At 31.6% G+C, this 72,089-nt stretch overlaps 4 protein-coding genes and 2 long non-coding RNA genes across 6 annotated transcripts; all 6 read left to right on the forward strand.

Annotated features, from left to right (window-relative positions):
* The first annotated feature begins 10,789 nt into the window (after window positions 1-10,789).
* Window positions 10,790-16,167, forward strand: LOC134718587 (S-adenosylmethionine-dependent methyltransferase Rv2258c-like). The gene is made up of 5 exons (XM_063581211.1): window positions 10,790-10,838; window positions 11,744-11,927; window positions 13,514-13,707; window positions 14,274-14,387; window positions 15,445-16,167. The coding sequence occupies exons 1-5, from the start codon at window positions 10,805-10,807 to the stop codon at window positions 15,996-15,998; spliced, it is 1,080 nt and encodes a 359-aa protein (XP_063437281.1). The 5' UTR covers window positions 10,790-10,804; the 3' UTR covers window positions 15,999-16,167.
* Window positions 16,168-21,570: 5,403 nt separating this feature from the next.
* LOC134718588 (antistasin-like) lies at window positions 21,571-24,869 on the forward strand. Its single transcript, XM_063581212.1, has 5 exons — window positions 21,571-21,633; window positions 22,493-22,508; window positions 23,201-23,296; window positions 23,944-24,036; window positions 24,763-24,869. The coding sequence occupies exons 1-4, from the start codon at window positions 21,586-21,588 to the stop codon at window positions 24,030-24,032; spliced, it is 249 nt and encodes an 82-aa protein (XP_063437282.1). The 5' UTR covers window positions 21,571-21,585; the 3' UTR covers window positions 24,033-24,036; window positions 24,763-24,869.
* A 7,763-nt stretch (window positions 24,870-32,632) lies between these two features.
* Window positions 32,633-38,194, forward strand: LOC134718589 (antistasin-like). The gene is made up of 5 exons (XM_063581214.1): window positions 32,633-32,761; window positions 34,519-34,534; window positions 35,021-35,116; window positions 35,559-35,651; window positions 38,082-38,194. Exons 1-5 carry the CDS (start codon window positions 32,714-32,716, stop codon window positions 38,093-38,095), a joined length of 267 nt encoding a protein of 88 aa, XP_063437284.1. The 5' UTR covers window positions 32,633-32,713; the 3' UTR covers window positions 38,096-38,194.
* A 1,651-nt stretch (window positions 38,195-39,845) lies between these two features.
* On the forward strand, window positions 39,846-46,076 carry LOC134719451 (uncharacterized). The gene is made up of 4 exons (XR_010107587.1): window positions 39,846-39,895; window positions 40,343-40,361; window positions 44,807-44,908; window positions 45,984-46,076. It is a non-coding gene; the product is annotated as an uncharacterized LOC134719451 (long non-coding RNA).
* LOC134719450 (uncharacterized) lies at window positions 41,400-42,621 on the forward strand. Its single transcript, XR_010107586.1, has 3 exons — window positions 41,400-41,544; window positions 41,897-41,974; window positions 42,516-42,621. It is a non-coding gene; the product is annotated as an uncharacterized LOC134719450 (long non-coding RNA).
* Window positions 46,077-61,700: 15,624 nt separating the features above from the next.
* Window positions 61,701-70,355, forward strand: LOC134717656 (antistasin-like). Its single transcript, XM_063580152.1, has 7 exons — window positions 61,701-61,760; window positions 64,324-64,333; window positions 65,116-65,211; window positions 65,983-66,075; window positions 67,119-67,211; window positions 69,385-69,477; window positions 70,208-70,355. Exons 1-7 carry the CDS (start codon window positions 61,701-61,703, stop codon window positions 70,351-70,353), a joined length of 591 nt encoding a protein of 196 aa, XP_063436222.1. The 3' UTR covers window positions 70,354-70,355.
* The last annotated feature ends 1,734 nt before the right edge of the window (window positions 70,356-72,089 follow it).

Below are 72,089 nucleotides of genomic sequence, written 5' to 3' on the forward strand. Positions count from 1 at the left end.
AGGTCAGAACGTGTCTTTTCTGTAGAGGGCAATGATCACAAAGTTTCAGAAATATATGTTTAATGACTTATGTTGGCAAAATGTGTTTTCATGTAATTGTATGTTATATCAAGGAATTGTATATTAAAAAATGGACATTTGCGCTTTTTACATAGGACATTTGCGCTTTTTTATATCTATGACTTCCCAATCTTCTATCCGGGTTTAGCCTGGCAGAGTTAAAGTCATTCTTTATGGTTAAAAGTTTTAAAAATCATTCCATAGCACATTCATGTCATAGCACATTGTTGATATATGTTTAAAAGTGTATGTACAGATAAAAGGAGAAATTCTTAAGAAATTAAATCAAGTGCTGTCATCACAATTACATGTCAGTTTTAGCTTGATATTTGAAGCCCAATGAGTGAACAAATTTTGCTCTTGTTATCTGTCCTGATTGGTACTTAGCCCACATCTCAAATAAATGATCGAGTTTCTCATTCTCAATTCTTGATTTGGAAGCCTGTTCATCAATGTACAAAATCTTAATATAATTTACTGACTGTTGTTCATTAATGCTCGTCAAAAATATAAAAATGGCAGGATGAGTCATGTAAAACTGTGCATTGTAGTGAGCATGGAAGGATGCTGGACCATTTGCTGTACGCTTACTGTTCAGCCTATAATATTCTTCTCATTAAGATTACAGGTAGTCGACTATAGGTAAAAAGCGCAAATGCCCGGCAGTTTAATACAGGTGAATCAAAATTAAAAGCGCAAATGTCCATAGTATTTGAAGCGCAAATGTCCTATCATTTTACAGGTAAAAAAGCGCAAATGTCCTGTGCCCCATAAGATACTAGTACATATAACTAAATTCTTTCAAATTTTTTAAGAGCGATGCTTAATAATTTTGGGTAATATTCCTCCCTAGCTCTCGTTTTATAGCATGTAAAGACTAAAACAATGTCTTATATGCTTACTCTGTAAAAGCAAGAGAGAGCTAAAATAGTTTTCATTGGGCCACGCTTCATTATCAATATCTTTGGATCTACTCTTCAAAATGTTTGGCCTTCAGAATGACTTATGTAAATTTATAACTCAATTTTTTTTTATAAACTATAAGGTTATTGCATGAGGCAAATATCATTTTGATGTTTTAAATATATATCCTCTACTTTGAAAGCATGTATTTGTGTCCTTTGGAAGTTGTCTGCTCCATGGGCGGGTTGTTGTCTTTTAGACACATATCCCGTTTCCATTCTCAATTTTATTTGTAGACACATCTGTCCTGGCTATCCTCTTACAAAAAAAATGTATGTCTTATAGTGTCTACTAGGATGAAAGTATTTAACTATTGCCTAATTCAAAGTGGACACTCACAGTCATACGTCATCAAATAAAGATATGTCCATAGATAGTCATAAGAGGATCATAAGACATGTGCTTAGATATGTCTTATGACAGGTCTTTGGAATGCTTCAAAATACCGACCCCTGGACATTAACTGTATAAAAAAGGACAAAATACACTAACATGAAGGAATAATAAAAAAGTTATGGAAATTATATTGAGGTCAATAACATCTGTTGCGATAATGGAAACATATTCTTATTTTTCGATTTTGTACAAGTTAAAACCATTTTAAAGCAATATTTTGTACATGTTAAACATGTACGAGGTTCTTTTGTACATGTTATAACTTGTATTTTTGCATTATACAAGTTATGATATGTACAATATTTTTGTACATGTAATAACCTGTACAAAATCGCAACTTGTACACGACATATATATATATATATATATATACAATTATAACGATAATTCGCCAATAGTTTTCCCTCTGATTAAATAACTGTTTATAAAACGTCTATATCGAATCCATACAATATGGGTGAAAAATTTAATAATTCAAATTCAAATATTTTATTGGATAAAGACATATGATACAATGCGTATTCCAAGATACAAACACATTAAGCATGACAATTTATGCAAATACAACATAAAGAAAACATTTGAAGTACTAATTATATATATAATATTACAGTATTTCACAGTATTATACTTATGGTAGACCAACTGACATTAGATTTCCATTACGAACTTCAAAAGCTTGACTTAAATAATTACATATTTGTCTGTTGTCAACCAGATTTACTGGGTTAAGTAAATAAATCGTTGATTTAATATCATCATCATTATTAAGGTTTTTGAAAATATCAAACTTCTCTCGAAGGTCTTTATATAGAGGACAATATAAAAGAAAATGAACTTCATCTTCCACTTTATCTTTACTAAGTTTGCAGTATCTTTCACTTGCTAAAATTTTTGGTTTGCAGTTCTCATTGTTGAAGATGTACATATACCTAGATGAGTGACACTTACTCTTTCTAGTCTCTATTTTGTTTAGCTGCTATGTATATCCAATTTTCCTTGACTAACCGATTTTCACATACAAAGCATCAGATGTCATCCTCAGAATTTTTCAAAATAGTTGACATTGCCTCAGCTAGAATTGTTGTCGAGGTGAAAATGGAGCAAGTGAAAAATTTTCAGATTTTGAATTCTATTTTACCACTTTCAGAAAGCACATCTGGCTAAACAAATATGTATAATTTGTATATCTTAGACAAACTTATTGCCTCCTCTTCTGCAATAACTTAAATATTAAGGGCATATCCAACAGTATATTTCTGACAGTGATAATTTCTTTATTTTTACATTAGTCATGTTTATATTGTTTACAGCACATACTGTTAACGTAGAACCAATTTTTGCTTAAAAATAAAGTACAAAACGTAGGTTAAAATTAAAACCCAAGAAATGTGTGTCAAACTTGCAATGAGCTATTGTCAAAAATGTATTCAAACATTTAGTGATACGTATTATCTGTCTTTACTTGCATTGACTTGAACTAGAATCATATTCAAACCAGTGTGGTCCTGGCCATTGATTGACGACCTAAATTATCCCATTGACTGGGACAGATTAGGTGAACGTTTGTCTGTAACGACCAATGCTCACTTCTTACTTATTATAGAATTTGAACTGTGGGGTAACCAAAGGTTCTTAACGCCTTTAATAATAAAACAATTCGAAAAATTATTCAGGAATAACCTTTATGTTTTGATTTATATTATTGATATAAATCAACACATCGTATTATTCCGGATTCGTTTTTCGAATTGCTTTTTTAGGTGTTGAGAACCTTTGGTGACCCCACAGATTCAGTGTCTTTAACAAGTACATAGTGAGCAGTGATTGTTACCGACAAACGTTCACCTGATCTGTCCCAGTCAATGGGATAATTTAGGTCGTCAATCCATGGCCAGGACCACACTGTTTCGAATATGATTCTATTTGACATGCTCTTAAATTATGCAAACAGCTGTTGTCATGACATCATGATGTAATTGTGTGTTCATTTTGTTGTATTATATACATGTACATGAATATTAAAGATAAAAACATTTTATTAATGTTTTATCTCAATTATATGGTTCACTGAACTTTATAATATGATTGTGTAAAACAGTACATTCCCGGATAAAGATTTTGGCCAAGGTAGTTTGTGATGAAGATGAAGTCACATCAAACTTGAGACTCAGTGAAATTTTTTTTATGACATGGTCTTTCTAAATTGTATGTTGAATCATGGAAGTATTATATTGACAATCAATATAATACTTCCATGGTTGAATTATAGTTTCAACCCTAATTTCATGGTTCACAGAACATAGTAACTAATACAGACTTTATGCATGTGCCTGTCCCAAGTCGAGAGCCTGTACTTCAGTGGTTATCTTTTGTTTCCGTGTAACATATTTATTTTTCGTCCATTTTTTTTTATAAATAAGGCCGTTAGTTTTCTCAATTGAATTGTTTTACATTGTCTTATCGGGGCCTTTATAGCTGACTATGCGGTATTATGGCTTTGCTCATTGTTGAAGGCTGTAAGTTTACCTACACGTTTGTAATTATTAATTTCTGAGTTATTTTGGTCTCTTTTGGATAGTTGTGTCATTGGCAATCATACCACATCTTCTTTTTTCCCCTAAATCATTATCTTTTCATTTTTTGTCCATTCTGTCTACGTTGTCCATTATTTTCTTTTATATCAACACCCCATCCAGACCCTCATGCATGTGTATGACAGGCACCATTGTTTGGTTAATTATAACGAGATTTACATTTTAGTCTTGAAGTTGTAGTTTACATAAATTATTCTCTATTTTTGTCCTATTGTTTTTTTATTCCCTTTTTTGTGCCAATTCTGTTGTCTTTGTCCATCATCCTCTAATATATATATATATACACCCTATCCAGAATTTCATTCATGAATACATATGACAGGGTAGGCATCGTTATTTGTGAGTTGTATGAAAAAGATTTAGAAGACAAGACAAGACAAGACAAGACAATATTTTATTTAAGTCTCACCTCTTCATTATATAAAACATACAAACAGTAACTGTTGATAAAACAAAATCATAAAACATACAAGAGCCACTCTAAAAAGAGTTATGAGAGACTATCTAAAAAGTATATACAGTATTTACATTAAAATTAGCTATATAAAATACATTTTCTCTTCAATAAAATGTCATTGCAGATTTTGGCAATATAAAAGTACATATTTTCATCAGTGAATAAAAATATAAATTTATCGTCATCAGACAATTGCATAAAATTAACATTAAAAAGAGATGCTTGATAAAACAAATAATAACGCAAATCTTCATACAAAGGACACTTCATTAAAACATATTTCTCATCTTCAATTAAAAGATTTTCATTACAAATACTGTTAAAACAAATTCTATTTTCAACTAAAAGACCTTCATTCCTTCCAGTCTCAATTTTCAGAGGAGCAGTACCACTTCTAAATTTGGCAAAGGCACTCCTATATTTACCAGGTATAGTTTTTAATAAATAATTTTCTTCACCAAATTCATTTTTGAACAGTCTGTAAGTACGTAGTTTACTACGCTCGTTTGACATTAAATCAATATACCATTGCTCTTTAAATCTATTGAAACAGATATTCTCAATATTTTTTATAACATGTTTATCAATAATCAAATTAGTATTACAAAAATGTTCCATGTCAAGTTCTTTAAACTTTGTGTGTACTCTGAAATTCCAATTTTTCAGTCTATTATTGCATATATTAGAACGAACGTTAAATCTTATTCTGTAAGCTTATAGTTTACATTGTATTTAGATCTAAAGGAGATACTACAAACCCAATATAAAAATAATTTAATTTTTAAAGTATTTATTCAAATAAATCCCGACAAAACAATTTAATCTAGATTAAAATGAGAAGTAAATAGTTATTTCTCTAAAAACTTAAGACACTGTGCAAAGGGAGGCAAATCATTTTTTTCAAAAAAGGTGCCGTATCGCCAGCTGATGGTGCTATATCAGCAGGTGCTCTATCGGCAGGCGAGTGATCTAGACCTTACTGGATTTTTCATTTACATTTAATAAGGACCTTTTGCGCACTGACCATACAACATAAATTATATAAACAGATGAAGTACGTCTGATTCATTACATTGCACTTGTCTATACCATCAACATACCTTGTGCTTCAGATAATGATCTTAGATATAACGTCATATTATAAAGAGCTAGGAAATCTTGTCCTCTAGCTTGTTGGGTGATGTTCACTTGTAGTAAGCCTTGTTGAAGTGTTTTCATTACCAATTGTAAATTTCTCACATCTTTCAACTGGTTGACATTTTTCAACTGCACCAAATCTTCAACCTTTATGGATTTTTGATATATTTGAAGTCACTTCCGTAATAGAACGCACTATTGTAGATTGGAATATTTTTTCATTTGCTCTATTTTGATTTATTTCGTCTAATCTAATCTGTTGAACCGCACTCTCGTTTTTTAGAAGTGAATACTGCTCTAATATAGTTGAACAGTTGTTTTTCAAATCAGAATAATTCTTATGTAAAATCTGAAACTCAGAGTGAAGTTGTGTAACGGCGAGTTCTAGATTATGTCTTTGTTCTTTTTCGTCAACAAGAATATTCATTAAAGTGATAAAATGATTTTCTGTCAAACCACCTGAAGAATCAGTTTGACCATCGAGTAAAAATCCCTCTGTTTTACATAGGAAACACAAAAGGAAAACAACACACATGTACTTTCCACTCATTTTGACAAATGTTATAGCGAAGTATAAAAGATAACACTACGTTAAAAGGACTTGTATAGATTAAATGTTGTAATGTCCTTGATATATATGGCGAAATTCCTTTATACCTCAGCTGGACGTTATATTATTAAACTGTTTTATAAACATGTTACACTTAACACGATTTAGATAAAACTGTTTACGTTAAAACGCATAACAGATTTACTATCCAGATACATGCACTATGTCTCTAAATAACTCCAAAGGTTGAACGGAAAGTAGACATGAAATCATATTGACATCTGCATTTCGAAAGTGGGCCTCGGGATTAATGGAGAAAAATCTATGTATATGCGTATAAAAAGAAGATGTATAGCGTGATTGCCAATGAAACAGCTCTCTCAAAGAGTCCAAATAAGACAGAAATTAGCAACAATATGTTATCGTACGGCCTTTAACATTGATCAAACCCATACATGTACATGTATCACATAGTCAACTACAATTGTTAATGTTTGTGTCATTTTGGTCTTTTGTGGATAGTTGTCCCATTGGCAATCATACCACATCTTCTTTTTATAGTTTGAATATGTTTAACACATGTATACAGTTACTCAAATTGCAACGCGGAATATAAACCAGTCAAAAAATGCATCAAATAAAGGAGGATAAATCATAATTTAAAGGTTGACGAGAGATCGACAAAACCATGGCAAAAAAAAACAGCATAAACTTCTTCTAAATATGAACAAATTAAAGAATTTTCTTCAGAAAAAAGTATATGTACATAAGTTTTATAATTAAAACTATCCATTGAGTTATATAAAATCATATGCATTTTTTATTTTTATTTGAGGTTTCTTATGACTTTAATTAAGGTCAATTGATTCGACATTTCAATTAAGGGAAGCCTGGAGTATTTATGGTTGTTTTACATTTTTGTATATGCATATAAAAAGAAGATGTAGTGTGACTGCCAATGAAACTAACTCTCTCAAAGAGTCCAAATGAGACAGAAATAAGCAATTATAGGTCAGCGTACGACCTTTAACATTGATCAAAGCTCATACATGTATCACATAGTCAGCTACATGTATAAAAGGCCCCGAAATGACAAATGCAAACCATTTCAAACGAGAAAATTAACGGCCAAAATTCTGTACAAAAAAGAACGAAAATCAAATATGTACATGTAACACATCAGCAAACGACAACCACTGAATTACAGGCTATTGACTTGGGACATGCAGATGCATGCTGTATGTTGACGGGTTTAACATGTTAGAGGGATCCCAACCCTCCCCTAACCTTTGAGAGTGGTGTACAGTACAACATTAGAACAAACTACTGAAATCAGTTGAAAAAAACTTAACACATCAGATGGATTCAAAACTAATAGAAACACATTTACAGAATGTAAGTGGCCGGGTACTAGTATACTCCCCCCCCCCCCCCCCCAAAGCGGGACACTGAGTACTGATCTGACAGTACTTGCAAGTAATGACAGCTAGTTCTAAGCTTCTTAAAACATGCAGTTTGAATATGTTTAACAAAAAAATGCATAAAATAAAGAAAATAATCATAATTTAAAGGTTGACGAGAGATCGACAAAACCATGGCAAGAAAAAACAGCATAAGAATTAGGAATCCCACTGGAATATGTGGGTACATTTTACAGGTGCAGAAATGTAACATCCTACATACGGAAGAGTTGTTGCAAGGGTTCTTAACGTGCAGTAAGCATTACATTCTCTCCACATGAGGCATGAGATCGTGGCTTCCAAATTTGTGAATCCCGCACATATTAACTGACATCCCAAAAGGGTATAACTTGTGGTCGGTAGAAGACCAAGGAAGATTATATTTATATATGAAAATATGAAGATGTGCTATAGTTATATAATTACCGTATACCCGTCAACCCTTGTTTTTACCTTCCTATGGAAGTAACAAGAAAAATACGCTGTCATCGTTCAGACGACACAGTCGTAAACTATCTTTTTTCAAGAACAAACCGACTTTAAATAATTCGTTCTTGTTTACAATGAAATAGACCTGTTGATTGCATATCATGTCTATACGATGTCTTTGTTCGATATTGTTACCAAAAGAAGAATAGGCCCGGTAAAGGAGTATCCATCACGTTCATGGTCTAAGAAATTAGTACAGAAACACATGCGTTTCTTTGATGTTTCCAATTGGTACGAACGACAGCACAAATGATCCATATTCGAACAAGATTATAACATTTAGGAATACATGCGCACAACCAGTAAAATTTTTACACCCGTTATGGTTTGCGTATAGTTTCTACTTATAGCACTGAAAACTTAAATTTAGATGCTGTATTATATGAAAAGATATCAAGGACGTAACACGTGGTATGGATTTACGATATTTATCCACTCGAGACATTTGAATTTTCAAATTCAAAACGCGAGGCGTGCCCGAGCGTTTTAAAATATTTTAATTTAACTGTCGAGAGTGGATAAATATCGTATAACACGAGATTTGGTGTTGGAATCTGTTTCCAAAATGGTTTTCTAACATTATACAGGCAAACTTATTCCTTCTTTTCGAATGATCAGTCAAAAGTTGTGTTCTTTCTATGTGACGTCATCAGACATGGTTGATTTTTTTCATACCGTCACAATAGGAAATTCAGAGGAAAGCAAGACAATTCGAGGTCATAATCGGATTTTAACCAATGAAGTACTGATATCAAATGAACCTCACGTTGATTAAATTTTGTTTATACAATGAGTGCAGAAAGGGATAAATTGACGAAGAATTAGAGAAATGTATATATATATATTCTCAAAAGTCTACATGGGTATTGAACGATATTTTTTAATACACGAGCTAGCTAGAGTAAGAACTTTTAATGCGCCTTATTGGATTTTATTCAATATGGTATTGGTTTCATTGACATATGTGCACAGGCGTACAACCTCCAGGAATATTTTTTTTGTACACTTCGGTTGAAATAATAATTAATTTACATCGGATTCATATTACACGTCAATAAAACTTTTGTCGCATTTTTGAGAATTGGATTTTTCGAGGTAATTATCCCTTCATCTGTTCAGTTCCGTCGATGTTTAAAAAGACAATGCATGATATCTACGTTATGGCTCAAACTTAAAATGAATATTAAAAAAAAAACATCTTTTTACTCGATCGCTTCTGATTTTTCAAATACTCGTAGCTTTACTATGTACGTGTTGTCATTGTAAAAAACTTTGAATTTAAAATGCAACTGTAAAGACAATTGTGATAGAACATTCCGTATAATATTATGAATTTAAAAAAAAACATAGCTGAGAGATTGAAAGAGTTGAAAGAGTTCGAAAATACTTTGTCAACCTTGGCTTTGCAGCGGCTGACAGTTTTTTCTCGGGGTAACAATCTGCTCTTTCACTCTATCAGCTTTTTGTTATTTAAGAAAAAAATAAGCCATAGATTTGTTGGAAATTTACACATGGCCTGGGCCGTGATATTCGAATTTTATCCTGAGCGTCAGCACAAATCTATGGCTTCCATGAATTAGTTCGATTCTAATAGGACAAATAAGTTCATTCAAATACTGAAGCGAGGGTGGGTATACCGTGTGTGTAGCCCGTTCTTTTTTATTCCTTGTTTATAGATAAAGCTCAAATATTCGCATAAAGCATTAGCTTGCATTATTAAGTTCGTTAATTACACCTTGAAAAAATATTTTTAATTCTCAAATCCAACATTTGCGATTTTTTAATTTACATGTTTTCTCGTAAAATTAAAATTTGATATGCGAATAATGCAATAGAAAAGAAAACTAAATAACACTGGCCGTCTTCAGAATTCCATTATGGTAACAAAAAAGTAAATATTTTTCTGACATTGTCTAAATATTGTTTTTATTTTGCAACTTAAATTAATTTATTGATAGCTTTAAAAAATAGAAACATAAATATCAAGCATATTTGCATGAACCCCTGATTGTGGAGAAAGTGTTCCATGATGAAATTAACATTTCACAAAATAAAGCTGTGTTTCTATATTTAGGAAATAATTACAACTAACTGCAGTATATTAATTCTTTTTAGTATGCATCCGAATAAGAATAAAAAGTTCTTTTGTCTTTTGTTTTATTACAATTTTTAATACAATAAAAATCGGCAAAGCGTTTGCAAACAGTTTCAAATACATGTGGATTTACATGGGAGGTACATGTATATTGTAACATCCATTCTTATGTATATCTCTGAGTCTGCGCTAAGTACAATGTATATAGATATATCGAGAATTTTCACACATTGTTGTTTGCAAAGCGAAAGAAGCACATCATATTAGATTTATATACTTTTCCTCTGTACATACTGTATCTGTAATTTCATTTAACTTTTAAAATGATCTTCCCAGTTTCATTAAGACACTGCATATTTTAAATTTTGTTTAAATAAGTAATTCTTAGATTTTATATTATTCATGTTAATTAAATTGATAAAAATATTTCCCAAATATCTATCTAAAATATGGAAGGATGTTGGAAATGATCATTAAACAACACAATACTTCCATATATATATATACGGATGTTCTCAGTCATCCTTTAGTTGCCTCTTTATAAAGTTATCATCAACGACACAAATTTTGACCTTGTAGATATAACAGTTCTCCGTAAACATGCGTAGATGTCTTGAACCACAGAAGCTTGATGGTAAGCTAAACATTAAATTGTCTTTAAGGTGCTTTTATTTATTAACTTGTAATGGCTTTAACTAAAACGAAATTGCTTCTATAGTTTTTACATAAAATGGGAGTGAATCTAAGCAGTGACTCGATTAAACTATCTATTATCCGTTCACATTTCAGAGGCACGATGAGGGTAATTTGTATCGAAACAAATGTATTTACTGGCGATGTAGTTACATAAAATGTTAAGATAAGTATTGTAAACCTCACACTTGCGACTATTTTAATTCTTGGGTGAAGGGGCTCATGTGAGGACAAATTGCACCAAATTACACCGTGACATAAGTGACACAAGTGACTTATAGCACTGTAACATGAAGCTTTCAAAATGTTGACCTTTTTTAGTAGTTTTCGGTACCTGCGGCGGTTTTTAGTGTTTCTTTTTCAGAAATTGTTTTATAAATCGTACAGGCCACCGTAAGCTTCGAGTAGTTTAGTTGAGCTTGTTATTCAACGGGTGTAATTGATTTGGTTTTATAAAGTGTTTGTTACATTAGTTATGTTAAACATAATGTAGGCCTCCCTTAGTCAGCTGAAGCTTTCAATTTAGTGGTTGTCGTTGGTTTCGGTCTATAGTAATTGTTGTTGTCTTTTTTTTTTTGGGGGGGGGGGGGGTGTTTTTACCCAGAACAGGCCTTTCGTGTTGTCGTGTGAATTTTTTATTTTGTCGAAGTCTATTTATGTTCTCTTAGACTTTGCGGTATATCAGTATATGTTATACTACTTTTCAAAGAGCTTACGGAGACCTATAGTTGCATTTAAGTCTACGTCAATTCGTCTATGTCGACAGGTTGTTTCACGGACAATCATATCACATTATTATTTCGTTTGATGAATAAAGCACCAATTAAAGGAAACATTTTTTTTTAGTTACATCAGATGATGATAAAAATCCAGAAGTTTACGAAGAAAGATTCAATACCATAGTATATAATGGAGTTGTCGCTCTTGGTATAGGACTTGGACACAAAGTTGGTCTTTTTAAAACGCTTCTCGAGTTGTCAGAACCAGAGACCTCGCAATCAATAGCAGACCATGCAGGATTACAGGAGAGGTACAATATAGTATTAAGACATTTGTTGAGTAAGTGTTTAGCCACCCCTCCAAATACATGTACCTCAATATGAACAAAACATCAAGTATTCACTAATGTCATCATTTTTGCGATATTCAGCCATGCAAATGACCTGATTCTAAGTATACCGACATGTTTACCTTACAATGGGTATACTTGACGCATTTTCCTATTATTACTGCAAAACGGAACTAAGTATCAATTTTTAGTCTTATATATATATTTACAATAAAAATGAGATTAATGCCCTTTATATATGAGCTGGGTCGGATAGAAACCGACCTTATTCAAGTGCACGTAAACAAGTAAATGTACATGCACATATAATTTTGGAACAATCAATTACAAAAAGGATGATTTTTTATCTGTTTTTATAGGTCCGTATATCAACTTAATTTTAAAACATTTACAGACTTTGCATAAATTTGTTTTTTAATTTTCAATCCAAAATAATTATTCAGTCTGAGAACTTTTGATATTTATTTCCATAAGGTCGATTTCTATCCGAATCAGGTCATATGTTGATATATTTGGACATTCCATTAAAAATAATTTAAATTACTTCCTGTATTTATCAAAAACATTTTCTTAAATGTATTGTTTATAAAAGTACCAGCGTTTGCTTTAACATAAACCTTAAACATGTTAAAATTTCGGCGTTACTCAGGGTTTATTTCTTGGACAGCGATGTTCCAAACTGCTATCTTTGAAAACATACATATACATTGTAGTTGCTTTTGTCCAGCTACATATACATGTATATTTGAACAATACACCGAAATCTACATAATCCAATAGTTGTATACGTACAACTTACAACGTATTCAATACGTTGTAAGTTGTACGTATACATATTTACTTTTTAAAATGTGCCTGACATACATTGTATGTTTACCTGTTGTTAGTGCATCACTGAACAATTTTATTGTTTTACCATTTTCTAAAACTTACAGATCTACTTTATTTGCTATGCCAAATCATGGTTTTGTGTTAACGTTTTAGTAGTCGTTGCTTCTCCGTCAGCACTCAGAATTTCGTGTGAGTTCAAAGCGTGATCGGTTCTGAGTTCGTAAGGTAGAGGGCATGGTTTAGCACGTTTAAAATTCGACATAGCGTTGCAGTATAGTAACGAGCACAGTTCATATTCTTACCACATAAACATGTTCTTGTAAGTTGTTATCATTTACTTGTTATTTAGATTTGAGTGTTTTTTTGTTGTAATATATATTTCCGTCTTGACCGTTCTTTATGGTAGGCATTTTTGTCCCCCATTTTTAGCATATAATATAGTGTATTTTTTTGTGGTTTTCTCTTTGATTAGTTTTTTTTTTACTCTGCTGCATGTACAGCGCCTTCAATTTTCATTTTTTAAATACATTTGTAGGGCGCTTTATAAATTTTATTATTATAATGATTGTTATGATGTTCATGTAACATTTTCTGCCGTACAATAATCTATAAACAATAATACAATAAACTAGTATTGATCGTACTCAATTCAACAGACAAAACATTTTTTTTCTGTACTTTTTATATTATTGACATGTAATAACTGTATTTTATAGATATGTTAGAGAGTGGTTGTTTTCAATGGTTGCCGCCAAAATAGTTTTTATAACAGACGACAACAAATACTTCATACCAGCTGATTGTAAGACGAAAACATCTAAAAGCTTGTTTGCGACAATGATACCTGCTGCTGCTCCTCTAACCAAGGATGTGGAGAAATGTTTCAGGTCAAAAGACCAATCAGCAGCTGGTAAATTTTGTTTATAATTTTTTGGGCTCACCTGGTCAAAGGAATCAATTTCTGGCGAAGAGATCATATCCGATCCGTTAAATTTTTCGTAACACAACACTCACTTTGAGTGAAATATTAAGGAGCTAGTATGGAACTGATATGAACTCAGCCCTGGATTTTTTGTCATTATCATATTGTCAACCTTTATACTAAATTTTCCTTAATCACGATTTTCACAATCATTTCCTTGAAAATATCTCCCACTATCTTATGGTAGGAACATTACTTTGAGCTAAGCCTGTAACAAGGTCCAATTGATCTCCCCAATCAAACAGCATGTCATCCTTCCTGATCTTTATCCCGGTTGAACTATTTTAAATACTTAAACATTGTTTTTATTGCTAGTTTATTATTGTCTATACATCCTGAGTGTGCATGTCACATTTACATGTACCAAATGTCGCATGAAGCATCAATTATGAATATTTCAACATTTTTATGAAAACATAATATTTATAAAAAAAGATTCATTTAGTGTTTTTTTTTTATTTTTGATCTGGTAACTTTGTATGTTTTATTAATAGGGTATGACTTTTCAAAACTTGGTGAAGTATTCGAGTTTATGAATCAGGACAGAATGAGCTGTGACGGAAAATGGATAGAAGAAAATCTAGTTCCCTCTCAATACAAAACTAAAGGTAATTACAAAAACATTAATTGCAATGATAAAAATAAAAATTGACATATATCACATTGATTTTCCTGCATACACATTTTTTGTCTGTGTCAAATAGAAATCGACCTTTTCAGATACATGAACATAAAATGTAAGTATAAGACTTTTGGTAGATTTTGGAATATGTAATTGCGAAAAATGAGAATTGTGCTCTTTTTTTATAGGGTTTTTATATCGACTCAATTTCAAACAGCTTGCAAAGATTTTTACAACCCGAAATATGTTACTGTGTATTGATATTAATTTAGATAATGTCGATTTCTATTCGATTGGGCTCATATATTTATCTTAGTTTTTGTTGATTAAAACAATGTGCAAATTTACCCACTAAAATTCTAAAGTTATAAAAAGTGTACATGTAGCTAAAAGAGGGACGAAAGATACCAGATTGACAGTCAAACTCATAAATCGAAAATAAACTTTTTGACAACGCCATGGGAAAAAAAGAAAATAACAAATAGACAAACAAGTGTACACATGACACAACACAGCTATAAAACTAGAGAATAAGTAACACCAATCCCATCAAAAACTAGGAGTGATCACAGGTGCTCCGGAATGGGTAAGCAGATCCTACTCCACTTATGGCACCCTTCGTGTTGCTTTTTTTGTAACATGTCATAATTATGAAAGGCGTTATTGTCAAGGGCGAATAGTGCCATGTAATGGATAGGTTGCTTAATCTGTATTTGGAAAAATCAATGCTCTTCAACTTCGTTCTTTATCTGGCCTTTTTAACTTCTTTGATTCGAGCGTGATGGATGAGTCTTTTAAGGACAGTATGCACGTCTGGCGTACACAATTAATTTTAATCCTGGTATATATGATGAGTTTCCTCAGTTTGAGATCGAAATAAATGCGTTTATAGTTTAGCATGGCGTCTTTTTTTTAATGTATTTGACTCAGAGTCTTTAGTTGGCTACTAGATTTTAAAAAAATCTAACGATACACAACATACATCGTTCAATTCATGAATTGGTCCTAAAAGTCAATAAAGATTAATTTCTTGTTTGTTTCAGACAAAATCAGGACAATACTGGACATTGGTTGTGGGGTTGGTAGAATAACTGTAAACATGGCCAAGTATTTCCCCGATGCTAAACTTATCGGAATTGATGTAGATAAGTTTGCAATAGAGACTGCGCTTAAACTGAAGGAAGAGGAGAAAGTAACAAACGTTGAATTCTACCTAATGGGTGCGGAAGATTTAAAACCAGAATGGACAGGAATGTTTGATTGGGTGACAATTCTTACAGTTCTGCATGATCTCCCAAATCCAGATCCATGTCTTCAGCAAGCTTTACGTGTAATGAAAGACGATGGCGTAATGACAATTCTAGACCCACTGTGTCATTCGGATCCGAAACTAAACGTTGGAAGTAAACTGTTTGCATCGTCACTAACAATAAGCTGTTATGTTTGCCTCCCTAGTAGTTTGTCAGAACCGCCAGCAGTGGGAAATGGAATTGGCTGGGGATTCGAAAACAGGGCAAAATACTTGAAACAAAATGGACTGACTGTACACGGAGACGATTCTGTTGCTGTCATCCATTGTTCAAAAGCCGGGATATAGCTAGGACAGTTTCTCTTCAGTCAGTAAACTGATCAATTCATTATTTTTAAATTGATGAAATTAAACCTGTATTCATGAACCATTGATCTGTTTTGAAATAGTGTTACCTTATATCATATTCATATATACACCCTGAAAAAAAGTATTTCAACTCTTCCATTAACAAAAATGTAAATTTTGATGACATGATTGTAGAATGTGTATAATTTGTTTTTTTTTTCAGTTGTATATAATAATATATAATTGTGATATAATTGCTTGAGATAACTAACAGCTGGAGACATAACACATATGATGTAAACAAATACAGATCACTTTATGGACTTCAACAATAACAAAAAAACACATATACCGTATAAGCAGCAATAAAAGGCTTGGCTTGAAAAAGAAAACAAATAACACGATATATGCTTAAAACATTAAACGAAACGCATATTTAGATTTGGGAACTTATGTGGGTTCTAAAAACATCCGTAATAAATCATCCACTAGGTTTTCTTTTTTGTATTAGCTTTTGAGATCGTAGTTAGATATAGGAAGATGTGGTGTGAGTGCCAATGAGACAACTCTCCATCCAAATAACAATTTAAAAATTAAACCATTATAGGTTAAAGTACGGCCTTCAACACGGAGCCTTGGCTCACACCGAACAACAAGCTATAAAGGGCCCCAAAATTACTAGTGTAAAACCATTCAAACGGGAAAACCAACGGTCTAATCTGTAGTATACGTATATGTAAAATAAGTTTCACACTCTTACTGAATTTGCCTCATACATATGTTATGAAACTCATACACAATGCTGAGAACTACAACACGTAAACAGAGTTCTGATTTGTTCTAGTTACCATTAACAGTTCTAGAGTTATGCCCCTTTGTTAATAAAAAAAAAATACAAAGCTTGAGCGGACGCATTCGTGTCCTTTTTTATTTAACTTTACTACTTTACTTCTGTCTGCGTTCACCATTTTGGTGATTCTTGAAACGAGGAAACTCACTTGATTTCATTTAGGACAGGTATTTGAGACCAGTGTATAAAGTGTAACTCAAATGATATGAGCTAATCTAATCTTTAATCTATCTGGATGACTTGAAATCCTATCTGTTTTTGATTTTGTCTTTTTTTTTTTAATATTGTTTTGTTGCGGCGTCTTCTGTTTATTTGTAATATTCAAACTTATTTCTTTTATAATTGTTTGAAATAGATATTTCACTTGTTAATATTTTTGTTTAAAACCTATGAACCATTGGTTTCATGGTTATTGTTGCAATGTTAGTCCATACTCAAAAGAATTCGCTCAAAATCGATTGCGGGTTTCATCAGGTAATGTACATTTCTACGGAATCGTATTAGCGCCAAATATTTTTTTATTTTTTATTTTTCTTCCTATGTTTTGCCTTATAACGCAAACCTTTGCGATATACCGCAAACCTTTTGCGTTTAACGCAAACATTTGCGAAATAACGCAAACATTTGCGAAATAACGCAAACATTTGCGAAATAACGCAAACATTTGCGAAATAACGCAAATATCTTGATTTCAATTATTCATTAAGTTGTGTATCTTATGTCCGTCTGTCATTCATTTCGGATGTGATTTACTAGTAGATAAAAAAGAAACACAAGGCCAAATCATTCTAATGAATATGCCTAGGAATAAGGGAATACTTGAAGTGCAATTACATTAGTAAAGACTGATTTGTGAATCAGAAAAGTAAATGATTTAATAAGAAAATAGATATAGTAAGTATATAGTCATATTTAAATTGAATGGTCAAATACTGTCGTACAATTGTGAAACCTCCAAGTCAAATAGACAAAATGATCTTTCTGCTTAAACATTAAATATTAATAAGAAAACATTGTTTTTAATTCTCAGAATATGATCAAGATTTTTTGATAGAAAGTCATTGGATTTTCATTTCAATGTAATGAAGGATTTTAATGATGCTTGGGTAGCAATTTCAATGGAGAGAACATTGTTGTAATAATAAAACATCTTCATTTATTGCCAAAGGGTAGCTTGTTTGAATCTAAGCTACTTTACACAGTTCTCAAACGAGAGCTTACTTTGGAAATATTCAATAATAGCTATATAAGCATGGTTGAATTTTTTTCTTTGGTATAACCTAAATTTTCTCAATTTTCTGTGTAATAAATATGCTAGTAGTAATATTGATATTGTTTTTAGGGGCATTTATAGTTTTTTGTTTAGTGCGAGCCAATGCTCTGTGTTGAAGACCGTACTTAGGCCTATGATAGGTTACTTTTACGAATAGTGACTTAGATTGAGAGTTTTCTTATTGGTACTCATACCACAACTTCTTATATTATTTTGCTCATTATTAGTCATTGATATGATCTAATTATTCAGGCATTTTACTTTGCAATGACTACAAAGGTGATACATTTTAATATATACAGCCTCCTCTATCAATAAGTACTGTTTCCTTTGAATCTTAAATAAGAAATAAGATAAAACAAATGTTTGCGATATTACGCATTGCCCAAATGCTTGCGTTAAACCGGCGCAAAGATTTGCGTTGTTTCGCAAAGGTTTGCGTTATATCGCATAGGTTTGCATTACAAAGCAAATATAGGAAGAAAAATTAAAAGAAATATTGTGTGGCGCTAATACGCTTCCGTAAATTTCATTGAGTTGTATATTTCTCCGCCAGATACAAGGCATTTTAAACGGGGTGTTTTTTTCCAATATTTAAAACAAATAGATAACAATCAAACAATAAAACATTAATTGAAAATGTATTATTTGACTCCAGCGGTATATATTAGCAAATGAAACACATGGTAGCGTGTGCAGCATTTAATTCTTATAGAATAAAATATGTTGTTGACCACGCAAGCACAGAAGCTGTTGTTTTGTTCTATATATACATATTAGCTTGAGGCTTCTGGAGTTTTTAATATTTCATGTAATTAAAAGATGATAACAAATACAAGTATTCCCTACAGATAACATGTAACAGATGTAAAGAACACATGTTTTATATAATCCATAAAAGTGAACAGTTGACACAGATATAAGATAGGTTAAATAAACTCATCATAGATACCAGGACTAAATTTAGTATGTACGCCAGACGCGCGTTTTGTCTACAAAAGACTCATCAGTGACGCTCGAATCCAAAAAAGTTAAAAAGTACAAATAAACTACGAAGTTGAAGAGCATTGAGGTAAAAAAATTCTAAAAGTTTTAACAAATACGGCTTAGGTAATCTATGCCTGAGGTAGAAAAGCCTTAGTATTTCAGAAAATTCTAAAATTTGTAAACAGTAAATTTATAAATATAACCATATCAATGACAATTCATGTCAGCACAAAAAGTGCTGACTACTGGGTAAAAATATATTTATTCAGGAACAATTATACAACAATTAAGAAACACATAGTCATCTATTTTTGCTTTTTATCAGACCTGATATTTTATCGATTAAAATAAGTTATTATTCAAACTAGATTTAAAACATTTTACGTAGTTCAACTAGAAGAGAGCTTATTAAAACGGGTACATAATTATTTCATTATTTCTTAAATGTAATTCATACGATAAATGTTGTACAATGTCTTCCGTTTTTGAAAAAAAAATTAAACTGATTTTGTCATGTTTTTTTTCTTTAAACCGATTTCCAACTGCAATTTGGAAATATTAAACGAGATTCGAAAACTAGAAAAACATCTCGTGATAAGTATATTCATCATGCTGTTGAACACAAAATACTTGTTGCTCTTTATAGACAATAACAATCAAAACCAAAAAGACTAAAAAAAAAAACAAAGGTCATGTACATCAGCAGTTATAAATAATAAATAAAAAACAACAAGTACTCCAGTAAAAACAACCGTGCATTTTGAAGAAACCACTTTGAAGTCTTGAACTACTGGGTAATGTCTCGCGTTTGCAGGTTTGCGTTCATGCATTCAAATATTTTCATTACATCTTTGTTCTGTAGCAGTGTATATGTTTTAATCACCGTACATGTAACTACATGAGGAATATGATCCACTTACCCTTCTAAGACTCCTGAGATCACCTTAAGTTTTTGTTAGGGGTTATTACTTAGTACTTCTAGACTTTGTTTTCTATACTGTTCTTTGTCTTATGCTCATTTTCTTTTTTGTTGCACTATGGCATTGCTAGTAAAATTATATTTCACCTCTCTTGTATAATAGACTTAGTGGATGGGCTGCGTATAAAGGATATGACGATATAATTTTTTTCACACTTACCTGAATATTTCTGAATATCCATGATATACCTATCTCATTTAATTAAACAATTGATAAAAAAGAACACAGCTGTATATGTATTTTATATGCTACTAATAAAAACCAAGCTGTATATATATTTTATGTATGCTAGTAATAAAAACCAACTTGTAAAATGTATTTTATATAAAATCGGTGGCGGATCCAGAACTTTCTTAAAAGGGGAAAGGTGTGGGGGGGGGGGGGGGGGGGGGCGCTGATTGAATTGAAAGGGGGAGCGCTCCAGTCATTCTTCAGTGATTCCCGATATAATCAACCATATTTTTCTCACGAAAAAGGGGGAGGGGATTCCCAGGGTTCCCCTGGATCCACCTAGGCCTAGTTATAAAAAAACAGTACTGGTATTATACAATATGTCTTAAACAAAACATGATACAATGATTTCTGGAATTATTTTATAAAATAGCGGAAACCCATAAAACCTGGTTTATTCCACCATTTAAAGAACATGCATTTACCAACTCAGTTATATGATAGTTGTTATCCATTCGTTTGATGTGTTTCTGCTTTTGTTTTGCCATTTGATAAGGGACCTTCTGTTCTGAATTTCATCGGAGTTTTGAAGGATTTGATGTTTAAAGAATCGAGTTTATGTACCGACACAGCAAGCCAATATATGAATAGAAGTTCACTTATGAATTTAATATAACAGTGAAACCTATTTAAACTTCTTCGGGACTTAATATTTTGTTTGATTTGGACCGATGTTGAGTGCTATCAGGTTCACAACGCATACAGTTGGTATGAAATTGCGTAGGAACAGGTTTGGCGTATACAGTTTACGGTTTAGGCAGGATTCGGTTAGTCAGGTTTCACTGTATAAAGGATGTCTCTTTACCTAAAAGTTAGAGTACAGTTGGTTAAAAGTAAAACGTATTTAATCAGTATTTAAACAACACATTCAACTTTTTTTTTACTTTGAAGTCTCATATGTGATTATAAAATGATACAATCATTCATTTTGACAATTAAACCAGTACATTTTTTAGTCCACATGTCCGGCTGGTCAGTTCTCAAAAAAGCTTATAATCGACCCCTGGTTAAAGTTATTGTTTTCGGTATTTCTTTCTTTATATGGTAGTATCGGTCAATCGGTTACAATGTACTGGTAACTTTTGGACATATGGAGAGTTCACATCGGCTACAATATAATTCTAAAAATAATAATGAGAATTGTAACAATTGCAATCATAACTATGCTTTAGGCGAGAATTTATCATATTTTAATTAAGTGACATCTGCATCATTTCAAAGTATATAAAATGTGTTTTGAGAATACTCAATACATAGAACTGAACAATGTTACGATATATTCTTCTCCTCGCTGTAGCTGTTATTGCTATTCAGGTAATAAGAAATTGTCATATTATTAGTAATTTTCATTATTATTTTTTTTATAATACTAGTATTATTATTATCAATATTATCAAAATAATCATTAATATTATTGTAAATATTAATATTAATATTATTAAATCAAATATTATTCTTAATATTAATTATTAATATTATTGTATAGCAATATAATATATCCCACAGAACGTAACCAAAAGTTAGCGTGCAATAATTCTAACATTGCACTAAGGCAATAAATCTTCAAAATCCATGACGTCATCAACGTTTAAATCTTAGTTTAAACCAATTTTTACTTTCAAATAATATATTGCTTTACAATAAAAGGGTTATTATAATTATATATATATTAATAATGATATTGAATTCAACAATATTCATATTATTATTAATATTATTACTTATATTATCATGATTATAATTAATATTGTTATAAATATTATTCTAATATTATTATTAATATTATTAATATTGTTATTACTATTTTTTTATAATAACTTTTACTAACCCTTTTCTTCGTTCTGATGAAAGTAAATAATGCCGGTATTTCTGTTATAAAAAAAGAAATATGTAAAATAATGTATTATCGTTTATTAAGTATTTCAAGCAACGATAACAGTTGCATTCCTTTTTTTGTTGTTTTTGTCATCTCAAGGACAATTTCGAAATTGTCTATTGAAATTTTGTGCTTTGGTTTCTCAACTAATGCGAATCGTATTCATATCAATATTGATATAGGTTAGTATATATACCATCTTTTAAAGGAAAATTGGCACAACAATCTTATTATGTCTGAAAAAGATAATATACTCACTGAGGAATCTTATTTACTTATTTGTGTTTTCCTTTTTAGGCTCGATCACCACCAAGTAAGTAAATGTGTGCGTTAAAAAAAAACCTATTATTTAAAATTATGGAACATATTCTTCTACTAGTTACTGACTTTTTCACTGTTTGGCATCAAATTTAAATATACAATTTTCTTCTAATCTTGAAGCTTATCATAAATGTACGTACTATGCCTTGTTTCTCTAGATATGTCTTTATTTAGGACATGACACAGTCATTTTATATCAGAATATCAACTAATCGATGCCTCAAATGGATATTAGAGTTAAGAGTATTTAATCTGATACCAAGACCTTGAAATATTTAAAATTTTGTTAAGAGTCTATCTATACAAAGAGAAAATATGTAATAAGATATGCGATATAAAGATAAAACCGAAAAAGACCGACCACAACAATTGACCAACTGAGTCAGAAAGAGATAGCTTGAAACTTGATACTTCAATAGCTTGTAAATTTAATCGAGTGCACCTGTATTAGTGTATAATCCTAGGTACAAAAACTTAAAATTACTGCAGTCTAAAGTTTAATTCTTAAAAAACAAAAATGTCCATGTATTTTATGTTTTGTATATCATTGTTTGCCAATTCGTCGATTTTGAGGGTTTTAATGCATCATGTGCAATGTCATTGTCTATTTTTCATTGACTTATGACTTTAAATAATGCTTTGTTATCTTCCTCCTGTCTCCCATGCATTATTGTTTTGTTTTAGACCCGTGCTTTAATAAACCGCTATGCATGATGTATTGTAAATATGGTAACCACGTCGACCAAGATGGCTGTGCTATTTGTAAATGTAAACAACCTCGTAAGTACACACTAAACATACAATAGTAATTAATTGTTGATCCAATTTGATTAGAATATACATCTTCAATTCACGCTCGTCTTAGAAGGATCTGACAACACTTCATTCTACTTTCTGTTTTAAAGAGCTTTCGGGGTACTCTAAGTTTGTTGTTAAAATACTAGAAGGCTAAATGGGGTTCGTGTTGTTTATTCATGTTATTCTTTGGTTTTCTATGTTGTGTCATGTGTACTATTGTTTGTCTGTTTGTCTTTTTCATTTTTAGCCATGGCATTGTCAGTTTGTTTTGGATTTATGAGTTTGACTGTCCCTTTGGTATCGTTTATCCCTTTTTCATTGGCTTACATGTATCTTATAATAAAAAGAAAGTAGAAAGGAGTATAATAATGGAAGTTGTTACTTACCATTGCAAATTGGGGAGCATCATACAAATGTCGATATATATTACAGCAATAAACATACTGATTCAATAATATATAGCTAAGTTCTAGTGTTCCAATGGACTGCTGTCTCGAATATATTAACCCAAATTGCTTTCCATTTCTTTGTTTCAAGAAAATGTGTTCATTAAAAGACCGTAGCATAAAATAACTCAAATGTAAATCATGAACTAGCGACTAACTCTGAAGTTCTGTTTAATATTGTAGCTCACTGTGAGCCTGTAAAGTGTAGAATGAACTGTGATGGTGGATTCAAAGTTGGCGCTGACGGATGCCAGATTTGCAAATGCAACTAACCACGTAAGCCCATACAATATCTCATGTCTTTTAAAAGACAACAACAGATATTGCTTCCTTTTAAAGCACCTGGTTTCATCATACATTTAGTGTTTGTCTTGGCTATTCAAAAGTTGGTTTTTGGTTAAAAACTGATTTAATTGTATTTCTTGTTGAAGTAAAAATATAACAACGAAAAACGTAAATAATTGTTATTGATACTTTTTGTATAAAATGTTTAATCAAAAATTACACACATTACTTCAGGTATAGATAAGACGTAACAGTTCTGCTGTTTATACTAGGTGGTATCTCAGACTCTAGTTGTAACATAACTACCGAATGTATCATAACATTAGCATTCAGTGGTACACTACTATATATTTTTCCAATTAACATATGAAAGATTTCAAAATAATTGAAAAAAATATGTACATGCAAATTCTATCAGAACACCATATAGGCGATGTGTATCATTTCGAAGCCAATTACGGGTCAAAAAGTTCAATCATAAAAATACTAAGGAATATTCAAAACGGAGAGTCCCAAAGCAAACGGAAAAATTAAATGATTAAACACATCTAACGAAAGAACAACAACTGTCATATTCCTGACTTGGTACAAGCATTTTCAGCGTTCCATATATATGTTAATACATAAAAGCGCATCCAACCCACAAACTGTATATAGTGTTGAATTCATATATATTTTAGTATGACATATTTTTCAAATTTCGTTTTTACATTTCAGCTCGATTTGGGTAGGCATCCAAAAGATGATGGGCAAACTGCATGTGTTCAGAAACTTACAGAGATATATTTAAACGGATATTTATATAATAAAATTATTGAAGTTTATTTCTTTTTTCTTACTTTTTCTTCTTTCCAAGTCATCGGGTAACAGAAATTACTTGTCTTTGATTCCGACATAATATATGCAATACAGTCGGCCAAATTTCACTTCGAATATATTTGATTAAAATCAGGGGAAATCGGAAATAGTTCATGATGACTCAAGGATACCAAATAACCTTTAAGTAGATATATTGTATTTTACAAAAAAGTATACCAGCTGTACCTCCCATTCGTCTACACAAGACTCATCAATGACGCTCAGATCAAAATAATAATAAAGACAAAGACAATTGAAAGAGGTTAAACGTTGAAGAGCATTGAGGACTCAAAATTTCATAACGTTATTCCAAATACATGTACGTCTAAGGTAATCTATGCCTGTGATAAGAAAATCTTTAGTTTTTAAAAAAATATTGAAAACCGGGAATTATATAAAAAAAAAAAGAGTTGTTTACAGTTCCGTTATATCGGCAACATTGAAATTTCATTCAAAAGAGACAAAATAAGTTAATCTGACCCATTAAGTACCAAGAAGTCAAAACTACGTCAACAAAGTAACGCGTGATACCAGAGGGACAGTCAAACTTATTCCTAACAAATATGCAACACAACTAAAAATAATATTTATCAAAGACAACAGCAAACAATGTGTAGATATTTAATTCAACAATGATGTCAACAAAAGACCTTTTTTTGTTGATTAGCACATACCATTTATAAAATTGAGAATCGAAATGGGGAATGTGTCAAAGAGACAACAACCCGACCAAACAAAGAAAACAACAACAGAAGGTCACCAACAGGTCTTCAATGTAGCAAGAAATTCCCGCACCCGGAAGCGTCCTTCAGTTGGGCCCTAAACAAATATATACTAGTTCAGTGATAATGAACGCAATACTAATTTCCAATATGTATTTTGAAAATATATAGTATGTACATTCTCAGTAATATTAAAATTAAGCAAATTTAAATACATATGTTAACAAAACACAAGCATGGATTGTTACATAGAACATCGATCAACTAATAATCACTTAAAATATTCGACAATTTCAAGTGAAAGCCTCGAGGGTAAAATAATAATTCAAAAATGTTCAAAGAGACAACAACCCAAACAAAAAGCCGAAAATATCCAAAAGATTACTAATGTGTCTTTAATAATATGAGAAAATCGTGTACACAGAAACGATCGTACGCTGCCCTCTAAACAAAAATGTGAACCAGTTCAACGAAAATGAAAGTACCACTAAACTCCAAAACATAAACATGAACAAATTTAAAAAAAACCAAAAAAAAAACATAAGACTCACAAAGGTCAGGAAATCCTGGCACTTTACACTTCACAGAAATGCGACAGGATTTATACATATTAACAGATGTGGTATGATAGCCAATGAGACAACTCTCTTTTCAAGGTATAATTTGTAAAAGTAAACTATAATAGTTCAAAGTACGGTTTTTGTTTTGTTAGATATCAACCCCTACCCTTACAGTACACATCTTACCAATGTAGATAAAACAAAAATACATCAATACGCACATTTTAAAAATACAATGTCCAATGTTAAATTAGTGAACAGATAAACAGAAATGACAATGATAAACATAAGTTAACAAAGGAATACTGACAGTTACTGGCATGCCAGCTCCAGGCCTCAATTAACATATATATTCATTATATATTATATATATTTCATTGAAAGCACAATCATTCTAGCTAATTATTTATTAATTCAGAGCTCTCCCAACATTAGATATCACCTTTTCTGAACGTTCCTGTACACGTATACATTCCGTACAATTATATAGGGTAAACTATATACTATAATTAACTATTAAAAAAGAACATAACTCGTTACATGTCAACAATCGTTTAAAGAATAAATAATGTAATACAGATGCAAATTTCCTAATGCGGGGTTCACACATTGCCGATTATTGCTCCCGTTTGAGATCAGACAGTAATACGATATGAAAAGTGAAAAAGTCGGATTGGTATCCTCAATTATCTGGAATGTCCTATCATTGTCTGAACGCATTCGTTTTAGTTCGTAACAGATTACTACGGATCGGGAAGGGTCCGAATAGTTCGGCAAATAATCCCGACAGTTAGGTGCGTCCCGTAACATTCGGGGCAACTCAGCCGATTTTGTCTAATCGGATTACAATCGTGGCTATGTCGTGACAGATTCTGCTGTATCGGATTGAATTCCGAACAATGTCTTGTGTATTCTGGACGGTGTCCTGTGGAACGGGAATGATCCGGAGTAATTTTTCATAGCTGTTTTTCTGCCGATTGAGTACAGATTGCATCCAGATCTTGTCGATTGCGAACCGTTTTTTGCCGAAACCGTTCCGAAACAGTCCCGTTATTAATACGAAATTCGTCAACGATACCCACGTCAGAGTCCCGACAACTACAGAATACAATACGACTGAGACCAGACAAAGCCGTTTGCAATGCGATAGAGCGGACCGTGATAGGATTACGTTCCGACAGTACCTGATCATCCCGAATATGCCGACAGTTTTCGAACAAATAACTTCCGTCAGCGTCGGTTCACTGTCTGGTTACTGTCTGATCTCAGTCGGATTACATCGGTAGAGTCGGGACGCAGTCGTGACAGACTCGGTCGAATTTTACCTGGCGAAAAATACAAATCGGATTAAAAGCGGATTCAGAACGGGATTATCGGGACTTATTCGCTTAGAAACGGTTGAATATCGGTGCTTCCTGAACACTATCTGATTGTTGTCGTGATCAAATTATTTTTTTTACAAATTTTAATTTAAGTTTGAATTTCCATCCACGATTCACAGGATCTTGATCAGACTTTTAATAAATTTTAATCGGGAATGGTCCTGTCAAGAACGGTAGTAAAAACCGTGAATGTGTGACCCCAGCTTAATGCCAAAAAGTTACCACCATTAATGACCTGAAAACAATATCGTAACTATTTCCCTTCCGAATAAGTCTTGTGTAACTATACGAAATAGTAACATATAATAATACTTCAAATTTCAACAATTGGACCCGGAGTTCCAAAGTTTATATGATCGGAATTTGTGTATATATATGTTCCGGACCATATGAGTATCTGGACCATACGCGTATGGTCATGACCATATGGGTATATACTCATATGGTCCGACCATACGCGTATGGTCGGGGTTATCAACACGTATACTTTTAAACTCTTCATTAGGTGTGACTCTACTGGATGTTACGTCACTAAAATGTCATTTTTTCATATATTAAAAAAAAATTATAAAAAAAAATTTTACACTGTTAATATTACTTACTATTTGTAAGTACAATTATAAGAAGATGTCAAAACATATTGTAAAAGGAATGTTATTGTTTAAAGTAGGTGATATCATCGGCAATGTTCATTATATTTTTTAAAGATCAAGATATTTTTTAAGACATTTTTTTATAAGTAAAATATTAAAATTGTATGTTTCTTTATTTTTTTCTATTCTTTATTTCTATACTTCTATTTTAATCTTAATTATAAGACCGGTAAAATATCACGTAAGTGCCATGCAATAGCTACTGCCTTTATTTAATTTGATCTGTGATATTCATTTTACGATATTGGAGATCTAAAGTTTCTTAAAAACACCGTAGACACATCGGAATTGTCCGAGTCGATATCAGTGCACGCAGCCAAAACAAGCAATCGCAGAAAAGCTACATGTATGATACCGTTTGAATGTCATTCTAAATATACAAAAGCATACACGAATACAATTAGCGATAAAAACTAAGATCAAGTGGCTGTGGCATCAATATTTAATGTTTATGTAGCTTTTGAAATGTAAAATTAATACGTATTATTTCTATTGTATGTTTAAAAAATACCTATATGGTCCAAATACTCATATGGGCCGGCCCGTTAATATCCAAACGAGTATAATACTCATATGGTCCGACCATACGCGTACGGTCGGACCATATGAGTATACGCATATGGTCATGACCATACGCGTATGGTCCAAATACTCATATGGTCCGGAACATATACATAACATGTGACGTACAAGGTCTTTCCCTTTTTCAAACTGATTTGTTTTAAAGAATTTCCGAAAATCGATTTCCAAAAGCAGTTATAAATTTTGAACAGGGACACTATTCGAAAATTAGAAATCATATTGATGTATAAATGTCAACTTAAATGATTTTACAAAATGTATTAAAGACGAAAAGTACAGTTGTTCTCAATTTTATTAATACGTTGATTTCAGATTTGAATGATTCACTTTGTATATTTATTTTGAAATAAAAGCGCTGACCTACGCTCATATTGTAAGCCATTTCACTATAATATCAAATCTTTTGACACATATATGTTCCATTATTTAAATAAAACATGTATAAAAATGTAGGAGATACCTATGGTTTGATTAATATTCAGTCCACTTTCCACTACAGACCAAATGATGTAGAAGCTATATATGTTGAAAGTAACCGTACGGACTTTTAAGAATGAGCGATGACACACATTTCTAAGCAAGTTTTTATTATCCCCGACAATGTAGAAAAACAAAAGCAAACAAGAAAAAAAACCTGATTTATGTACAAAACAATAAACGATAAAATATATTACTTTATCTTCTTTATGTACAGTAATAAATGATAATCACTGAAGTTCAGAATCGATGAGATACATACATAATGTGTGTGTAGGTTCACCCTGTAAGCAGGCGTCAAACCCCTTCTCATAATCTCTTGCAAACTTGTAACAGCGCAATATATAACTGACTGCATACAAATCCACACTAAAAATGTCATTTTATTTCAATTAGCACGCACATTGATAAACAGATGACTCAGGACAGGATATTGGTTAAGTACACATCAGTGCATTGTGCAATTACGCATTGCCGTGTACTCGCCTGATTAAGCATGATAAATTTGCAATTGCATTGTACGCAGGCACATGCCATTGTACTGATAAGCATTAGTTTATTTATCATGCTGTTTAAAGCAAAATGCATGCTGCTCTTTACAGAGAAGAGCCCACTTTGAAGTCTTGGATTGCTTGGTAATAATGTCTAGCGTTGACAGACCTGCGTTCAGTCAAATAATTTTATTACGGCTTAGTTGTATGACAGTGTATATGCTTTAATCACCGTATATATAACTACATGATGAGCAACATACTTTGAGATCACTCCAAGTTTTAATTGGGGTTCGTGCTACTTAGTGTTTAGTTTTGTAAATTGTGTTTTGTAAACTGTTTTGGTCATACATTTGTTTGGCAATATCGTGTTGCCAGGATATTTCACCTCTGTTTTATAATACTAGACTCAGTGGATGGACTTAGTATAAGGAATAGAACGATATCATGTTTTCACACTCATCCGAATACTCCAGAAAATGCATGATAATAAATAGTGTTCAAGAAGAGCCAAATATCAAGTCCCAGTCGAATCAGAAATCATTGTTTTAGCAGACCGATAAACTAACCACTTTTCAGCGGCTTTTATATATTTGCTGCTGTGCTCTACACAGACATGACTCATTCATGTAAAGAATTGATAAAAAAAAAACACAAGCAGTATAGGTATTTTATATACTATTGATAAAAACCAATGCTGTATATGTATTTTATATACTAGTTAGAAAACCTGGGTGTTTATCAAAACTGTCTTTAGATCGATCCTAAGAATTTCTTAGAACAGAAACTAAAATAAAGTTAAGACCAATTTACGACACCTCTCAGCATGCAAATCGAAGTTTTTCTAGGATTATCTGACATTGATATTTCGAGACAATGTATGGTTATTCTTTATATACTGCAGCTCTAAAAAGAGGGACGAAAGATACCAAAGGGACAGTCAAACTCATAAATCTAAAACAAACTGACAACGCCATGGCTAAAAATGAAAAAGACAAACAGAAAAACAATAGTACACATGACACAACATAGAAAACTAAAGAATAAACAACACGAACCCCATCAAAAACTAGGGGTGATCTCAGGTGCTCCGGAAGGGTAAGCAGATCCTGCTCCACTTGCGGCACCCGTCGCTTATGTGATTACAAATCCGGTAAATAGTCTAATTCGGTAGGTCAAATTCATGAAAGGGAAGGGGATGGTAGTTACGACGTAAGGAACATATCCGATATCATTTGTCAACCAACTCGTGATGGCGTCCGTAAAATTTACGAAGGGATGATTTCAACTTCACCATTTGGAACTCTTGGTTTAATAGCTTCCTTGTGAGCAGTAACCCTCTATCAAGAAAATCACGATAGGAAATGCAAGCACTGTCCTTAAAGAAGTATTTTGGGTAAAAAACATCATTTCTTAATTTGAAGCGGCGACGTTAAATTTCTGTGAACCTGTATGTTTTATTGACGTCATAAATAAAACTCTATGGAAACACATTGTCAACGTCATAAACAAGGTGATATACGGTCAGTGACTGTATATCACATATTAATATACAGTCAATGCAATTTGACTGCTCAAATACAACAGCTGCAGTAGATGATTAAATATGTAATCGGTAAAATCATTATATGCTTTGAGAGAGCTAAATTCGAAGTATCACGGTTTCATACTTAACAGTTCACAGGCAAAGCTTGTGCATCTTTCATATCCATACTTAGTACTTCAACGATTTTATTACGTCTGTAAATGATCAAAAGACTAAATGATAGTTTTACAGATGAAAGAGGGACGAAAGATACCAAAGGGACAGTCAAAGCAAATCCTGCTCCACATGTGGCACCCGTCGTGTTGCTAATGTGATTACAAATACTACACTCTCCTTGTCGACGTGGAAAAGAGTAAATATTTGCTCTTTGGTTAATTGGCAAATGTTGCAATGAATGGTGATGAAAACAGGGATAGAGATTAAATATGCATTAAGGGCTTTCCCATTTCATTTCTTTAAGAAAGGGGGGAAGGGGGTAGATAAGTATGAAATATGAAAAATAGATAGGACAGGAGTTTGAAGAAAAAAAAAACGCAGGATGAGTAACTTTGCCCCAAAAAAACGGCGGATGACAATTCATGTAATTAAGTCAGGATAAACTAATAAAAAAAACTGGCCCGAAAAAACCTCCCGTCATAAAATTCAAAAGGAACCAATATAGGCCATATTTGTATATAAAATAACCATCCTGAATAGATCCTAAAGTTATTATCATCCTAAGACCATCTTTAGACACCTAAATAAGTATCCTAAAGTAATGTCCATTTCTAGGAAATTCCTAAGTTGCGAACTGTTTGATAAACTCACTTAGAACTTAAATAAGTCCTAAGTTGGTCTTAGGACACGTCCTAGTCCTAAGAGCGCTTCGATAAACAGGACCCCGGGTTACACTAAGTCCTCAACAAAGCATCATTCAATGAATTCTGGAATTATTTTGTACATCGTAATGAGTGTAGTAATAGCGAAAAAACATAATAAACGATAAACTATAAAACCTGGTCCAATCCACAAATTTTTACATAAAAAAATACATATACCAAGTCAGGAATATCACAGTTGTTATCCATTCATTTGGTGTTTTTCTGCTTTTGATTTTGCGATTTGATAAGGTAATTTCTGTTTTGAACCCCTAGTGACAGTTATTGTTTTCAGAACTACATTTCGTATATGGTAGCGATTAATCGGTCACAATTTACTTTTAACTTTTGCACATATGGAGAGTTATATCCTTTCGGCTACAATATAATTCTAATAAAAACATTGAGATATTCAACAAATATAATCATTACTGTGCTTAAGGTGTACATTTATTATGTTGTAATTAAGTAACATCTGCATCATTTAAAAGTATATAAACTGTGCAGGGAGAATACTCAGCACATAATTTGACAGGAATCATGTTACGATATATTCTACTCCTCGCTGTGGCTGTTATCACCATTCAGGTAAGCAATAGTCTTAACTATTATCTTTTTTTTTATTACATTATTGTATGATTGTGGATTTATTTCGATATTATAATTATAATTATTTTTATTATTATTTTATTTTAATTAATATGAGGCATGCATAACCCTGTGAAAGGGGACGAAGTCTGTATGTTTTTTTTCTTTTTTTTATGAATTCAAATATGTGAAAAAAACGAAATGAAATACCGTAATTATTCCGATTTTGGTTCTGTTGTTAGGGATTTTAGTTGTGACGTTATTTAAGTTATCACGTCATATTTAATGTAAACATAGAAATGCTGTCATCAGGTAGATAAGTTTTTCATATCAAACAATTATTAAAAATGAATTGGTATTGAGTTCCTGCCTATATTTTACTAGGGTGATAGATATATAAGTCTCACGTTTAAAAGACCGGATAAAGGAAAAAGATTTCTGCGCAGATATAGGTATTGAAAAAGCCTGAAAAAAAATATTTTAAGTTCATTAGTTGAATGAAATTTCTGGTTTTTTTCTGGGTTTTTTCTTCCGTACTTCGTCCCAATATTTATATGAGGCAGATATAACCTGTGAAAGGGGACGAAGTCTGTTTAAATTATTGATTTAATACCAACTTTAAGTTCTAAGTCTGTAACAAAGAAACGGAAATACAATAACCTTTCCGATTTGTGTTCAGATTTTAGTTGTGACAATTTTTTTTAAGTTATGCCGTCATATTCAATGTACACAAAGAAACGCTATCATGAGGTAACGTTTTTTTCATACCAAACGAAATTTTCCGCAAATTCAGGAATTAAAAAAAGTGATTTTTATTATTATTATTAATACTTATTAGGTCTTTCCACCTTTCCTTGTAGAAAGCCCTATTGAATTTGTTCTGATTATTTTTTTTATTTTTTTTGTTCTTCCGACTAATTTTTTTCTTGCGGTGTAAAAATGTTTCACAATGTAAATAATATCATACAGTCTATACGCTTTTGAAACTGACCCTGTTTCACCGAACACTTTTCTTTGTAAGAGTTATCTCCCCAAACACTGTTTTCTTCTTATCAGATCTCTCCGCAACCGTAAATAAAAGCGACAAACTAATGTTCTTCCAAATTGCTCGTTATATCCTTACTGTTTATCATCTGTGTGCATCTTCTTCGTAACAAAAAAAGATATCGACACAATTCTTTCTCTTGAATGCTCGTTACATTCTCACGAATTTTTGGCTAATTTGGGTCGAAGTGATTCGATGAAATTTTCGAAGAGTTATCTGCCTTAAGCAAATACATTTGTAGTTATGTTTTGGAAACACATGATCCTTAAGCTGTATGAAAAAAATGGACCAAAATGTTAGTCGCGGCATTAGTTGAAAGTTTTGGTAAAATGGTACGCGTCTTTGTTTTAGGGGCGCAATGCTACTGAAACGGCAAAATGAACAAAATGAACTTCAAACTTTGCAGCTATCATGATGTATAAATGCATCTTATTGTGATTTACCAACCAAGGTCCGCCATCCGCCAACCCACACTCACCCCCCCTTTTTTTTAGGAATCTCGTTCCGCCTTGTAATTTAGTCCTGTAAATGTCAATCTTAAAATGCAATATTTCTTTAAAACAAAAGTCTAAAATAGAAATTCATCCCGGCAAAAATCTGCTCCAACTAGTATATACACCAAATTTGCTATACAATAAACTTTTATCTCAGAAAGATAATATAAATATACTCACGGAAAATCTTGTTAATCTATTTGTGTTTTCCTTTTTAGGCTACATCACCACCTGGTAAGTAAATCTATAGAAATAGTTATTAAAAAAAATAGAACATATTTTAATACACGTCACTAACTTCCACTCTTGTAATATACACATACATTTTTTTTTTTTTTCTTTTCTTTTCATAAACATACGTACTATTTTTTGTTTCTTTAGAACAAGACAAAAAAAGTTTATAGTAGAATATGAACAAACCTATGTAAAATGATCATTAGTTTAAATTATTCGTTTTTTTCCGAAAAATTTTGAATATTATTGTAAGTTCGCTTTTGTTATATTTTTCATGTCTTCGAAATGAATTGATTTTAAAAGTGTTATTGTTATATTCTTCAGACAAATGCAGTAATAAATCTCAATGAATGATGCTTTATAAATATGGTAACAACGTCGATTTTGAGGGTTTACATGTCATGTCATTTTCTATTTTTCTTTGACTCAAATATTGCTTTGTTATCTTCCTCCTGTTTTCCATTTATTATTGTTATTGTTTTTTAGACCCATGCTGGAATAAACCGCTATGCATGATGTATTGTAAATATGGTAACCACGTCGACCAAGATGGCTGTGCTATTTGTAAATGTAAACAACCTCGTAAGTACACTCTAAACACACAATTTCAAATTATTGTTGATCCAATTTGATTTGAGTACACATCTTCAGTTCACGCTTGGCTTCCAAGTATCTGACAACGCTTCATTTTACTTTCTGCCTAAAAGAGCTTTCTAGGTACTCTAGTTTTGTCATAAAAATACTAGAATGCTAAATTTCATTGGCTTATCGAATAATGAAAAGAAAGTAGATAGGAGTATAATTGTTGAAGTGAATGTTACTTACCATAACAAATTCGGGCGCATCATACAAATGTCGATATATTATAACAGCAATTGAAATACTGATCTAATGATATATAGCTTATTTCTTGTGTTCTAATTAAATGCTTTTTCGAGTACATCAGCTGAAATGGCTTTCAACTTACTTGTTTCAAAGAAATTTGCTCATGGGAAAAACAAGTAAAGTTTTCTTTTTTTTTCAGCTCACTGCCCAAAATATATGTGTGCTATGTACTGTGAACACGGATTTCAAGTTGGAGCTGATGAATGTGAAATTTGTAAATGCAACCAGCCTCGTAAGTCTATATGATATCTGAATCGTATATTCCAAATTTTTTCACAATAAATATGTGACTCCATTGAAATCCGCTCTTTTTAATTTGTAATTTCTGGTTACTTAATCTGAAGATATTTTCTAACATCTTTCGAATTTTTACATTTTCTGATGCCCGTTATGTGTTTGGTGAACGATGAGCATTTTGATTTTTGTCAAGATCATTCTTTGTGTCAATAGTTATCAAAAGTACCAGGATTATAATTTTATACGCCAGACTCGCGTTTCGTCTACATAAGACTCATCAGTGACGCTCAGATCAAAATAGTTAAAAAGCCAAACAAGTGTCCTGTACCAAGTCAGGAAGATGTCCATTGTTATAATATTGTTCATTTCTGTGTGTGTGTTGCATTTTAACGTTGAGTCGTTTGTGTTTTCTCTTATTTTTGAGATAAGACGTGGCACGGTACTTGTCTATCCCAAATTCATATATTTGGTTTTGATGTTATATTTGTTATTCTCGTGGTGTTTTGTCTGTTGCTTGGTCCGTTTCTGTGTGCTGTTGCGTTTCGGTGTTGTGTCGTTGTTCTCCTCTTATATTTAATGCGTTTCCCTCGGTTTTAGTTTGTTACCCCGATTTTTTTTTGTCCATGGATTTATGAGTTTTGAACAGCGGTATACTACTGTTGCCTTTATTTGACTATACGCTACATGAAACGAGTTATAAAAAAAATGCAATTATTTTGGGAGTTGATATTTCAGTAAATGTTGCAAAGAGTTCCAATTTAATGTTACCTACACAGTTTTCAAACCTTGTATTTGTTAAACTTGATTACGGTAAACACTAAATAACCCATTATATTCACATATTGAAGCCCTCTTTGTGATGGTGCCACACGTTTTATCAAAATTGATATCCACTATAATAGCGAAAGACTTTTCGATTCAAACCTCCACTTCTACCAGGTGCAGAGAAATATCATATGTAAATGGTCGGTTGATTAGTCTTTTATTGTATATACGTATTGTGATGGTGGGTTCAAAATTGGAACCGACGGATGCCAGATTTGCAAATGCAACTAACCACGTAAGCCTATACAATATGAATATGATGTTTTTTTAAAGACAGGTACAGAGATCGCTTTCCTTTACAGCACCTAGTTTTAAAATTATGGTGATGTTCATCATACATTTAGCAAGTCTTGGACATTCAAAATTTGGTTTTTGGTAAAAACCCTTTCTTAATTGTATTTCAAGTGGAGTTAAAAATATGGAAAAGAAATTAAAATGTAAATAAATGGTATTGCTATCTTTTGTATTATAAGATAAATTTACGATGAGACTCATGGCTTCATGTAAAGATAAGATGTAACTGTTCTTCCAAATTCATTGTGTTTTGTTGGTGTATATTTTATACTTGGTAGTATCTCAGACTCTAGTGAACATATATGTCCTCGAATGTATCATAACTTTAGCATTCAACGGTACACTACTACAAAGCTAATTTTGCATAGGTACTATTTCTGTACCAAAAATCTGGAAATCTGGAAAACTACTTTTAATATTCAGTACTATTTTGTTACAACGTTACATTTTCAGCATTTTGAAAGTATGTCTAAATTTAAACCTCTTAAAATTACGATTTTCAAACATGGAATATTGTGATCACTATTGGTATTATTTCTGTACCAAAATTTTAAGTACAAATCAAGGACTGTAAAAAACAGGTACGTAAAAAGTACAATAACTTTAAAGTAAAGAGATAGTACAAAGTAAATTTCCAGTACTACAGATTTTAAGTACAAAAATAGTTCCTACATGTATGCAAAAGTAGCTGTGTATATACTTTTCCAAGTTACTGTTGAAAAATATATAAATTCAACTTTTATCAGAACATCATTGAGTCAATGTTCATCATTTTGGTGCCAATTACGAGTCAAAAGGTAAAATCCCACAAATAATTAACTTCGATGAAAATTTAAAACGGAAAGTCCTCGATCAAACGGCAATATCGAATGATAAACAAATCAAACGAATGGACAATAACTGTCATATTCCAGGTTTAATCCACCATTTTTTACATTTGAAAATGCCTGTACCAAGTCATGAATATGACAGTATTTGTCCATTCGTTTTTGATGTGTTTTGTCATTTGATTTTGCCTGGTGATTATGGACTTTCCAATAAGATTTTCCTCTGAGTTCAGTTTTTTTTAAACTTTTTCCTGACTTGGCACAGGCATTTTAAATGTAGATGCGTGGCAAATACAAACACACTGTGCATATATATTCAAATAAGGGGTACATATGGCTCATTATTTTGACTTGTGGTTAGAGCGTTCCATATGTAAGTGAGTACATGAAAGCGCTTCCAACCCACAAACTGTATACAGTGTTAAGTTCATATATATTTTAGTATGACATATATATAAAATTTCGTTATTACATTTCAGCTCGAGCTGGGTAAGGATCTAAAGAATAATGGATAAAGTTCATACATACAGGAACTAGAAACAAAGAAATTAAATGGATGTGTAATCAATAAAATTCTGTGTGAAAAAGTTTATTTCTTATTTGTATTTTTTTTTCTTACTGATTACTGTCACCGAACTTCCAGTTCAAATATATTCGATTAAAACGAAACGAACCCTTACGGCTTATACAGCTATTGTCATCTATGCATGGATTAGACAATCCTTTGTATTTGAAAATAAATATTTGAAAAACAGGAAATTTAGAAAAAAAAATGACCACATAATTGATAAAAGTTGTTTACCAATCCGATATATGGACAATATTGAAATAACAATCTGAAAAGACAAAGAAGGTTGATCTGATCCTAATTTGTACCAAGAAGTCAAAACTACGTACTTAAACATACATCAGAAATATAAAGCACAACTTAAACGAATATTTATCAAAAACAACAGCTTAAATGTGTTGATATTTAATTGAACAATGATGACAACAGAAATGTCGTGTTATTGATACCACAGATCATATATAGTATACACGTTTTTAGTAATGTTACAATTATGCAAATGTAATTACATATGGAAACACAGCACACACATGAGTTGTAACATACAACTTCACTCAACTGGTTAAACTCCCAGCTATTCGAAATAAGTGGTGTAATATCGAAAAAAACATATCAAACCATACCTTTAAAACCAGGTACGTGTAATTCATCGTTGTCTGTACAAAGTTTGAAATCTGGCAGTACATATCCATTTGTTTGACGTGTTGGAGCTTATGATTTTGCAATTTAATTATGAACTGTCCGTTTTGAATTTTCCTCGGAGTTCAGTTTATTTGTGATTTTACTTTTTATATGCTATCAATAAAAACCAGAGTTATAGTATTCTACAACATGTCTTTAATAAATCATGATAAAATGAATTCTGGAATTATTTTATACACGTCATGAAATAAGAGGTGTCATAGCAAAAAAAACCCATATTAAATCATGGCTATAAAACCTAGTTAAATCCCCAGGGCCTACATAAGAAAATGCACGTAACAAGTCAGGAATATGACAGTTGTTATCCATTCGTTTGATGTGTTTGAGCGTTTGATTTCGCCATCTGATTAAGGACTTTCCGGTTTGAATTTTAGTTAGTATTTTTGTGTTTTACTTTTAAAGGAGTAAATTCGTGTACAGATACATGAAAACATGAAATGAATATTAGGATATTAATGAACATTTAAATAGTTTAAGGAATTTGTGTTTACAAAGCAGTTCATTTGAATAGTTTTGTAGGAAAAGTTTTTTGTTTTGTTTTTTATATCTTTTTGTTGTTTTTTGTATGGAGAGAGGCATGTAAATATAAGCGGTGACACTGACAGGTCAAAATGAATAAACATGTAAAAGAAAAAGTGCATAATTATATGGTATGTGATGTAGAAATATAAAATAAACACTTAAACAGAATATGATATAATTTCAATTTATGTCACAGTTATTGTTTTCAGTATTACAATGAGTACATGGAAGCATCGGTCAATTGGTCACAAAATTCTTTTAACTTTTTCACATATGGCATGTTCTATCCCTTTGGCGACAATATAATTCTAATAATAACAATGAGATTTTCAACAAATGATATCTGTGCTTTAGGCGTTAATTTGTAAAATATTAATTAAGTAACAGCTGCATCATTTCTCAAATAGTATTTAATCTTAGCTGTGAAAATCCCCAATACATTTAACTGGAACCATGTTAAGATATATTCTTCTCCTCGCTGTGGCCGTTATCGCAATTCAGGTACATGTTAGCAATTGTCTTAATAATTATCTTTTTTTATTACATGACAGTGTATGATTGCGCATTTATCTATATATTATTATCTTTATACATTATTATCAATATTATTATTTTATTATTCTTATTGTTGTTATTTTTATTATTTTATCATGTCATACATTTTATTGAATCAAAATGTCAATTGACAACTATTTGGAGCAATAATAATAGTTTCTTTCCCTTTTTTTGGTTGTTGTTACATTTTCGTCATCTCTTGGACAGTTTTCGAAATTGGCCAATGACATTTTGTACATGTCTCCATCTGAACTTATTGACAACAACTAGCATAAATATGCATTGCTGTTATGGTAACCTCTTGACATGTTAGATTTGCATTCAACTTTTATAAAATATTTAAGAAAGTACTCCCCGGGAATCTTATTTATGTATTTGTGTTTTCTTTTTTAGGCTCGATCACCACCAAATTGTAAGTACACCAATGCGTTGAAAGCAACAGTTATTTAAGATTATCGAAAATATTTTTTTTATATTTGTCACTGGTTTTCCACTTTCGGCTTGAAATATACACATAAAATTTACTTCTTTTCTATAAGCGTATCATACATATTATTTTTTCTTTGTTTTTCACTTAGTTTGTTGAAAGTTATCGTTGAATTTAGTCCGTTTTATGGACTCCACCTTTTTATAATTTACCTTAGGGTTTGATATATGTGTTATATATTGAGTGTAAATTCACATTGTGATAAGACGTGTCACGGTACTTGTCTATCCCAAATTCTTGTATTTGGTTTTGATGTTATATTTGTTATTCTCGTAAGATTTTGTCTGATGTTTGGTCTGTTTCAGTGTGTGTTATATTTCAGTGTTGTGTCGTTGTTCTCCTCTTTTATCTAATGTGTTTCTCTCGGTTTTAGTTTGTTACCCCGATTTTGTTTTTTATCCATGGATTTATGTTCGCTTCTCAGTTTTAAAGTAATTAACTTTTCAGAACACTACTTTATATTTATAGGGGATTAATAAAGAAATCCTAAGAGCAAAAATATATATATAAGTCACCGTGCTCGTTTTCGAGACATATTCCATTGAAATTTTGACGGGAAAATATTCTCTCATAGCTTTATCATTGACAAGTTGAAGTTCTCAAAATCTGTTAAAAATATTTAAATTTTTATAAGATTTTTAAAGATGGCTTATCATTATGTATGTAAAAGATTTACAAAAAGATAAATTGGGGTTACCGGGCAATTTTTTTCCAGGCATTAAGGTGTAATACCACCAAATCATGATACGCCACATCCGGTTGCATACGAAAGTAGGTCTAAAAAAATATTCCCTTGAATTTGACAGTTGTAGAAAATTAACCCTGCATTTCAATGCACTTAAATTTTTCTGAGTCATAAACATGTATGTTGGGTGTCTGAAAGCATCATTCTTTTTTTATTTGATGGTCTTATAAAATATTTTGGAAAGTTAAGGTTACATAGTTGCCAAAGCAGGTAACCAGTAAATAATCTGGTAAAAATGTGATTGTTTACTTCCGGTGCAGGTTACTTTCTTATATGCAATGAAATGTAGTGTGAAATTTTCACTGTAGCACTGGAAAGGATTAAACTTTATTCATGCAAAGTATTTCTTTGGTTGAAATAAAGGTAAATTCTGTACATTTTTTTTAAAAGTACCAATTTAACAAAGACTAATAGGGAAAAATCAATGGTGGTATTACACCTATTTAGGGAAACTACATGTGCACTCGTGACCTTATTGTACTTTCATTTTTAAAAGTTATTAATAAACCAGTTCATACATTGTAAACATGGACTATTCGGAATGGATTGAGACACAGAAAGCACGTTTGAGGTAAAATTGCCTTGAAATGGGGGTTTACGGGTGTTTTCTAAGTCAAATGGGTGGACAGACAAAGCTGTATTTAGTTTACTGTGTTAAATTTTAAATAATACCCTAACAGTTTTGTTTATACAACATGTGAATTTTTTATTTCAGTGTTCACATGTTCTGAAGAGCATTCTGTTGAAAAATCTTATATGTGAATTGGTCTGCAGATGACACTTCAGCATTAAAGTAAGTATCAACTATCATCATGTTTTTTGTGTTTTTTTGGCCGCATAAGTTTACATTTTGCACAGACAATAAATCATCTAAACACTTATTTGCCCTGGATTTATACACATCAGAATCCAGTCTCACATACTTAAACTTTATAATTCTTACCAATTATTTTTTGTACCAGCATTCCAAGGGACATAACCCTTTTTAAAAACATTTTGAGGTATTTTTTATTACTCTTTCTCCCCATTTTCTAATGTAAAATACAAGAAAGTGGACACTTTGTGTAAATCTATTAGAAATATACTGTTATGAGTAAATAAAAAGACTTTGATACCAGTAACAATAAATGGTTGACTGAAAGGGAACTGTTATTTGTCACACTAGGCGAACAGACTAAAAACTCGAGTTACACATAAGGGCTTCTAGAAACTTCCGTGTAGACTGTTAACATTTATAGAGACAGTTCTTTCGGCTAAAACTTTTTAATTATTGATTTAACATTACATTTATATCATTTTTGTGGGGAAATAATCACATTTGTTTTATTTTTTAGACAAAAGATATCAAGTTTTGATGAAAAAGGAAGGAAGGAGGAGAAATGGACCAAAACAGACCAAAACAGACCTTCAAATGAACTCTAAAAGGTGCAATAAAATTGTTTATCATCTAAAAGTTGTCTTTTGTATTCTATTTAATTGTTTGAATGCATAGATCATGAGTTTTTGATGAGATATTAGTCAAAACTGCATTTTATAATGATACACTGAAATTTGGATTTGTCGAAGAAATTAGACTGAAATTGCCGTAGGATATGGCCTTACATTATAGTGATTTTCTCTGAAACTATAGATCTGACTGAGACAAAACTTGGAAGTTATGCTTGAAATAACTTGCAATTGGAGGGAAAAAAATTACATTAAGTTTATTTGACATTTAGGTGTTCTTTAGGTGTAATACCACCAAATCATGATACGCCACATCCGGTTGCATACGAAAGTAGGTCTAAAAAAATATTCCCTTGAATTTGACAGTTGTAGAAAATTAACCCTGCATTTCAATGCACTTAAATTTTTCTGAGTCATAAACATGTATGTTGGGTGTCTGAAAGCATCATTCTTTTTTTATTTGATGGTCTTATAAAATATTTTGGAAAGTTAAGGTTACATAGTTGCCAAAGCAGGTAACCAGTAAATAATCTGGTAAAAATGTGATTGTTTACTTCCGGTGCAGGTTACTTTCTTATATGCAATGAAATGTAGTGTGAAATTTTCACTGTAGCACTGGAAAGGATTAAACTTTATTCATGCAAAGTATTTCTTTGGTTGAAATAAAGGTAAATTCTGTACATTTTTTTTAAAAGTACCAATTTAACAAAGACTAATAGGGAAAAATCAATGGTGGTATTACACCTTAAAGTGGATAAAACCAAAGGATTCTGAAAATCTGACAAAACAATCTAAAACAGGACAAGCCAGCTTCCTTAACCAACGACTTATGTCATGAAATACCCTAGCTGTATTCATGTGTTCACCTATGCTAATTGTTTCTATTTTCATTGTGTATGTATCAGCGCATGTTGGAATATAATCGGGTATTTTTTAAAGGCTCATTCTGTAATAATGAAAGTAACTTTAATGTTTGGTCATACGATCCTCTCGTGTTTAAATACGTATACGTCTTTGTCCCTCGAGTGTTACATGTGAGATTTAACTCATAGAGGGACTATCTTGTATTTTGTGTACTATAGTATATTGTGTTTTTTTTTCGATTTTGTATTTTGCATGGCTTATCCCTCTTTTTATCAACCTATGTACACACATATTGTTTTGTTATCTTCTTTTTTCTAAGTTACTTCGAACACCTCAAATTGATAAAGTGTTATTTCTTGTTGACAAATGCAGTAATAGACCTGTATGTATGATTAATTAAAAATACAGTAACCTCGTCGACCATAAAGGATGTGCTATTTGTAAATGTAACAACCAGGTAAGTAAACACAATAAAAGTAATTTTCGCAGATCTAGTGTGACTACAATACATATCATTGGTTCACAATTGCCTGCAATATTTCTGACAACACTTCATTCTATTTACTGTTTTAAAGAGATTTCGGGGTCTTCTGGTTCTGTCGTTAAAATGCTTGAATGCTGTTTTTCATTGGCTCATTTAATAATGAACCAAAAAGTAGTCAGAAGCATTATTATTGTACGACAGGCCCGTATTTTCATTGGTTAGTTACATTCACATCAATACCAATGGCAATACTGATCCCATTCCAGACAATATGAGTATTTGACCAACGCGTCTGGTCATGACCGTATACGTATATATATATATATATATAAATAAAATGTGGTATAATTGCAAATGATTGCAAGTGAGCCAAGGCTCCGTGTTGAAGGCCGTACTTTAACCTATAATGGTTTAATCTTTGAATTGTTGTTTGGATGGAGAGTTGTCTCATTGGCACTCACACCACATCTTCCTATATCTATAAACTCTCCACAAGAGACTCATATGACTCAGAAATTAACAATTAAAGGTAACAGTACGGCCTTCAACAATGAACAAAGCCCATAACGCATAGGCAGCAATAAAAGGCCCCGAAATGACAATGCAAAACAATTCAAACGAGAAAACTAACGGCCTCATTTATATAAAAAAAAAAGATGAATGGTCATGTCCATACGCGTATGGTCCAAATACTCATTTGGTATGGAACATATATATAGCTTATTGACTGCTATCTCGAATATATTTGCTGGAAGTGCTTCGATTTTACTCAATTCAGAGAAATGTGTTCATTGGAAAGTAAAATAAAAAAAATAAAACTTCTATTTTCAGCTGACTGCCCGATCGTTATTTGTGCTATGAAGAGAATGTACTGTGAGAACGGATTTACTATTGGAGCTGATGGATGCCAAACTTGTGAATGCAAACAGCCCCGTAAGTCTATTTGAAATTCTTATCTTATATTCCATAGGTTTTTATTTTTAGGTATTATCAATATCAGCACTTTATACAAAAACATGTGTTTTTTGGTTATAGAAATTTAAAAATATTTTCAGACAGCTTATGTTTCTGAATCAATTTAGTTATCTGTTAAAAGGGGACCGTTTTGTAATTTTAAAATGTGTATGCTTTGATTAAACGCTCCACAATACGATTTAAGGAAGATAATTATTTAGGGAGAAGTTCTTTCAAATGAAAAATTTTCATTCTTCAAATCGTTTTTATTGAATTTCACATTCGCAGTTCGCAAATATTGTATTATTTATGTTACAGATTCAGTAACCCCGTATATTTAGTCAGTTGATCGTTTTGTGATGATAACATAACTTCTAATGTTCATAATACAATAAGATGTATGATAACGATTAGTGGAGCAGGGAAGTATGCTGACCAACCGGTCCACTTGATATCCCCGCTAGGTTTTAGTTAGATTCATATTTCATTGATTCTGTATAAAAAAAATCAATTGTACTAATAACAATAACATGAGGTCGTATTAGTTAAAAAAAAATATATTCATTTATTTACAATTGTTTTTTTTTTAAAACACTATCGTGTTAACCAAAAGATACCAGAATTAGTTCCCTTTTATTGCTTTTATTTTATTAAAAAAAAAATGTTAATGATACATTTAATATCAGATTAGATAAACAGCACAAATTAAAAATCATTGTTGCTGAAGAAATTATCAAAACACATGTGACATTTCAATAAACACAAGTCAAATCCAAAATAATCAATCATATCCTCTTTAGGGAAAGTTCAATCTAACCAAACCTTAAATATTTCTTTTGAAAAAAGTTTCCTTGTGCAGATCATTACCACGTGTTTATTTAATTGGCCAATCGGCTATTCCTAAATAAGAAATTGTTATAGATATAGTATGAAATATTCCAACAAAATTTTATTTTACGTGATTTTATTCACAAACGTATTGTAGCCAAGCTAATTTAAAATGTAAACCATGAACTAATGACGCACACTCTAAAGTTCTGTTTTGACATTTCAGCCCACTGTCAGCCTGTAAAGTGTAAACTATTCTGTGTTCGTGGATTTAAAGTTGGAACTGACGGGTGTGAGATTTGCCGCTGCAACTAACAACGTAAGCCTTTACAATAATCTCGTGTTTTTTTAAGACAGGAACAGGAATAACCTCCCTTTAACGCACATGATTTCAAAGTTATGCTGATGTTTATAAAACACTTAGTTTGTCTTTGTTATTCAAAAGTTGTTTATTGTTTACAAATCTATTTAATTATATGTCTAGTCGACGTAAACATATGAAAAAGAAATTACAATGTCAATTAATGTTATTAACTTCGTATTTTATATGGCCTTTTTAACTTTTTTTTGATTCGAGCGTCACTGATGAGTCTTTTGTAGACGAAACGCGCGTCTGGCGTATATACTAAATTTAGTCCTGGTATCTATGATTAGTTTATTATTACCTTTTGTTTTATGATTATGTTGAATTAACGATGAGACATATGACTTGAATAAAGTACAATTTTCGTTATCATTTTTTTTGTTTGAGGGTTTCATTTAAAGATAATATATAACAGTTCTACTAAATAAATTATGTTTTGTTGTTGTTTTTTGTATGATACTGTGTGGTATCTTAGGCTTCAAAATATATGTTCCTGAATGTATTATAACCTTAGCATGCAGCTATACACTACTATATATTTTTCTTTTTTCTTAATTGAAAAAAAAGGTACATTTAATATCAGCTTAGATGCAGAGCAGTCTAACCAAACAATTTCTATCAGAAAACCAAAGAGACAATGTTTATAATTTTGATGCCAATTACGGGTCAATTGGTTCTTCAAGTGATATAAACAAATCCTAACGTTTGGTCCGACCGTTTCATATGTATGTGATTACAAAAAAAGCTTAAAACCAACAAAATGTTTAAAGTGTTAAATTCGTCATGCTCATATATATATTGAAGTATGAAATATTTATCTTAATTTTGTCATAATATTTCAGCTCTAGCTAGATAAGCATCTAAAAGATGATGGCCAAAGTGGATGAATACAGTTACTAATAACAAAGAATTTAATTGGATATGTATTCAATAAAAATATTGAAGTTTATTTCTTATTTTCATTTTTTTATTCCTCTGAATCAAGTCATAGGGTAAAATCAAAGAGGGACGAAAGATATCAAATGGACAGTCAAACTCATAAATCTAAAACAAACTGACAACGCCACGGCTTAAAATGAAAAAGGCAAAAAGACAAACAATAGTACACATGACACAACATAGAAAATCAAAGAATAAACAACACGAACCCCACCAAAAAGTAGGGGTGATCTCGGTGCTCCAGAAGGGTAAGCAGATCCTGCTCCACATGTGGCACATAAATTAATAGTCTGGGATGCTGAGACAATAGTATCAATACCGTCATCGAACTTCCGGTTCGGATATATCTGATTAAAATCAGGAGAAATCGAAAAAAGCTCATCAGGATTCAAGGATACTACAGAACCTTTAAGTAAATAGTATGTAATTACAAAAATAAATACCAGCAATACCTCTACGTGAAACCGTACACTAGCCTTCCTTCCACTTGTTTACAGTTTCGTTATATCGAAAGATCAAGCCAGAAAAACATCATAGGTTGATCTGACCCTATACTCCGTAAATAATCATCACAAATAAACGAAACAAGTGACAAATAAAATAAAAAAGAAACACATCAGATTTATCTATGAAAGACAACAACTAAAACTTTGTAGATTTAAATTTGACAATGACGTCAACAGAAACATCTTGTCATTGATAGTAAATAGAGTATATAGTAAACACTTTCTTAGGTGAAAATTTAGCAAATATAAATACAAAGGTAAACAAAACATGCACAATACAAAATAGAGTTGTAGCATAAAACATCCATCAGCTCATAAACACCCAATATATTCGCAAATTAAAAGTGCATGCCTCGATCAAAAATAATATTTTACACTTATTGTTAAAATAAAATATAGTCCATTAAAGTCATATGAAGCAATGATAATTTGGTCAATATTGTATACGACAACAATCGATTTAGATCATATTTTGAAATTAAGATACAATGAATTGCAGTCAAGATTGTAGAACTTTTAGAATATGACTCATACCAAATTAAATCATGAAAACAAAATATAAACAAAGAAACTTGCATCTGCATAATTATTATAGTCAAATAGAAGATGTTTGCGAAAGTGCGGTACAGTTGGGCAAGTTTTGAAACAAAAAGTGTTCGGAAAATTTGTCGACTGAACATGCGCGAAAGCGTATAACACAGGGATCGAATGGCGATATTTTCTCAAAAATAGGTGTTTTCAGTGTAAATAAGATTGTTTAAAAAATAAATTAGGAAGTACAAAACACTACATTATAAAAATGTCATATCACAAATATTTCACACTTTGTTTGGTTTCATAGGAGTTGCAGCTCAATCCAATCGGTATGTTCCATTAGTAGCAAATATGCATATATACTAGTGTATACTCTTTTTTGAACCAACACTTACAAAGGTCAGAGGTTCATGACAATGTGGACATGTGCAAAATGCAAAATGCGACAGAGTTAACATGTTTATTATCTTTAAAGACATTTTAATGAACAAGTTTGAAAAAGTGTAGCATTGAATTATTTTTAAAAGAGTGATGCTCATTGGAAATATTAAAAAAATGGGAAATTGCCCATTACAAATATAGTTATATAAGATATAGCATTGTTTGTGCTCTCATAGATTCAATTCTTCCCAGATTTGTATAAAATGTACATCAAAGCTTATATCAGCAGTGTCGCGGACAGGTTTGAAAATCCAATTTTATCTAAAAAGAGTTTGCCCCTTGGAATGTAAATTAAATGGAAAAGTGCATTTCAGCGCTTTTAGTGTACAATTCATTTTCAAGATTTCATATCAAACGGTTATATTAGCAATGTTTTGGACCCTTTCCAAAATCAGAAGCGATCCAACATTTCGGAAGAGTTAGTAAGGTTGCCAATGAGACAACCCTTCAAAAGATACCAAATGACACAGAACTTACAAACATTAGGTCGCCGTACACCTTACAACAACTAACTGAGCTGATATCGTATAATCAGCGATAAAAGGACCCGAAATGAAAATATAATAAATACTAAATTTCCGTGGACGATAAACAAAATTTCCGTAAAAGTAAGGATACCGTGATATCCATTTTGACTTGATAATTTACTAGTTATTCATAGATTGCGTTAACTATCATCAAATACATCAAAACAGTCACGAGTATATCGAACGAGTTTTGATAAATAAACACCATGAGATGGTGCCAAAGGAAAATCAAATTCCAAAGAAAAGGAAAATTAACTTTTGAGAACATAAAAATTGCTCCTTTTATCGTAATATTTTGGGTTTCCAGTGTAAAATGAAAATATTCAATTTGGGAAAGAACAGTTATTACCTTTCACATTTGATTTATTTAAAGTATTTTCCTTTGAGTAACATGAGTAACTTTTGGCAGGATAATTAGAAATTCTTGATTATGTCCATTTGAAATATTAACTAGATCGGAAATAGTATAAGATTTGCACTAAAGCTTCCATTTCTCTAATATATTTATAAAAATGAAAAACAAAAAAACAAAAAAAAAGAGAAAAAAAATATTTGCCCTTTCACAGATAAAATATACACATGGGTGAAATTGGAATTTTGTTCTATTTTTACAAATCGTACTCACGGTTACTATTTTAAGTATTACGTACTTTACCAGATACGATACAATATAAGTTAAGATATGTTTTATTCCAATTTAAGAACCAAGTATTTTATTACAATGAGTAAGATATTTGACATTTTTACGCATTGTACATGATAGCAGCTGTTCAAAGGTTACAATGTATTGGTAATTGTTACAAAAAAGAATCCGGCCCTCCGGCTACAAAATGATGTATATTTATAACTTAGTTTTTACGTTGTTGTTTTCAAAATGTACTATCGTTTAAATGGTAGTATCTGTCTAAGGTCACAGTGTACTGTTCTGCGTTGTTGTTAATCTAAGGTTAATGAACTACATATTAATTCTAGCCCTTCGACTACAAAATACATCTAAGAAGTTACCATACTATTATACAACAAATAAAAATGATAATCGTGCTTAAGGCGAGAATTCATAATATTTCAATTAAATAACAACAGCTTCATTACCTAAAATAGTATATAAACTATGTTGTGTTGATATTTTTTTTATCAAGAACCATGTTTAAATTTGTTCTCTTCGTCACCTTGTCCGTTATCGCAATTCAGGTAAGTAATTGATCTCAATATGATTTTATTACTTTTACTATTGATTTACTATTGTTGTTATTATTGTTGTTATTATTGTTGTTATTATTATTATTATTATTATTATTATTATTATTATTATTATTATTATTATTATTATTATTATTATTATTATTAGTTGTATTACTATTAATAAAATAAATATTAATAACATTTTTTCTTCTCTAACTAAAATTTTCATTGTTAAATATTAATGTGTTTTTGTTTTTCTGTTTTTGCATTTTCTTAATTTCTTGGGGATAATTTAGCAATCCAACAAGCTAGTTCAAATTCGATGTGTCTCTCCTTTGGACTTCTTCAAATGATAAACATTGTAGTTATGATATTATCTAGCGTATATACACGTTTGTGGATAACAAACAGTTTTGAAAAAGAAATTATTCAGAGGACATCTCAATAATCTATTTTCGTTTTCTTTTTTAAGGCACGATTACCAACACATTGTAAGTAAAGTTAAACGTGTTAGGGATCAATCATTTCAAATTATAATACACGATATACATTTTGATAAAAATCCCTGTCTTTTTAATGTCCGCCTAGAAATCAACACACACTTCTTTTCTTGAAACTTATTAGGAGTGTTGTAGTATTTTTAGTTTTTCCCCCCAATTTGTTCTTTCCATTCGAAATAAAATAAGAATTATTATAAAAAATTTGGAAAAAAACGAAGTATCACATGTATAGCATATGTATCAGAGCTACGGATGGTCATCACCGGGACTTTGAAATAAGGATATAGATAAGTAGTTATCTGTCAATTCACTTAAACAGATCATGCACGTTTGGGATTTGATTTCAATTGGTTTTTGATGTTTTAACACCACGTTTAAGCCCCGCATTTAGGCTATTTCGTGGCGGTCAGTTTTTATTGACGAGGAAGAAGAAAACAGCCGACCTTCGATAGAAAACTGACAATTATAGTCAATAAAGATTGTATTCGAGTGCACCCGCATGATCGGGGTTCGAACTCACAACATCTGTGTTGACCGGCTAGTGATAAGGGTATTTACTACTTAGACTACTTGGCCATTGAGGCCCCTGTACGTTTTGGAAACGTTTACACAAATCAATACCGACGAAATCAGCCAAAAGCAAGAGAGGCAGCATGCAGTTTGGATCTGCGATAAAAAAAATTAACTGACTCAATGCACCTGTGTTTGTAGAACATTTGGTGCAGTGTGTAAACATAAAACAAGAAATGTCATGCAAAACACACTTAAAACAAAACGTCAAACTAATTTCGATTACTATTGAATACCGATCCATTCGTATAGAATTTTAATGTAAAGAACTTGCAATATATTCCAGACAAATGCAGTAATAAACCTTTATGCATGAATTATTGTAAATACGGTAACCATGTCGACCAAGATGGATGTGTTATTTGTAAATGTAAACAACCACGTAAGTAAACAATAAACACACAATCATAGTAAATTATGTCATGTTATTTGAAGGACTATATCCGTTTACTGTAATGATTATCACAACATACTGTATATTGTTTGTGTAGAATGATAAAAGATGTTAATGTGCTTGATATTGCAAATGAAGGAGCATAAAAAAAAATGTCAATTACAAATATAAAAAAGGAGAGTTTGTATGATTGCCAATGACACAGCTCTCCACAACAGATTAAAATTATCAACTATATATAGGTAACCGTATGGCCCTCAACAATGAGCAAAGCTTATACCACATAGTTCGCTATAAAAGGCCCAGAAATGACAACGTAAAACGTTTCGCACGAGGAAACTAACGGCCTTATTTATGTAGAAAGCCGTTCCAATAGTTTATAGTTTATTTCTATTGTTTCATGTGTATCAGCTCATATAGATGTGATTTTACTCGATTGACAGGAAATTATACATTTGAAACGATGTTAAAGTCTATAACATTTGCATTATCCATTTTCAGCCCACTGCCCAAATCTAATGTGTAATTTGTACTGTGAACATGGCTTTGAACTTGCTGTTAATGAATGTGAAACTTGTGAATGCAAACTGCCACGTAAGTCTCTATGATAGCCTAATCTTATAATAGAATACAATGAAAAATGATTGCAGAATTATTTTGACTAAATTGAAATCAGCACATTTAAACAGGTTGTTAACTTTTAAGGTGGTACCTAACACTACAGGAAAATAACTCTGTAAAGTCAGCTAAACGTTTTAATTACGTTGTGTTGTTAAGGGAACGTTAAGCTTCTCATTGATCAAAATAGTGTTATATAACCAGCGTAATTTTTCTGACAAAACGTTTGGTTCAAAAGTTTGAAATTTTTATACTTTTGTTATAGGTTCAACGTTAATACACAATTTTATGAAAATTAAACGAACCAAAATAATTTTAGTGAAAGTGTGGGTTCCACCTTAAGTTCTTTCAAAACAACTTTCTAGGTGTTTCGTATGTGGGTTGAGTTAGTTGGAGTTGATCATTTTGTTATTTTTGTTGTTAAATAGGATGTGATGAACTTCGATTGCAGCGCTATGATATAAGGAAACAAAACAGTTACTGAAGAGTGGTTAATTCTAATGGCGTTAATGTTGCAAAGCGTTTCAATTGAATTTCAACTATATAAAAAGAAGATGTGGTATGATTGCCAATGAGACAACTATCCACAAAAGACCAAAATGATAAAAAAAAACATTAACAATTATTGGTCACCGACCTTCAACAATGAGCAAAGCCCATACCGCATATAGTCAGCTATAAAAGGCCCAGATAAGACAATGTAAAACAATTCAAGCGAGAAAACTAACGGCATGCTTATTTCATATAGAAAAAAGAAGATGCATAATGATTGATGATAAACCAACTCTGCATAGGAGACTAAATACAACAGATATACCTTTTAATTGTTAAACGTGATAATTGAACATTTCTGGAACCCCGCATTTTATAGTTATGTAAAGTCTGACGTTTTGTGATGATGCTATAGGGCTATTGCATGAATATTGGGGAACATTGTCCCGAGTAGAATTTTCTATTACAGGAGCTTGTGAGTGCAATATATGTTCTACGAGGGACAATATTGCCCAATATCCATTTAATAACCCTTTTGTTGTATAGTAATATAATATTTGAAAGTATAAATTGGTTTAAATTAAGATTTTGTTGTTGGTGGTGTCATGAATTTTTAAGATTTATTGCACTAGTGCAATATTAAAATTTATTGCACGCTAACGTTTGGTTACTTTTTGTGGGAATTATTATATTGCTATGCAATAATATACGTTATACTGCCCATGGTACAACAAGATGCATTATAACTATTTGCTGATCAGACTCTGAACTACCTGGTCACTAGATATTACCGCTAGTTTGATTTTTGTTGATTCGTTTTTCTTTGACCTTTTTTATTCTTCCTGGTGAAACCTTTCCTTTATTATGCTAATTGAACGTCGTTTAAGTTATCACATCAGTAATATTGCGCATTAACTGATTAAAAAAAAAAATATTTCCCTCTCTTGTGATTTGCCTTTCGATATAGACCTGAACTGTTACCATGTGGATTTACATACCACGTGTTTATTGTTCGTTTGGCCAATTCATTATTGTATATTGGTTCATTCCATGAAACATTCTGACCAAATTATAATCTAAAGTACTTTAACTATAAAAAAAGCTTCTCTTAACAAATGACACACAAAAGATTAATAATGAACTTACACTTTGTGAAGTTCTGCTTCGATATTTCAGCCCACTGTCCACAAGTGAGTTGTGAAATGTTCTGTTACCATGGGTTCAAAGTTGGCGCAGACGGATGTGAGATTTGTCAATGCAAAAATTCATGTAAGCCTGTACATTTATTTCACCTTATTTAAAGTACGTTTAACTATAATTGCTGACTTTTTAAAACACGTTTAATTTCAAAGTTATGGTGATGTTTATTATTCATTTTGTTTACTTGCTTTGGTTTTTCAATAAATAGTTATTTGTTATAAACATATTTAATGGAAATAAAACAAAAACTATGAAAACGAAATTAAAATGTAAAATCTGAAATTTGTACAGTTTGTTATACATGGTTTGCATACAGTATTCCGAATAAAGATGATCCGGAATTCGTAACGGTTCTACCAAATTAACATGGTTTTTTTTATAGCACTGAACAGATTAGAAGGTCACAAACTAAAACATGTAATAGAATTTAACAATTAACTCATATATATTTCGTAATACGATTAAAAACTTTTGTTCGAACTCTATTAGTGAAGCATAGAAGGCGATGTTTTTATTGTGTTGGTGCTAATTTCGGGTCAAACAACTCCTAATGTACATGTTATTATCTTGCTGACTTCTGGTTTGAGTGTTCCAGATATAGGTATGAACGCATCAATGTAAATATAACGGAATTTGATCAGACTGTCATTAAAGTGAGAGGGTTAGCACTATAACACTAGGTTAAATCCACCATTTTCTACATTTGAAAATGCCTGTACAAAGTCAGGAATATGACAGTTCTTGTCCATTTGTTTTTGATGCGTTTTGTTATTTGATTTTTGCCTGTGATTATGGACTTTCCGATTTTATTTTTCTATAAGTTCAGTATTTTTGTGATTTTACCTTTTAATAACAAAAAGAACTCCAAAACAACAAAATGTATAATTGTTTTCAATCTACTTACTTTTTAATATTCAATATATATCAAACTCCTTCATTATATTTCAGCTCGAGTAGGGTAAAAATCCTAAACATGATGGACCAAGTACAATAACAGTCACTATTAACAAAGACGTTGAGCCTGATAATTGGATATGTCTTTAATAAAACAATTATCTTATTTATATATCTTGTGCCGTACTGAATCAAGTCAGAGAGTAACAGATATTAACATTATATGGGGACGCAGTCCCCTATTACAGTAGAAAATTCAATAATTTTTTTTTTTTAAAATAGAGAAAATTTCCCGAATTTTTCATTGTAATAATGAACTCAAAATCGTTCAATTTTCATTGTGGCCGTTTTTTAATTTCCGGATCGGCGCAGAAATCTACTTCCGTTTCCGGTCTTGTTTACATGAGACTTTGAATGAAATGAATAATTATCAGTCTTAGAATGGAACTAATACTAATTCATTTTAAAAAAAAACGTTTGTCATTAAAAAAAACGTTACCTAATGACTGCGTTTCTTTGTTTACATTGAATATGACGTCATAAATTAAATAACGTCACAACTAAATCCCTTACAACAGAACCAATATCCGAAACGTTACAGTATGTCTGTTTTTTTATCAACATGTTTGAATTAAAAAAAATAATAATACAGACTTCGTCCCTATTCACAGGTAATTCCTGCCTCATATTAATTTCAATACCGTAAGCAGACTTCCAGGTTGAACATATTTGAATTCAAAATCGAACATATCTCATCGGGATTCCTTATTACAGACAATACCGTTCACTATATTAGTGTATTGTGCATACAATTTGAACTCCAATACAAATTCAAAAAGATTACAAGGCGAAGTCAATAAACTGCCAAAATCAAACACTATGAATAAATATCAATAGCCATATCCCGAACTTGGAACATGGATTTCCCGAAGTAAGTGGTGGATTAAAACTGGTTTTGAAGCTACAATAATGATATACCTCCTACTTGCAATAATTGTTGTTTATAGTTACGTTATATTCACACTATGTAGAGATCAAATCGAAACAAACGTGGCATGAGTTGTATTATTTTCATTCACACCACATATCTTTATATCTATACACATTGAAAAAAAGTATTGCAACACCAAATTGAAATTCAAATTAAAAAGATTTTTTTTTTTTTTTGTTCAATAATTTGTTGAAATAGAACATTATCTAAATATCACCTGAGTTTAATCAATAAATATCGACATTATCAGTTCTTATCTGCACATGCAGCTACTGTACTCGTAAACACTAAAATAGATGTTTTATCCTCATTGTTTTCAACACTTAAAATAACCAAGTTTATAAATTTATGTTATTGACACCTTGTATATGGTCATCCACAACTCATAACTGCAGCAAGATGGCAGATATCCAGCGTGAGGGAAGAAGGTATGTCGCTGTGATAATTGCACGTATTGTTGGTCATCACCATTCCACTATACATGCTATAAGTCGTTTTGAGAATAAAAATCAGGCAAGATACGATGTTAAAGACCTTCCGAGGTCAAAAAAACAAAAAAAGGGAAAACAAAGCATAATGAAGGTTGGTCAGAAGGAAAACCCACTTCAAACAATACAATCCTAAGAAGAGAATGATGATCATACATGAACCTTTAAACAAGAACTGTTCGAGATCGGCTCATCGCTACTGGTTATCGTGCGACAATACCGTTTCGGGGACCTATGCATACGAACAGACACACATATGCCCGTATCCAATATAGTTCAGAGCTTGCCACAGTTTGAAATTAGCGTCTTGGAGGAAGATTCAATGTTCCAATGGAATTTGGTTTATCTTCCTTGGCCCAATCTTAGCCCGAATTTGAACCCTATCGATCATATATGGAACACTATTGGGTGTAACATGCACGACAGGACACCCCAGTTCAAACAAGTCATGAAATAAACAATACCCTTCGTCATGAATGGTTGCTGCTAACTAAGCAACAAATTAGTCGACTTATGGCAGGAATAAGAAGACGCTAAGATGCAATAATCCGTTTGAATGGAGGCTGCGCACAAAGTACTAATTCTTTGGCGTATAACAATCAACCATGATGTGAACAATCATCTAAATATTACTTTTGAAATGTCTGACATTGTACAGTTTGACTACAGTAAAAGTTGTAAAATGCATTTTTTTGTACAATTTTGGTTAGATAAAACTTTTTTTTCCATACATTTTTTGTTCGTTTTAAAGCCAATGTTTTCATTAACTACGTTTTATTATTATTTTACAAATATATCATCATATTCCAACCAAAATAAGAGACTGATTTTTCAGGTTTTAAAAAATCAAGGTGTTGCAATACTGTTTATCATGTGTATATAATAACAATAGTAACCTTCGAATCAAAAAATGTTAAAAAGGCCAAACAAAGTGCAAATTTGTAAAGCATTGAGGACCATAAATTCCTTAAAGTTTTGCTGAATACAGCTAAGTTAATTTGTTCATCAGGTAGGTAGAAAAGTTCGAGTTTTTCAAAAATTCTACGTTTTGTAAACAGTTAATTGATCCTACAGCCAACCCTGTGTACATACACATAACAAAACAACAACACAACTAAAAGAAAATTTTGATAACATGAATGTATCAACAGAAATACCATTTAACAAAACATAGGTCGTCAATTTGACAATTACCTCGACAAACAGGTTTGCGTAGTTATAAGTACATGTACATACCGTATGCAGTACACTCTTTATCGATGAGGCAAAACTTAAGTTAATATAAGTAATCTTAGTACAGCTCAAATATGAGTTGTAATATCGAACGTCTATTAACTTCATAAGCACAAAAGATATTCTACAATCAAAACAGCATGCTTTGAACATCTTGAAATCATATTATTGTTCACAATATTATAGGTTTAGAGAAAAGAGGGACGAAAGATACCAAAGGGAAAGTCAAACTCATAAATCTAAAACAAACTGACAACGCCATGGCTTAAAATGAAAAAGACATAATAAAAACAACAGCACGCATGACACAACATAGAAAACTTAAGAATAAACAACACGATAACATATGGCTACAGCTAGAGACTTATCAATGTGATACAATTGATACAAAATTAATTTATGATGGACGCAACTTCCCTATTTTCCCATTGAGGTTAAAGGTCAAATAACAAAAATACCGAACTCATAGGATAATTCAAAATGGAAAGTCCCTCATCAAATGGCAAAATTAAAAGCTCAAACAAATCACATGAATGGATAACTAGTATAATTAGTTATCAAAGATACCAGGATTATAATTTAGTACGCCAGACGCGCGTTTCGTCTACATAAGACTCATCAGTGACATTCATATCAAAATATTTATAAAGCCAAACAATTACAAAGTTGAAGAGCATTGAGGATCCAAAATTCCAAAAAGTTGTGCCAAATACGGCTAAGGTAATCTATGCCTGGGATGAGAAAATCCTTATTTTTAAAACAAATCAAAGTTTTGTAACAGGAAATTTATCAAAATGACTGCATTATTGATATTCATTTCAACACCGAAGTGTTGACTACTGGGCTGGTGATACCCTCCGGGACGAAACGTCCACCAGCAGTAGCATCGACCTAGTGGTGTAAATTATTGTTTTAATAATCTCTGATGGACAGTAAAAATAAAAGGGAGGATTCAGGAGTGAATAACTATTGTATATACATAAAAAGGGTTCAAGAACAAATTATACTTTCCCATAGAAATCCAGTAAATGAAAATGTTTGTAATATTGACTTGGTCAATTTTCTAAAGAAACTGATGGCATGTTTTCTTGAGATGAGTAGCTTTTACCGGATATTGAAAGAATATTCAGTTGGTAATATAAATTAAAAATTGTACTTAAAAAACCTAAATATAAACAATAGAGAAAACATTTTGAATAACAAAATTCATCACATTAACCATCAACGCCCGACTCATTCCCATATTGCTAAACCAAATGGACATATCTTTATGCAGTTGGATTTTTTTAATTTCCCTGAATATTTTCTATTTGGCTCTCCGGACTTTTGTGAGTGAGCGAGCATATGGAGGTTATCACCACATTGAAAATTATATAAGTCATGTTTGCATTTTATAAAACTATATCTATCAGTAATAAAACAGATGACAAGCCATGTTTGGCGATGAAGATGTATGTTCTTATATATTGAAATATATATAATTCAGAGCTATGTATAACTTTTTGGTATTTTTTTTATCCTCAATGCTCTTCATTTTTGTACTTGATTGGCTTTATAAATATTTCGATTTGAGCGTCACTGATGAGTTTATGTAGACGAAACGCGCGTCTGGCGTACTAAATTATAATCCTTGTACTTTTGATAACTATGATCACTAATCTCGATACCTATTATTTTAGGGGCCAGCTGAAGAAATCCTCCGGGTGCGGGTGTTTCTCGCTACATTGAAGAACTATTGGTGACCTTCATTCACAACACTAATTTGTTCATGGGTTAATCTTTTTATTTTCTATCCATCGGATGAGTTTAGCTTTTTTCAACTGATTTGTATAGTTCGTAATTATGTTGAACTGTTACACAATTTGCCAAGGTTAGGGGAGGGTTTGGATTTTGCTAACATGTTAAGCCCCGCAATATTCTTTCTTTATGTGCATCTCCGAAGTCAAGCGCCTGCACGTCAGTAGTTGTTGCTTCTTAATGTGTAACATATTTGTTTTTGTATATAAATTATGCCGTAACATTTTGTCGTTTGAATTGTTTTACATTGTCATTCAGGGCCTTTTATATCTGACTATGCGGTATGGGCTTTGCTAATTGTCGACTGCCGTACTATGACCTGTACTTGTTGTTTTTTGGTTTCATTTTTGTGTCTTGTGTACAGTTGTCTCATTAGCAATCACACCACACCTTCTTTTATAAATATAGTATACATGTTTCTGAACGCACAAATGTAATAAAGTAAAATATTTTGTTAGCAGCAGTTTTATATGAGAAACAGGTGCAATTTGTATGATGTTGAATAACTCTTTTAACTACGCATTACATACACCTATAAGTAACAGCAGGTGCAATGAGTATGATGTTGTATAACTCTTTAAAATACGCTTTACATACACCCATATGTAACAGATGCGAGCTAAACACTGATCTATTTTTGCTAATATTATGCATATTTTAACGAGTAAGATGCGTAAGTATTCAAATTTAACTAATAATAGATTCATATTTACGTATTTGTAATACTGGAATAGTAGTTGAAACAATTGATAAAGTTGTCCAACCGTTAGAGAGCTGAAAGAGACAGTCTGTTTATTGTGTAATAAAAAAATCAATTTCTTTGACATTCATGATATACGACGCACAGTGCATTTTCCACTTCATGAGATTCCAAAAAACCGATTTCCACAACAAAAAATGGTCATTTTTCTTTGAACTTGTTTCACTAACGATGCATTCATTTAGAACATTTACTTGAATTTGATAGTTGTAGGAAATAGCCCAAGATTTAACTGCAGTGAAATAATTCAGAGTCATCAACATATTTATTAGCTTGACAGGATTCTGTCATAGCACAATCCTTCATATTCATTTAGTGTGATAATAGAATATTTCATTATCTGGACGTTACATTTTATATAAAGCTCGTACACAAGAAGAAGGGATGAACATTTGATTTTTGCGACTTTGTTCTATCCGCGAAATAAGAAAACTTACACACTACGAATATAACCCCACTATACGGCAATTTTTTTTATCTGAAACACAGATAAATTCTGTACAATTATTTGAAAATCACAAAATTAACGAAGACAAATAGGGGCAATCAATGGTTGATATACACTTTTCACGTCAATTTATCGCGATTAACCCTTTTAGACTTTTCCTTGTGACCATTCAAGGAATATTTTGATTAGTTATAGATCTTAGTTTTTCAGTATTTGTAATTGGTACTGGTATAAAATGGACACTAACCTTTAAGGTGGTACCTAACACGACAGGGAGATAACTCTGTAAAATCAGCTGAACGTTTTAATTACGTTGCGTTGTTAAGAGAACATTAAGCTTCTCAATGATCAAAATTAGTGTTTGTCAAACTGCTATATAACCATTGTAATTTTGCTGATAAAATGGTTGGTTCCAATTTTTTGAAATTTATATATTTTTGTCAAAGGGTCAAAGAAAAAAATATCTCAAAATTTTATGAAAATTTAAAGAGTCAAATTGATTTTAGTGAAAGTGTTAGGTACCACCTTAAATATAGCTCCTATGGCTGTTATTGCTTCTATCATTCTCTGAACAATATTTACGATAATTGTCTTTATGTTCTTGTCAATGTAAAGTCAACTTGTTTGCATTAAGGTGGTACCCAACACTTTCACTAAAATTAATTTTGACAAAATATTTATTTTGACTCATAAATAAAAATATAAAAATTTCAAAAATTTTGAACCAACCATTTCATAAAACAAATTACATTGGTTATATAGCAGTTTGACAAACACCATTTTTGGTCACTGAGAAGCTTAATATACCATTTACAACACAGCGTAATAAAACGTTGCGCTGACTTTACAGAGTCAAATCCCTGTAGTAGTGTTTAAAAATGATATGGGGTCATACACTACTACTATAATGGTGAAAAGGGACTGATTCGTGGATAGGGATGACTTAACTTCTGCGGTGGATTTTGTTTTTGAAATATGTTGTTGTTTATTTCTTAATCACTATAGAATAGGGCATGTTATTAAAAAGATAGAGGTCTGCAAACAGACTTTTCTGGTATTGATAATATGGCAAATGAGGCACTTATAAAAGGAATCAAGTTTAGTGCAGAATTGTGTCCGCATGCAGTAAATCATAGAGGACGGTCTCTTAATTTACGTTTTTTGATTGAGTTAAGTCTGCCAATTGATATTTTATCGTGTGTTTTTCTATGTTGTCATGTTATGCTATTGTTTCAGAAAAAGGGAGAAGGTTTGGGTCCATTAAAACGTTTAATCCTGCTGCAAATGTTTGCACCTGTCCTAAGTCAGGAATCTGATGTACAGTAGTTGTCGTTTGTTTATGTGAAATATATGTGTTTCTCGTTTCTCGTTTTTTTATATAGATTATACCGTTGTTTTTTTCCGTTATAATGGTTTTACACTAGTAATTTTGGAGCCCTTTATAGCTTGTTGTTCGGCGTGAGCCAAGGCTCCGTGTTGAAGGCCGTACATTGACCAATAATGGTTTACTTTTTTTTAAATTGTTATTTGGATGGAGAGTTTTCTCATTGGCACTCACACTACATCTTCCCATATCTATCTCAGAAAGTACAGTGTATGCAACTGTAACTGATGAGATACAGAGAAAAATAACTTCATTATATCCTTAAAATCTATTACTCTAGACAATCGAACATCTGTAGATTTTTAAACTAGCCATCTTGTGTAATATAGACTAAGACGAAGGACATCACTGAATGACCATCCCCCTTGATCTTGACCATTGCAACTCCGAGTTTGACATATATTAAGTATATATTCAAAAATCAGATGATAAGTTTCCTACAATAGTTCATTAACAAAACATAGTGCAATGAATTCTTGAAATCTTCTATACATTTTTATAAAATATATAAAATATATCTGGTGAACTTACAGTTACTGTAATAGAATTAGAGTTTGTTATGACAGTTATTGTTTTAAATTTATTATTTTTGTCTGAAGGGTACGGTCTAAAGGTCATTGCGTAGTCAGTCTGGTAACATTTGCAAATACGAAGAACTCTAGCCCTTCAGCTACCAAATATATTATAAAAATAACAAAGAAGAAATGCAACCTGATACAATGATGAGAAAATTTAATTCAGGCTGAAGGTAAAAAAAAAATATATTGCAATTAAATAACATCTGCTTCATTTGCTAAGAAGTATATAAACTGTGTGGTGTTAATATTTATCAGGGTTATAATTCAATACGTTATCTGCATTACTAAACTGGAAGTATGTTTGGATATATTCTACTCATCGCCGTTTCCGTAATCACTATTCAAGTGAGTAGTTTTTCATATATATTCAACATAAGTTATTGTTATCAATTATTATTAAATATTATTATTATTATTATTATTTTAGTTTTATTATTATAAAAATCATACTATAATAAGGTACGTTGATATTGATGATGGGGATAATAAGTTTCTCCTTTCCTTTTTATCTGCGTTTAGTTTTTATTTGTTTCGTTCTTTGTTTTTTCCTTTCAAATCCAAAACAAGATTTTTCGAGATGTTGGATTTTTTATTCAATTAAGAATCTTGATTGGCAAATACGTTTGACCTTTGTCTTCAACCTTGGATAATTCAGTTATTGAACAAGCCAATTGAAATGTTTTGCATGTCTCCTCTTGTTTAAATCAAACGACGAACAATGAAGTCTTGATATAAAATGATGCATGTGCATATTGTTGGTAAACAAACAGTTTGCTTCATTTGTAATTATCCATTTGCAAATTAAAACATATTTTTTTGGTATTTTTTTTCAAACGGGATGTATAAAGACATACCCTCACCTGTCGATGCAATTAATTTTTTTGGCATTGTACAAGTCAATTCTTCTTGACTGTCCATGACGTTAAAAAAGCTAAATTTTAACTTCAACGAACTATGAACATCAGAATTATTTAGTATGTAAAAGTAATATCTTTTTCCTTTTATGCTGTATACCTAACTACAAAAGTACTTGTATTTACCTGTATATGATATTATTGCAAATGGCAGATTTTTGTTTAAGTTTATTATTTTTTTTTCTAAAATTGTTTAACATTTCACAGTGGTATAAATGTATTACTTTAATTTCTCATACCTAACTTTATTGACTTTGTGTTAAAATTGTATCATAGATCAATTATTATAGTTATCATAGAAACCAGGATAATTCAGTACGCCGGACGCGCGTTTCGTGTACATAGGACTCATCAGTGACGCTCATATGAAAATATTTATAAAGCCAAACTCATTTATCGGTTCAGTGTTATTCGCTTGTGTTAATATTTCTTCTTGAGTTAAGCCATTTCAATTGATAAGGGTGAAAACTTGGTACCAGTAAAACGTTTAAACCCCGCTGCAATTGTTTATACTTATCCTAAGTCAGGAATCTGATGTTCGTTTCTCGTTTTTATTTAGATTAGACCATTAGTCTATTCCATTGAGTAGTTTTACACTAGTATCTGATTCCCCCTTTATAGCTTGCTGTGTAGTATAAGCTAAGGCTCTGTGTTGAATACCGTATTTTGACCTTTATTGTTTAGTTTTATAAATTGTGAAGTGGATGGAGAGTTGTCTCATTGCCACGCATACCTCATCTTACTCAATCTTTTCCACTATTTTTTTTAAAAATGAATATAATAACTATTTATTTTTTGTTTTTCCTTTTTAGGCACGAAGTTGTAAGTAAAGTAATAATTATAAGGAAACTATCATTCGAAATTATGGTACACATTTGTATTCAAATTCCTGACTTTTTAATGTCTATCATTAAATCAGCACATATTGTTTGTCTTGAAGCTCATTAAACTTATTATGTAGAAAAACCTTATGTTACGTTTTGTATATTTTGTTCTTTTGACGATTTTTATCATAGCATGCTGAGGTTTTCGTCGTCTTATCAATTTAAATGTTGCTTTGGTATGGTCCGCCTTAAGTTGGTACGGTAGTATTTGCATATTTGCTCTTTTGTGTACTCTACTTAGGTAACTGTATCTAAACAGTGTGATTGGACAAAAATACAGTATCAACTGAACATACTTCCCCGAACCAAGGACTTAAAATAGATACGTCCCTGCCCGAACTGAGGGATAAATCAGGTGTAGAAAAATATGAAATAATTTTACATACTGATGAAAATGAATTTTTGAGATTTTTTTAAAATTTTGTATTCACTGCACCATAAAAGACCTAAAATTACTAGTGAACTTAGGTTTCGAAAAATAGCAAAAAAAGTAAATGGTCATGATGCAATGTACATATTCAAATTCATTTCTGAATAGTAAAATGAGAGTACGTCAGTTAACTGTGAATGTAGATGTTTTTTGCAGTGTTAGACAGTGGTAAAAATTCTAAAAAGGCTATCGTTATCCCTTATGGGCCAGGACATACTACCGTGCCACCTCAATTGGGGCGGAGCAAATATATAACAAGAAATGTTTCTTTTTAAAATATTATTTTTCAGACAAATGCGGTAGTAGACCTGTATGTAATATATATTGCAAATACGGTAACCATGTCGACCAAGATGGATGTGATATTTGTAAATGTAAACAACCTCGTAAGTACACACTTAACACACAATAGTAAGTTATTTTAAAAAGATGGATTATGGGTACCGGTACTTTCTGTTTCAAACTAACATATGCGAATGGTTACAATAAAGTATGTAGAATACAAAAACAAAATGGATTCTATATCTTACGTTCATTTATGATTATCGCTTTATAGATTTTTTGGGTTCTATGCTTTTGTCGGAATAATAAACACCTTCAAAATATAGAGACTAAAATTCCATTGGATGATGTTATAATCACCAAAACAAACAAATAGAACAGTATATTGTGAGATCCTTGAAGCAAGACGATGACATCTGGATTGTATTTTGATCAGATCGTTGATGATCAAACAACATGCACAACTACTGATTGAAATCGAGTGACTAATTGATCGTCGTATACTGAATCCATGAAAGGTCAATTATTTGAGCAGTCTGCTTTGCATTGATAACTTAAACATAATTTTAAATTGATAAAAAATCCACAGTTACTTTCAAACTGATTCAAATAAAGATAGTGTATCCATGGCTTATTTACAGGCTTTCTGACGTATGCAAATTCAAATTCTGCCTATCCATTTCTAAAGGTTTTATTAGGTCAAACGATCAATCAGATGAACAGTAAAACAAACCTGTATAATTAATATTTGGTTATGTTCTGAAGCCTCAAATATCACCGTTAAATATTCTTTCCTTGTCTCCTTATTCAAAGATAACATTAACATTTTACTTTTAAGTTTTTACTTAAATGTTCGTTAATGAATAATTTTTCAGCACACTGTTCAGCTGTGATGTGTATGATGCATTGTGAACACGGATTTAAAGTTGGATCTGATGGATGTGAAATTTGTAAATGCAACCAGCCTCGTAAGTTTATATGAGGGGGGGCAATACCTTTTTGTGTTAACCCACTATGGTCTTTTTCAAGGTGTTGTTAACTGTTTTCTGAAATCAATTTAAGCTGTTCACTTTTTCAACCCACTTTGTTAACTTTGTTGTGATTCCGAGTATATCTTAAGACCAATATATACCTTGGATGGTCGTTCCTGCAGGAACGGCCGATTGCTCTTCCTAGCGTGAATAGTCGTCTGTATAAGCCATTAGTTCAACCGGAAGAAGATGGTTTCTGGGAAGTGCTTCGGACATCTCTAGATGGTCTGTCTGATTACCTTAAACTAACCCTCCGATTACTACAAATTTATCAGCATTTTTGCATTTTGTGTTAACTGTTTTTTTTACAAAAATCGAGGTGTTGTTAACATGTTAACAGACCCCCTGTTGCTCCCATCTCTTATTTGATTATTAAATCTAACTGTATTCCAATTGTTTGCAAATCAGTATAAATCATAATTGATAAGAACACTTTGTACAAAATAAAGGCAACAGTAGTATACCGCTGTTCAAAACTTATAAATCCATGGACAATGTGACATTTTGTTATTACAAATTTAAACAGATTCGATAGAACCTGACTAATTAATCAGATTTGTGTTGGGCGAGAGAAGGACAAAGGTCAGTTTTTTATTATTCATTTTGGGTGTGGGGGTTATTAAACGGTTGAACGATTTCAGAAATATGTTAACATTTGGAGATTTTGTAATTTCTTATGAAAAAGTTTATGTTGCATAGGGGTTCAATTGAATTTTACTCATGCAAACTCTATACCTATATCATTCGTTTGACCTTACATACAAAACCGTTACCTTTGCTGTTTTTATAAGGATCCAGAGTTATACTGATAAAGGTTTATGAGTTAAAGCATACCGACAAAGCTTTACTTAAAAAAAAAAAAGGGTTTATCAGTTGAACAATTGAGAATAAATTTCTGATCTTAGTTTAGTAATTTTTACTTTCATTTTATTCCAAGGAAAATTTACATATTTACTTAATAAGGTTATATAAATTTTTAGCTCACTGCCCCGATGTTATGTGTGCTATATATTGTGGACACGGCTTTAAAGTTGGAGCTAATGGTTGTGAAATTTGTAAATGCAACCAGCCTCGTAAGTATATTAGTAAACTAAATCTCATTTTCCAAATCGTTGCACAAATCTCTTGACTTTGAACAACATACATGTATGAAAATTGGTTATCTAAATTATAACATTATACAAAAAAAATGCATTGCTATGCTCCATCTAGAGGCAATACATTTTATTGTTGGTCTATGCGTTCGTTCGGTCTGTCCCGCTTCTGATTAAAGTTTTTGGTCAAGGAAGGTTTTAATGATGTTGAAGTCCAATCACCTTCAAACTTAGTACATATGTTCCCTATGATATGATCTTAGTAATTTTAATGCCTAATTAGAAGTTTGACCCCAATTACACGGTTCAATGAACAACGAAAATAACAGTGCGAGAGGGGCATTCGTGTACTACGGACATTTTCTTGTTTTATTATAATTAAATTATTTTTTTGGGGGGGGGAGGGGGCGGGTAGAATGTATACTCTTTTTTTATAATTTGTTTGGGTGTGTTGACTTTGATTTAAACAAAAGTTTAGAAAAATCTACAAATATATGCAAAATGGTATGCAAATAGATAAAGGAAGATGTGGTGTGAGTGCCAATGAGACAACTCTCCATCCAAATAACAATTTAAAAAGTAAACCATTATAGGTTAAAGTACGGCCTTCAACACGGAGCCTTGGCTCACACCGAACAACAAGCTATAAAGAGCCCCAAAATTACTAGTGTAAAACCATTAAAACGGGAAAACAAACGGTCTTTTCTGTATAAACAAAACGAGAAACGCCTTCATACCATGTATTTTGTTAACCAACGATTGAGGAACACATGCAACAAATCCGTATGTTAAAAAAGAAGATGTGGTATGATTGCCAATGAGACAACTATCCAAAAAAGCCCAAAATGACACAAACATTAACAACTATAGGTCACTGTACGTCCTTCAACAATGAACAAAGCCCATACCGCATAGTCAGCTATAAAAGGTCCCGATAAGACAATGTAAAACAATTCAAACGAGCAAACTAACTGCCTTATTTATGTAAAAAAATTAACGAAAAACAAATTTGTAACACATTAACAAACGACAACCACTGAATTACAGGCTCCTGACTTTGGACAGGCACATACATCAATAATGTGGCGGGATTAAACATGTTAGCGGGATCCCAACCCTCCCCTAACCTGGGACAGTGGTTAAACAGTACAACATAAGAAGTTAGCGCAATATTTTGTGTTGTGATGATACCATACATTCTACTGTGTGGGATTAAAACAATATCACACCTGTTTTTATGCTGGATTGTTGTCGTGTTGTATTAATCCTTTTCATTATAACTTATTTAAAGCATCTTTGTTTAAACTAAAAAGAAGTTATCGAACTCATAACTTATGTATTGTTCAAATGTATAAGGAGGGTCTCGGTGGCCGGGTTGTCTAAATTGTTAATACTGTAATCTCTATCCAGTCAAGACTGCTATTGTGAGCTCGAATCCCGCTCTTGCGGGTGCACTTGACTCTAATCTTTACTGACTAAGTTTATGATTTTTCCTATCGAAGGTCGGTAGTGTTATTTTGTCAATCTAGTAACACAGAAAACACTAACCACTATCAAATAGCCTAAATGCAGTGCTTCAAAGTGGGGTAAAACACGAAAAAACAAATCAAATCATAGTGTATAGACTTTATTTCTAACAATCTTTTTGTAAAACTTTTACCAGATACATATCAAGTGTCTAGAAAAGTTGATCTTTTTAACCAGTTCATTATTGGATATTAGTATATACTTGGCAATTTTAGAAATTATTTAAAATGAAGGAATGTATCTTCCTCGTGGAAAGCTCAGATTCTTTGCATAGCTTTGGCTATACTTTTTGTCCTTTTTGGAACATAGTTTTTCATCTTTAAATAAACTTTTGATTTCAAGATATTTTAGCCTCGTTCATCACCGAAGAAACATTGGTTGTCGAAATGCACATCTGGTACATACAAAAAAAAATTAATACCGTTAAATTCGGACACATTCTCAATCCGTTCTAATTTTGTTGGTAAGCTTATTTTAACAAAACTTAGCTTTATACATAATATACATTTGACATTAGCATTGGGTGGGCTGTTCTCTTTTTGACGCATTCCCAATTTCAATTCTCAATTCAATGTCATTATAAAGAACCGAGGTAAAATATCGACGTTCTATTTTGATATTGTAGCCCACTGTCCCGATCTGAGTTGTAGAATGTTCTGCGATCATGGATTCAGAGTTGGTGCTGACGGATGTCAGATTTGTCAATGCAGAACACCAGGTGAGACTGTACATAAACATGATCAACGTCCTCGGTCCTCTTTAACTTCGTTATTTTTATTTTGCTTTTTTTATCATATTTTTATTCGAGCGTCACTTATGGGTCTTTTGTAGACGAAATGCGCGTCTGGTGCAAATATAAAAAAAAAATCTGATATCTATTATGAGTTAATTATGAATAAAAACATTCTTTTGAAGACTGAAACAAAAAGAACTTTTTTATTCAAACTCACATAGTTTCAGAATTATGACGATGTTTATTGTACATTTCTATTTCTTGCATTATTCAGAGAAAAGTAATTGGAAAGACATGTGATGTCATTCAATTTCTAGATAAAGTATGACATGCATGATAAAATTCTAAATACACTGTAAAAAATTATGTTGATACATTTTTTAATATATTTTAAACGAGGAGACACATGACTCAAATAAAGTTACAAAAAGAGAGGCATATCAAATCGACGACTTTACATTATTTTGAATTATATATATCCACCGTATATTTGTAGAGCAAATGTATTTGTCAGCAAATTTGAGTATAGATGCTTATGGTTATCCTGTTAATGTTCATCATGGGACCAAACAGCTCTTCATGTATTCATACATTCTGAACTTCAACTTTTGATTTAAACGTTCCAAATAGTTTATCAGAAAAACCCGCACAATGTCTAATTGTTAATTATAAGTCTCTATTTATACTTGAATAATAAATAAATCATTTATTACAGTTCGAGTTGGGATGGAATCTAAAGATGAAAGACTAAGTAAAAACAACATATACGAACATAAAGTTTCAACAATAAAATTTAAAGTTCATTTCTTATGTTTATTCTATTTCAGTCCTGCATCATGTTATAAGTGTAAAAGAAATTGACTCTTAAGTAATTATAATGGAATGTGTAAAAATTATTTGTTCATTTTAAAAAAAAAGAAAATAAAAGAATTTCACAAACACACCAGATGAATTGTGTCACAGGCACTCATAACAAATCTTATAATTTCTATTGAGTTCAAGGTGGTACCTAACACTACAGGGAGATAACTCTGAAAAATCAGTTAAACGTTTTATTTACGTTGTGTTGTTAAGGGAAAATTAAGATTTTCAAAGATCAAAATAAGTTTTTGTCAAATACTATATAACCAGTGTAATTTTTCAGATGAAACGGTTGGTTCAAATTTTTTGAATTTTTTATATTTTTGTCAAAGGGTCAAAGTAAACACTTTGTCAAAAAATTAAGAAAATTAAACGAGCCAAAAAAATGTAGGTTAAAGTGTTTGGTACTACCTTAAATAATATTTCACAATTGTAAGGGGAAATGCATTTGATATATGGGACTTGAAAGTGTCCTGCGGAAATCTACTTCTCAGTCAGTCAATATATTTAGGAAACAATGGTAAGTAGCAGACATTTAAATCTCATCAATGAATTATGAAGATATGTTTAGGTTATAAACAAAAACCCAACAATGTGTATGAATTTTAAAATAAACAAGACATAATTGTTTGAACGGGAAAGTCTCCAATGTGCATATTACCTACATTACGAGCTGATAAATTGAATGGATGTGGCAGAAACTATCGTTTATATGTAGTTGAGAGATAAATAATGTGTTACACTCTTAACTTTGTTTAAGGGTGTTTGCTTGTCATTTTTTGGAATTTTTGTCAGATTTTCGGTATCCGCTGGTTTCAACAATTTGAATGCCTTAAAACATTTTAGTGGCTCATATCTCGAAAACAAGCACATTGACCCCATATTTTTTTTTTTGCTTTTTTGCTAAGTTAATCCCCTGTCAATATATACTAGTTTTTTGGAAAGTTATTTATTTTGAAACTGAGCAGCAAACATCCTTAATGCAGTTATAGAATATTAATAACAAAGTATTGCAATTTGACCGCCACTGTGTCAACTTTATTTTGATTCAAATATTACTTACATATTTGATTATTTGATAAACCTTTGTGCATTGCCTGCTTTGTTTTACAAATGATTCAAATGACTTTGAAACGGGGACACCTAGCCGCCCAAAGTTATAATCTAGGTAAAATATTGTAACTACAAAACGTGCAATTAGAATTATTAACTTGACTGTGTTAAAAGTGTACTCTAACATGTTGTTCCCAAATAGTTACGTCTCTACTATTGACCAGGAACACGCAGATGTACTAGCACTAAAACCCAGACTAAGATTTTAAAAAAAATATTAAATCCTTACCAGAACAAAGAACGATATAAAGGGAACCTTTGATAAAGGGTCAACATGCGTCATACAGTATTTCACCAGATACTGACAGTGAAATCGAGGATAAGTCCTATATTACAATGACAAAGATATCAGCACAAACATATAAATATGAAAACTCCTGCTCTCACATTATTATGCATAAGGTGAAACTGTGTGTTGCTACAGCGATAAACTAGAAATATCATTCAGATGAGGAATCAACGTATTATCTGTTGAAAATATCAAAGTGCTTTTTATAGTAAGTCAACACCATGATAAGTATCTGATAACTGTAGACTGATGGACTTCATCAGGGTTGTATAGAAAGTGAATCTGGAGATATGGAGGACGCGCCGCGCCGTCTTCTAACGAACCAGAACATAAG

Source organism: Mytilus trossulus, chromosome 5 (assembly GCF_036588685.1).
Source record: "Mytilus trossulus isolate FHL-02 chromosome 5, PNRI_Mtr1.1.1.hap1, whole genome shotgun sequence".
Classification (NCBI taxonomy): domain Eukaryota; kingdom Metazoa; phylum Mollusca; class Bivalvia; order Mytilida; family Mytilidae; genus Mytilus; species Mytilus trossulus.

Excerpts from the sequence above, each read along its gene's own strand:
- LOC134718589 (XM_063581214.1), top strand. The coding sequence starts at position 32,714 with ATGTTACGATATATTCTACTCCTCGCTGTGGCTGTTATCACCATTCAG. Across the intron at positions 35,117-35,558 it reads TTGTAAATGTAAACAACCTC|CTCACTGCCCAAAATATATG; the intron begins GTAAGTACACTC and ends TTTTTTTTTCAG.
- LOC134718587 (XM_063581211.1), top strand. The coding sequence starts at position 10,805 with ATGCGTAGATGTCTTGAACCACAGAAGCTTGATG. Across the intron at positions 10,839-11,743 it reads TGAACCACAGAAGCTTGATG|TTACATCAGATGATGATAAA; the intron begins GTAAGCTAAACA and ends ATTTTTTTTTAG. Across the intron at positions 14,388-15,444 it reads CTCTCAATACAAAACTAAAG|ACAAAATCAGGACAATACTG; the intron begins GTAATTACAAAA and ends TGTTTGTTTCAG.
- LOC134718588 (XM_063581212.1), top strand. The coding sequence starts at position 21,586 with ATGTTACGATATATTCTTCTCCTCGCTGTAGCTGTTATTGCTATTCAG. Across the intron at positions 23,297-23,943 it reads TTGTAAATGTAAACAACCTC|CTCACTGTGAGCCTGTAAAG; the intron begins GTAAGTACACAC and ends TTAATATTGTAG.
- LOC134717656 (XM_063580152.1), top strand. The coding sequence starts at position 61,701 with ATGGCAAATGAGGCACTTATAAAAGGAATCAAGTTTAGTGCAGAATTG. Across the intron at positions 66,076-67,118 it reads TTGTAAATGCAACCAGCCTC|CTCACTGCCCCGATGTTATG; the intron begins GTAAGTTTATAT and ends ATAAATTTTTAG. Across the intron at positions 67,212-69,384 it reads TTGTAAATGCAACCAGCCTC|CCCACTGTCCCGATCTGAGT; the intron begins GTAAGTATATTA and ends TTGATATTGTAG.